This window comes from Triticum aestivum, chromosome 2D (assembly GCF_018294505.1).
Source record: "Triticum aestivum cultivar Chinese Spring chromosome 2D, IWGSC CS RefSeq v2.1, whole genome shotgun sequence".
Lineage (NCBI taxonomy): Eukaryota > Viridiplantae > Streptophyta > Magnoliopsida > Poales > Poaceae > Triticum > Triticum aestivum.
In genome coordinates this window covers 117012252-117084340 of record NC_057799.1, presented here as the reverse complement: position 1 = coordinate 117084340, position 72089 = coordinate 117012252, and the positions used below count along the sequence as shown (strand labels likewise).

General features: G+C 47.3%; 1 pseudogene; it reads right to left on the bottom strand.

Moving 5' to 3' along the window:
* Nucleotides 1-39689: 39689 nt before the first annotated feature.
* Nucleotides 39690-59733, bottom strand: LOC123052044 (alcohol dehydrogenase-like 2; annotated as a pseudogene).
* Nucleotides 59734-72089: the final 12356 nt, after the last annotated feature.

Here is a 72089-nt window from a genome sequence, read left to right as displayed (position 1 = left end):
CCTCGCACTGTTCATTGTCATGTCACGCATCGTCATGCTTATGTTTGCATTGTATTTACTGTTTCTTCCCCCTCTTCTCTCCGGTAGACTACGAGACCGACACTGCTGCTGCCCAGTTCGACTACGGAGTTGACGACCCCTCCTACTTGCCAGAGCAACCAGGCAAGCCCCCCCCTTGATCACCAGATATCGCCTATTCTTCTCTATACTGCTTGCATTAGAGTAGTGTAGCATGTTGCTGCTTTTCGATATCCTATCCTGATGCATAGCCTATCCTTGCTACTACTGTTGATACCTTTACCGGCAATCCTACATGCTTAGTATAGGATACTAGATTTCCATCAGTGGCCCTACATTCTTGTCCGTCTGCTGTGCTATACTATCGAGCCGTGATCACCTGGGCGGTGATCACGGGTATATACTTATATACTACATACATGTCACATGTGATGACTAAAGTCGGGTCGGCTCGTAGGAGTACCCGCAAGTGGATCTTTGTGGCGGAGCGACAGGGCAGGTTGAGACCGCCTAGGTGAGAGGTGGGCTTGGCCCTGGTCGGCGTTCGCGGATACTTAACACGCTTAACGAGATCTTGGTATTTGATCTGAGTCTGGCCATTTGGTCTATACGCACTAACCATCTACGCGGGAGTAGTTATGGGTATCCCGGCGTCGTGGTATCAGCCGAAGCCTTCTTGACGTCAGCGACTGAGTGGCGCGCGCCGGATTGGACTGGAACGCCACTAGGCTAGGTCTGCTTCCGGCCGCGTACGCAACGTGCAGGTGTGCATTGGGCGATGGGCCCAGACCCCTGCGCGCATAGGATTAGACCGGCGTGCTGACCTCTCTGTTGTGCTTAGGTGGGGCTGCGACGCATTGATCTTACGAGGCCGGGCATGACCCAGAAAAGTGTGTCCGGCCAAATGGGATCGAGCGTGTTGGGTTATGTGGTGCACCCCTGCAGGGAAGTTTATCTATTCGAATAGCCGTGTCCCTCGGTAAAAGGACGACCCGGAGTTGTACCTTGACCTTCTGACAACTAGAACCGGATACTGAATAAAATACACCCTTCCAAGTGCCAGATACAACCCGGTGATCGCTCTCTAACAGGGCGACGAGGAGGGGATCGCCGGGTAGGATTATGCTATGCGATGCTACTTGGAGGACTTCAATCTACTCTCTTCTACATGCTGCAAGATGGAGATGTCCAGAAGCGTAGTCTTCGACAGGACTAGCTATCCCCCTCTTATTCTGGCATTCTGCAGTTCAGTCCACTGATATGCCCCTTTACACATATACCCATGCATATGTAGTGTAGCTCCTTGCTTGCGAGTACTTTGGATGAGTACTCACGGTTGCTTCTCTCCCTCTTTTCCCCTTTTCCTTCCTATCTGGTTGTCGCAACCAGATGTTGGAGTCCAGGAGCCAGACGCCACCGTCGACGACGACACCTACGACACTGGAGGTGCCTACTACTACGTGCAGGCCGCTGACGACGACCAGGAGTAGTTAGGAGGATCCCAGGCAGGAGGCCGGCGCCTCGTTCGATCTGTATCCCAGTTTGTGCTAGCCTTCTTAAGGCAAACTTGTTTAACTTATGTCTGTACTCAGATATTGTTGCTTCTGCTGACTCGTCTGTGATCGAGCACTTGTATTCGAGCCCTCGAGGCCCCTGGCTTGTATTATGATGCTTGTATGACTTAATTATGTTTTAGAGTTGTGTTGTGATATCTTCCCGTGAGTCCCTGATCTTGGTCGTACACATTTGCGTGCATGATTAGTGTACGGTCAAATCGGGGGCTTCACAAGTTGGTATCAGAGCCAGGTTTCGATCCTGGGACCCGTGGGTTATGGGCCCACGTCGCCATTGGGAAATACTAGGATCTTTTACTCCTCGACCTTTACTCTGGGACTCTGAACTCTCTTCTACTCGGGTTAAACGAATTTACTAACTCTAACACTAGGATCCCGTGACCGCATTCACCCCAAAGTTGGATAAGCCATAGTTGTTTCTTAGAGTAGTATTTTGAACAATTCACACACTGTCATTTGACTCCTTTGAAACGTCTTTGCTTTCAGATGGAACCCACGAGGCAGGTCGTTCGCCACACGATGGCCATTGGTGCCTCGGGATCACCTGCGGTGCTAGCTGAGATGATGACCTATCTGGGTTATCGCTGGCACCCTGAGTACACCGTATACGAGGAGTACCAGGACTTTAACCAGGAGCAGTACCGTGCCATCGTCCACCTCTACTCTCGGGAGTTTGACTCCACTACTGTGCTGCACACCGCACATGGAGTTGGTGTGACCATCGATATGGCTGTCCACGATGCTGCCTATGCTGCTCTGACACGTCTTCGTGGAGAGTATCAGGAGTTGGACACCTCCCCTTTCAGGCACATGGCTATCGCCTCTGATGTTGGTGCGGAGGGATACTATACTGCTGCCTACTCCACTGTCACCCGAGAGCCCTTCTACCTGTTGGAAATATGCCCTAGAAGCAATAATAAATGGTTATTATTATATTTCTTTGTTCATGGTAATTGCCTATTATTCATGCTATAATTGTATTGTCCGGAATCGTGATACATGTGTGAATACATAGACCACAACCTGTCCCTAGTAAGCCTCTAGTTGACTAGCTCGTTGATCAACAGATAGTCACGGTCTCCTGACTATGGACATTGGATGTCATTGATAACGGGATCACATCATTAGGAGAATGATGTGATGGACAAGACCCAATCCTAAGCATAGCATAAAATATCGTGTAGTTTCGTTTGCTAGAGCTTTTCCAATGTCAAGTATCTTTTCCTTAGACCATGAGATCGTGCAACTCCCGGATACCGTAGGAGTGCTTTGGGTGTGCCAAACGTCACAACGTAACTGGGTGACTATAAAGGTGCACTACGGGTATCTCCGAAAGTGTCTGTTGGGTTGGCACGGATCGAGACTGGGATTTGTCACTCCGTATGACGGAGAGGTATCTCTGGGCCCACTCGGTAATGCATCATCATAATGAGCTCAATGTGACTAAGGCGTTAGTCACGGGATCATGCATTGCGGTACGAGTAAAGAGACTTGCCGGTAACGAGATTGAACAAGGTATTGGGATACCGACGATCGAATCTCGGGCAAGTAACATACCGATTGACAAAGGGAATTGTATACGGGATTGATTGAATCCTCGACACCGTGGTTCATCCGATGAGATCATCGTGGAACATGTGGGAGCCAACATGGGTATCCAGATCCCGCTGTTGGTTATTGACCGGAGAGGCGTCTCGGTCATGTCTGCATGTCTCCCGAACCCGTAGGGTCTACACACTTAAGGTCCGGTGACGCTAGGGTTGTAGAGATATATGTATGCGGAAACCCGAAAGTTGTTCGGAGTCCCGGATGAGATCCCGGACGTCACGAGAGGTTCCGGAATGGTCCGGAGGTGAAGAATTATATATAGGAAGTCCAGTTTCGGCCACCGGGAAAGTTTCGGGGGTTATCGGTATTGTACCGGGACCACCGGAAGGGTCCCGGGGGTCCACCGGGTGGGGCCACCTGTCCCGGAGGGCCCCGTGGGCTGAAAGTGGAAGGGAACTAGCCCCTAGTGGGCTGGGTCGCCCCCCTTGGGCCTCCCCCCATGCGCCTAGGGTTGGGAACCCTTGGGGGGGGGGAGTTCCCCCTTGCCTTGGGGGGCAAGGCACCCCTTCCCCCCCACTTGGCCGCCCCCCCCCCTTGGATCTGATCTCCAGGGCCGGCTCCCCCCCAGGGGGCCTATATAAAGGGGGGGAGGGAGGGCAGCACACAGCAGCCTTGGGCGCCTCCCTCCTCCCCTGCAACACCTCTCTCTCTCTCTCGTAGAAGCTCGGCGAAGCCCTGCACGAGACCCGCTACATCCACCACCACGCCGTCGTGCTGCTGGATCTCCATCAACCTCTCCTTCCCCCTTTCTGGATCAAGAAGGAGGAGACGTCGCTGCACCGTACGTGTGTTGAACGGGGAGGTGCCGTCCGTTCGGCACTCGGTCATCGGTGATTTGGATCACGGCGAGTACGACTCCGTCTTCCACGTTCATTGGAACACTTCCGCTCGCGATCTACAAGGGTATGTAGATGCACTCCCTTCCCTTCGTTGCTAGTATACTCCATAGATGCATCTTGGTGAACGTAGGAAAATTTTAAAATTATGCTACGATTCCCAACAGTGGCATCATGAGCCAGGCCTATGCGTAGTTACTATGCACGAGTAGAACACAAAGCAGTTGTGGGCGTTGAGTTTGCCAATTCTTCTTGCCGCTACTAGTCGTTTCTTGTTTCGGCGGCATTGTAGGATGAAGCGGCCCGGACCGACCTTACACGTACGCTTACGTGAGACTGGTTCCACCGACTGACATGCACAAGTTGCATAAGGTGGCTAGCGGGTGTCTGTCTCTCCTACTTTAGTCGGAACGGATTCGATGAAAAGGGTCCTTATGAAGGGTAAATAGAAATTGGCAAATCACGTTGTGGTCATACGTAGGTAAGAAACGTTCTTGCTGGAAACCTACAAACCACGTAAAAACTTGCAACAACAATTAGAGGACGTCTAACTTGTTTTTGCAGCAAGTGCTATGTGATGTGATATGGCCAGAAGATGTGATGAATGATATATGTGATGTATGAGATTGATCATATTCTTGTAATAGGAATCACGACTTGCATGTCGATGAGTATGACAACCGGCAGGAGCCATAGGAGTTGTCTTTATTATTTTGTATGACCTGCGTGTCATTAAATAAACACCATGTAAATTACTTTACTTTATTGCTAAACGCGTTAGCCATAGAAGTAGAAGTAATTGTTGGCGTGACGACTTCATGAAGACACAATGATGGAGATCATGATGATGGAGATCATGGTGTCATGCCGGTGACAAAGATGATCATGGTGCCCCGAAGATGGAGATCAAAGGAGCATGATGATATTGGCCATATCATGTCACTATTTGATTGCATGTGATGTTTATCATGTTTTTGCATCTTATTTGCTTAGAACGACGGTAGCAAGTAGGATGATCCCTTATAATAATTTCAAGAAAGTGTTCACCCTAACTGTGCACCGTTGCGAAGGTTCGTTGTTTCGAAGCACCACGTGATGATCGGGTGTGATAGATTCTAACGTTCGAATACAACGGGTGTTGACGAGCCTAGCATGTACAGACATGGCCTCGGAACACACGCAATACACTTAGGTTCACTTGACGAGCCTAGCATGTACAGACATGGCCTCGGAACACGGAGGACCGAAAGGTCGAGCATGAGTCGTATAGAAGATACGATCAACATGGAGATGTTCACCGATCTTGACTAGTCCGTCTCACGTGATGATCGGACACGGCCTAGTCGAATTCGGATCATGTTTCACTTAGATGACTAGAGGGATGTCTATCTGAGTGGGAGTTCATTAAATAATTTGATTATATGAACTTAATTATCATGAACTTAGTCTAAATCTTTACACTATGTATTGTAGATCAAATGGCCCACGTTGTCCTCAATTTCAACGCGTTCCTAGAGAAAACCAAGCTGAAAGATGATGGCAGCAACTATACGGACTGGGTCCGGAACCTGAGGATCATCCTCATAGCAGCCAAGAAAGATTATGTCTTAGAAGCACCGCTAGGTGAAGCACCAATCCCTGAGAACCAAGACGTTATGAACGCTTGGCAGCAGCGTGCTGATGATTACTCCCTCGTTCAGTGCGGCATGCTTTACAGCTTAGAACCGGGTCTCCAAAAGCGTTTTGAGAAACATGGAGCATATGAGATGTTCGAGGAGCTGAAACTGGTTTTTCAAGCTCATGCCCGGGTCGAGAGATATGATGTCTCCGACAAGTTCTTCAGCTGTAAAATGGAGGAGAACAGTTCTGTTAGTGAGCACATACTCAGAATGTCTGGGTTGCACAACCGCTTGTCTCAGCTGGGAGTTAATCTCCCGGATGACGCGGTCATTGACAGAATCCTCCAGTCGCTTCCACCAAGCTACAAGAGCTTTGTGATGAACTACAATATGCAGGGGATGGAAAAGACCATTCCCGAGGTATATTCAATGCTGAAATCAGCTGAGGTAGAGATCAGAAAAGAACATCAAGTGTTGATGGTGAATAAAACCACTAAGTTCAAGAAGGGCAAGGGTAAGAAGAACTTCAAGAAGGACGGCAAGGGAGTTGCCGCGCCCGGTAAGCCAGTTACCGGGAAGAAGTCAAAGAATGGACCCAAGCCCGAGACTGAGTGCTTTTATTGCAAGGGAAGTGGTCACTGGAAGCGGAACTGCCCCAAATACTTAGCGGACAAGAAGAAGGCCGGCAACACCCAAGGTATATGTGATATACTAGTAATTGATGTGTACCTTACCAGTACTCGTAGTAGCTCCTGGGTATTTGATACCGGTGCGGTTGCTCATATTTGTAACTCAAAACAGGAACTACGGAATAAACGGAGACTGGCGAAGGACGAGGTGACGATGCGCGTCGGGAATGGTTCCAAGGTCGATGTGATCGCCGTCGGCACGCTACCTCTGCATCTCCCTACGGGATTAGTTTTAAACCTCAATAATTGTTATTTAGTGCCAGCTTTGAGCATGAACATTGTATCTGGATCTCGTTTAATTCGAGATGGCTACTCATTTAAATCCGAGAATAATGGTTGTTCTATTTATTTGAGAGATATGTTTTATGGTCATGCCCCGCTGGTCAATGGTTTATTTTTGATGAATCTCGAACGTGATGTTACACATGTTCATAGTGTGAATACCAAAAGATGTAAAGTTGATAACGATAGTCCCACATACTTGTGGCACTGCCGCCTTGGTCACATTGGTGTCAAGCGCATGAAGAAGCTCCATGCAGATGGACTTTTGGAGTCTCTTGATTACGAATCATTTGACACGTGCGAACCATGCCTCATGGGTAAGATGACCAAGACTCCGTTCTCCGGAACAATGGAGCGAGCAACCAACTTATTGGAAATCATACATACCGATGTGTGTGGTCCAATGAGTGTTGAGGCTCGCGGAGGATATCGTTATGTTCTCACTCTCACTGATGATTTAAGTAGATATGGGTATGTCTACCTAATGAAACACAAGTCTGAAACCTTTGAAAAGTTCAAGGAATTTCAGAGTGAAGTCGAGAATCAACGTGACAGGAAAATAAAATTCTTACGATCAGATCGTGGTGGAGAATATTTAAGTCACGAATTTGGTACACACTTAAGGAAATGTGGAATAGTTTCACAACTCACGCCGCCTGGAACACCTCAGAGAAATGGTGTGTCCGAACGTCGTAATCGCACTCTATTGGATATGGTGCGATCTATGATGTCTCTTACCGATTTACCGCTCTCATTTTGGGGTTATGCTTTAGAGACTGCCGCATTCACTTTAAATAGGGCTCCGTCTAAATCCGTTGAGACGACACCGTATGAATTATGGTTTGGGAAGAAACCTAAGCTGTCGTTTCTAAAAGTTTGGGGATGCGATGCTTATGTCAAGAAACTTCAACCTGAAAAGCTCGAACCCAAATCGGAAAAATGCGTCTTCATAGGATACCCTAAGGAAACTATTGGGTATACCTTCTACCTCAGATCCGAAGGCAAGATCTTCGTTGCCAAGAACGGGTCCTTTCTAGAGAAGGAGTTTCTCTCGAAAGAATTGAGTGGGAGGAAAGTGGAACTTGATGAGGTGATAGTCACCCCTTCCGAACCGGAAAGTAGCGCAGCGCGGGAAAATGTTCCTGTGGTGCCTACACCGACTGGGGAGGAAGTTAATGATGATGATCATGAAGCTTCAGATCAAGTTACTGAACTTCGTAGGTCCACAAGGACACGTTCCGCACCAGAGTGGTACGGCAACCCTGTCCTGGAAATCATGTTGTTAGACAACGGTGAACCTTCGAACTATGAAGAAGCGATGGCGGGCCCGGATTCCGACAAATGGCTAGAAGCCATGAAATCCGAGATAGAATCCATGTATGAAAACAAAGTATGGACTTTGACTGACTTGCCCGATGAGCGGCGAGCCATAGAAAACAAATGGATCTTTAAGAAGAAGACGGACGCAGATGGTAATGTGACCATCTACAAAGCTCGACTTGTCGCTAAGGGTTATCGACAAGTTCAAGGGGTTGACTACGATGAGACTTTCTCACCCGTAGCGAAGCTGAAGTCCGTCCGAATCATGTTAGCAATTGCCGCATACTATGATTATGAGATATGGCAGATGGACGTCAAAACGGCATTCCTTAATGGCTTCCTTAAGGAAGAGTTGTATATGATGCAGCCGGAAGGTTTTGTCGATCCTAAGAATGCTAACAAAGTGTGCAAGCTCCAGCGCTCAATCTATGGGCTGGTGCAAGCATCTCGGAGTTGGAACATTCGCTTTGATGAGATGATCAAAGCGTTTGGGTTTACACAGACTTATGGAGAAGCCTGTGTTTACAAGAAAGTGAGTGGGAGCTCTGTAGCATTTCTCATATTATATGTGGATGACATATTATTGATGGGAAATGATATAGAATTCTTGGAAAGTATAAAGGCCTATTTGAATAAGTGTTTTTCAATGAAGGACCTTGGAGAAGCTGCTTATATATTAGGCATCAAGATCTATAGAGATAGATCAAGACGCCTCATTGGTCTTTCACAGAGTACATACCTTGACAAGATATTGAAGAAGTTCAGTATGGATCAGTCCAAGAAGGGGTTCTTGCCTGTATTGCAAGGTGTGCAATTGAGCACGGCTCAATGCCCGACCACGGCAGAAGATATAGAACAGATGAGTGTCATCCCCTATGCCTCGGCCATAGGGTCTATTATGTATGCCATGCTGTGTACCAGACCTGATATAAACCTTGCCGTAAGTTTGGTAGGAAGGTACCAAAGTAATCCCGGCAAGGAACACTGGACAGCGGTCAAGAATATCCTGAAGTACCTGAAGAGGACTAAGGATATGTTTCTCGTTTATGGAGGTGACGAAGAGCTCGTCGTAAAGGGTTACGTCGACGCTAGCTTCGACACAGATCTGGATGACTCGAAGTCACAGACCGGATACGTGTATATTTTGAATAGAGGAGCAGTAAGCTGGTGCAGTTGCAAGCAAAGCGTCGTGGCGGGATCTACATGTGAAGCGGAGTACATGGCAGCCTCAGAGGCAGCACAGGAAGCAGTCTGGATGAAGGAGTTCATTACCGACCTAGGGGTGATTCCCAATGCGTCGGGCCCAATGACTCTCTTCTGTGACAACACTGGAGCTATTGCCCTTGCGAAGGAGCCCAGGTTTCACAGGAAGACCAGGCATATCAAGCGTCGCTTCAACTCCATTCGTGAAAGTGTTCAAAATGGAGACATAGATATTTGTAAAGTACACACGGACCTGAATGTAGCAGATCCGTTGACTAAACCTCTCCCTAGGGCAAAACATGATCAACACCAGGACGCAATGGGTGTTCGATTCATCACAATGTAACTAGATTATTGACTCTAGTGCAAGTGGGAGACTGTTGGAAATATGCCCTAGAGGCAATAATAAATGGTTATTATTATATTTCTTTGTTCATGGTAATTGTCTATTATTCATGCTATAATTGTATTGTCCGGAAATCGTGATACATGTGTGAATACATAGACCACAACCTGTCCCTAGTAAGCCTCTAGTTGACTAGCTCGTTGATCAACAGATAGTCATGGTTTCCTGACTATGGACATTGGATGTCATTGATAACGGGATCACATCATTAGGAGAATGATGTGATGGACAAGACCCAATCCTAAGCATAGCATAAAAGATCGTGTAGTTTCGTTTGCTAGAGCTTTTCCAATGTCAAGTATCTTTTCCTTAGACCATGAGATCGTGCAACTCCCGGATACCGTAGGAGTGCTTTGGGTGTGCCAAACGTCACAACGTAACTGGGTGACTATAAAGGTGCACTACGGGTATCTCCGAAAGTGTCTGTTGGGTTGGCACGGATCGAGACTGGGATTTGTCACTCCGTATGACGGAGAGGTATCTCTGGGCCCACTCGGTAATGCATCATCATAATGAGCTCAATGTGACTAAGGCGTTAGTCACGGGATCATGCATTGCGGTACGAGTAAAGAGACTTGCCGGTAACGAGATTGAACAAGGTATTGGGATACCGACGATCGAATCTCGGGCAAGTAACATACCGATTGACAAAGGGAATTGTATACGGGATTGATTGAATCCTCGACACCGTGGTTCATCCGATGAGATCATCGTGGAACATGTGGGAGCCAACATGGGTATCCAGATCCCGCTGTTGGTTATTGACCGGAGAGGCGTCTCGGTCATGTCTGCATGTCTCCCGAACCCGTAGGGTCTACACACTTAAGGTCCGGTGACGCTAGGGTTGTAGAGATATATGTATGCGGAAACCCGAAAGTTGTTCGGAGTCCCGGATGAGATCCCGGACGTCACGAGAGGTTCCGGAATGGTCCGGAGGTGAAGAATTATATATAGGAAGTCCAGTTTCGGCCACCGGGAAAGTTTCGGGGGTTATCGGTATTGTACCGGGACCACCGGAAGGGTCCCGGGGGTCCACCGGGTGGGGCCACCTGTCCCGGAGGGCCCCGTGGGCTGAAAGTGGAAGGGAACCAGCCCCTAGTGGGCTGGGGCGCCCCCCTTGGGCCTCCCCCCATGCGCCTAGGGTTGGGAACCCTAGGGGGGGGAGTTCCCCCTTGCCTTGGGGGGCAAGGCACCCCTTCCCCCCCACTTGGCCGCCGCCCCCCCTTGGATCTGATCTCCAGGGCCGGCGCCCCCCCCAGGGGGCCTATATAAAGGGGGGAGGGAGGGCAGCACACAACAGCCTTGGGCGCCTCCCTCCTCCCCTGCAACACCTCTCTCTCTCGTAGAAGCTCGGCGAAGCCCTGCACGAGACCCGCTACATCCACCACCACGCCGTCGTGCTGCTGGATCTCCATCAACCTCTCCTCCCCCCTTGCTGGATCAAGAAGGAGGAGACGTCGCTGCACCGTACGTGTGTTGAACGCGGAGGTGCTGTCCGTTCGGCACTCGGTCATCGGTGATTTGGATCGCGGCGAGTACGACTCCGTCATCCACGTTCATTGGAACGCTTCCGCTCGCGATCTACAAGGGTATGTAGATGCACTCCCTTCCCTTCGTTGCTAGTATACTCCATAGATGCATCTTGGTGAGCGTAGGAAAATTTTAAAATTATGCTACGATTCCCAACACTACCATCAGAACCTGGTTCTGCATGCTGATGGGCTGGATCGAGCTAACCGAGCTCTTCGCCACGAGATGTACACCACCCGTCAGCACCTTTACAGTGCTCTGACGCTGCTGCACCCCTTTGTCCGATCTGGACAGGTACCGCGTACTGCGATCTACCCAGCCAGGACCGTGATGCCCCACGGTGTCGGTTGGCCAGAGGTGGGAGGCTACTCTCCCGCACTTGGTCCTCTTCTGCCACCTGAGCGTCGGGCTCTACACCTGAGTATCTGCGGCCCCCAGTCTGCTGACGTGGAGGGCAATCCGTTGCCTCACTACCAGCTGTCGGGCTACGATTACCTCCACAGTACCTCTTGGGACTGATGTAGTCTTGCTTAGTTAAGTATTAGTTGCAGTCACCGCGAGCCTGTGTGCCGCCTATGTTGTTTTAGTCTATGTACTGAACTCTATGCTTGACCCCTTTTGTAATTTATGCCGACTACTATGTAGTAGCTATTGTGCTCCTTTCATTATGCATGTTTCATCATGAATGATTCTTGTCATTGCAAATTTCTCAATGCTGAACTACCCCTGTTATATATTAGCAGGATGGTTAGACCAAGTGGTCATGGTCGTGGTGGCAATGCCCCATCACCACCTGAGTACATGGCTGGTATGATCCAACAGTTTGAACTGAACCGCTAGTTCATGGAAAATATGATGGCTCAGTTTCCTCGCCCCAATATGAACCAGCAGCCAGCCCAAGTGACTCTTCAAGATTTCATACGCCTCAACCCAACCATCTACCGCAGTTCAACTCAGCCTCTGGATGCTGATGACTGGCTCCGTGACATCACCTATGAGATGGAGTCTGCTGATGTAGCCCCTGCCAGCTATGTCACCTTTGCTTCCTTCTTCTTGAAGGGACCCGCAGCTCAATGGTGGGACAGCCACAGGCGTACTCTGCCAGCTGGAACAATCATCACATGGCCAGACTTCCAAGCAGCTTTCCGTGCCCGCTTCATTCCTCAAGGAGTCATGCACCGGAAGAAGCGTGAGTTCCGCAACCTCACCCAAGGCAACAAAACTGACGAAGCTTATCAGCGGGAGTTTCTGGACTTGTCCCGCTATGCTGAAGAAGACATTGCAACTGATGCACGTAGACAGGAGAAGTTCCGTGATGGCCTTCAAGCTGACATCAAGCTCGCACTTCTAGTGCATGATTTTGCTGATTTCGACACCTTGGTGAACAAGGCCATCAATGTCGAAACAGGTCTGCAGGAATACCAGAGCTCTCACAGGCGCAACCGTGACACGGGCTCATCTTCGGGCTCGCCCGCACAGAAGCGTAAGATCTGGATCCCGAACAACATGTACCGTCCAAATGCATCTGCCCCAAGGCAGACCTATGCTGCACCTCGTCTGCCTCCACCACCATCTAGGTAGTCAAGACTTCCAGCTCCACCAACCCAAGCTCATGTTCCCACTCCGAATAATGGCTTGTGCTTCAGGTGTGGTCAACCAGGACACCGTGCTAAAGAACGCAACCAGAACCAGAATCAACTGGCCCTTCCAGCAACTGGCCGTGGTAACAATCAGCCCCGCAACAACAATGCTAAGTCTTATGGTCGTGCTCATGCCAACCACGTTGATCTCAACGAAGCTCAAGACCAGCCTGCTACTGTGATGGGTACACTCCTCGTAAATTCAGTACCAGCATCCGTTTTATTTGATACAGGTGCATCGCATTCATTCATGTCAGAAGATTTTGCATACAAGCACGACGTTAAATGTGAGGAGATGAACACTTCGGTACTGGTCAAAACCCCCGTGGGACAGTGTCAAACCTCCTTGGTTGGCATCGATGTCCCCGTGGAAATCGAAGGGCTGGAATTCTATGCCTCTCCCATTATCCTGAAGTCGTCTAACATCGACCTCATTTTGGGTATGGATTGGTTGAAAGCGCATACTGCTTCTATAGTTTGCGCCACTAAAACCGTCCATCTGCTATACCCTTCAGATGAAATAGTTGCTTACCAAGCTCATCTGGTGCAAAATGTCGAGGCAAGGCTCTATGCATTGAATGCATTGAACGCTGCACCACTCGAGGGCATTGAAAACATTCCCGTCGTGCGTGAATTCCTCGACGTGTTTCCTGAAGAACTTCCAGGGATTCCCCCTGCTAGAGCTGTCGAATTCATCATCGACTTGAAACCAGGCACCACTCCTATAGCCAAGCGACCCTACAAAATGCCGCCGCATGAACTCCTTGAGCTTAAGGAGGAAATCGACAAATCTCTTCGCAAAGGATTCATTCGCCCAAGTTGCTCTCCTTGGGGAGCACCTTCTCTCTTTGTCAAGAAGAAGGATGGGACTAACCGATTAGTTCAAGACTACCGTCCTATAAACCAAGCTACCATTCAGAATAAATACCCCCTTCCTCGGATCAATGATCTGTATGATCAACTGGCGGGTTCGTCAGTGTTCTCTAAGCTCGACTTGAGGTTGGGCTACCACCAGATTCGTGTTCGCGGAGAGGATATCCCAAAGACCGCCTTCGTGACTCGCTATGGTTCATACGAGTACACCGTCATGTCTTTCGGTTTAACCAATGCTCCAGCCACCTTCTCTTGTCTAATGAACTATATATTCATGGATTACCTCGACAAGTTCATCGTGGTTTATCTGGATGATATCCTGGTATTTTCCAAGAACGAAGAAGAACATGCTGAACATCTTCGACTTGTGCTGGAAAAGCTACGAGAGCATCAACTATATGCCAAGTTCTCCAAATGTGAATTCTGGCTACCGGAAGTAACCTATCTTGGGCATGTCATCTCTAAGGATGGTATTGCCGTCAACCCCGAGCAAGTTCAGGCTATTCTTGATTGGACTCCCCCCAAGAACGTTAAGCAAGTCAGAAGTTTTCTCGGTCTCGCCAGCTATTGCCGTCGATTCGTCGAGAACTTCTCCAAGATCGCCAGGCCTCTGACTAACCTGTTGCATAAGGGCGTCAAGTTCCAATGGACAGACAAGTGTCAGGAAAGTTTCCAGGCACTCAAAGACAAGTTGACTTCTGCTCCAGTTCTAGCTCCACCTGATACTAAGAAGGACTTTGTCATTTTCTGCGACGCTTCCCGTCAAGGATTAGGCTGTGTCCTAATGCAAGACCGCAAAGTGATTGATTATGCCTCTCGGTAATTGCGCCCTCACGAAGAGAACTACCCAGTTCACGACCTCGAACTTGCTGCTGGCATTCATGCGCTGAAGCAGTGGCGACATTACCTTCTTGGTAATCGTTGCGAGATCTTCACTGACCACCAAAGTCTGAAGTATCTGTTTACTCAGCCAGATCTGAACCTCCGTCAACAGAGGTGGATGGAGCTTGTTGCATACTTTGACTTGGGTATTTCCTATACGCCAGGCAAGGCTAATGTAATGGCTGATGCCTTGAGCCGCAAGTCTTACTGCAACCACCTCCAGGTTCATAAAGTTCAACCCTCGCTTGTTGAAGAATTCAGGAAGCTGAACCTCCATATTGTTCCTCCGGGTGCACTCGCTCCCCCTCCTAAGGAGTTTGGCAAGGTGAACCTCCACGTTGTTACCCAGGGTTCCCTCAATACCCTAGTTGCTAAACCAGATCTCGTGGATAGCATCAAAAGGCTACAGGGGTATGACTCTGAAGCCCACAAGATTAAGCGCTACCTCGCAGAAGGAAAGCCCTCATTCTTCACCATTGCTGAAGATGGCACCCTATACTTCAAGGGCCGCCTAGTGGTGCCATGTGTAGAGAAAAACCTGGATATGACACAAGAAGTTATGAAAGAAGCTCATGATACGCCTCTATGTATCCATCCTGGTAGTACAAAGATGTACCAAGACATCCATCAGAGATTCTGGTGGTCTAATATGAAGCAAGACATTGCTCGTTATGTTGCTGAGTGTGACGTTTGCCGTCGTATCAAAGCAGAACATCAAAGGCCTGCTGGAACTCTGCAACCTATCTCTTTTCCTGAATGGAAATGGGACCATGTCGAGATGGACTTCGTCACTGGATTTCCCAAATCATAGAAAGGTAATGATGCTATTCTTGTCGTCATTGACCGGCTTTCCAAAGTTGCACATTTCCTGGCGGTCAAGGAAACGATCACTGCTAGTCAACTGGCAACGCTCTATATGTCCAGGATTGTTTCACTCCACGGTATTCCATTGGTTATCAGTTCAGACCGTGGCAGCTTATTCACTTCAAGATTCTGGGCAAGTTTCCAAGAAGCTATGGGAACTCATCTGTCATTCAGTACTGCGTTTCATCCTCAATCGCAAGGGCAAGTTGAACGCGTCAACCAAGTTCTCGAAGACATGCTTCGAGCTTGTGTTATTTCCTTCGGCAAGAAATGGGAGGAATCTCTCCCGTATGCTGAGTTCTCTTATAATAATAGCTATCAAGCTAGTCTGAAGATGGCCCCCTTCGAAGTGTTATATGGACGAAAGTGCCGAACCCCTCTGAACTGGTCAGAAACTGGGGAACGTCCACTCTTCGGTCCGGATATTATCCAAGATGCCGAAGAACAAGTCCGCATTATCCGTGAGAATCTCAAGACTGCTCAGTCACGTCAGAAGAGTAAGTATGACCGTCATCATAAAGACATGGTCTATCAACCTGGCGAAAAGGCTTATCTTCGAGTCACACCTATGAAGGGTGCTCACCGCTTCGGGATCAAGGGCAAACTAGCTCCTCGCTATATTGGCCCATTCACTATTCTTGAAAGGCATGGAAAAGTGGCATACCAACTGGAGCTACCGCCGAACCTTTCTCAGGTTCACGATGTGTTCCATGTGTCACAGCTCCGCCGTTGCTTCAAGGACCCAATCCGAGCTGTGGATCATGAAGTGCTCGAATTGCAGCAAGACCTCTCCTATAAGGAGCATCCGGTCCGCATTCTCGACCAAGCTGAACGCCGCACACGACAGAAGGCGATCAAGTTTCTCAAAGTCCAGTGGTCGCACCATTCTGAAGATGAGGCCACTTGGGAACGAGAGGATCGTCTGCGCGAAGAATACCCCGCACTGTTTCCTTCTACCTCCTAAATCTCGGGACGAGATTTCTTGTAGTGGAGGAGATTTGTAACGCCCGGATAATCATGCTACAGTAATCTCACGCTAATCTTGCCACGTCACCTCCGTTACTGTTGCTAACCTCGCAGCATTTCGAAACGGAGTCAAATTCAAATTTAAAATTAAATCAAACGATAAAAGTTTTCAAACATCAAAACAAAAATGTTCGGTGGGTGCCAAATAATACACTGGTAATTATTGTGGAGAAAACTCCTTTTTAGAAAATGCCTAAGTATTTTAAAATGGATTAAAAGGTGAAAGAAAATAAATAAAAGAAAGTGCAAAACAAAACAGAAAAAAAAGGAAAACAACCCCCCCCCGGGTTGGGTCTCGGCCCAGCTGGCCACTGGGCAAGCCAGGCCGGCCCAGCCGGCCCACCCCCCTGCTGCCCCTGGCCTATTAGGCCCCCGCCCGACCAACCCTAACCTACCCCGTCGCCCCACTCTTCCCCCCCACGTCGTTCCCCCATTCCCCTCCGTCCTGATCTGGACGCCGCCGCCCCGGCCCCATCGCCTTCCCCCGCGCCAGGACGCCGCCGCCTCGCCAGAGCGCTCTCCCCCGCCGGACTACCTCCCCTACGCCGCCGTCCCCGCCATCCCCCTCGACCCCCACTGCCGTGACCCTGCATACCCACGGTGAGGCCATCGGCCTCCGTCGCCCGCCCCCTCTCCTCTCGGTCACCGCCGCCCCGCTCGCGCTCCGGCGCGCCCAGACGCGCCCCCGCCGCGCCTGGCCACGCACCGCGCTCACCGTCGCGCCCTCACCCCGGCTCTGCCTCGCTTCGCCCGCGCCTTGTTCGACCTCGCCTCGCGCCGCGCGCCCCCCCTTTCCCCAGTGCGCCCCGCGCCCGAGCTCCGGACGGGCTCGCGTCCGCCGCGCTCCTCGCCGTGAGCCCCGCCTCCCCTGCTGCTGCTCCACGCCGGCGCGCCGCCCTGGCCCCCCTGCTCCCTGGTCGCCGGCGCCCCGCAGCGCCCAAATCGGGTGCGCCCCGCGGGCCAGTGCCCGTTCGGGCTGGGCCCGATAGCCCAGCACCCAATTGCCCCCCTGGCCCAATGACAAACGGGCCCCAGCGCCCCAGAACGGTTTTTATCGAAAATAAAAATAATAAATAGAAATAAAAATAGAAATAGAAATAAAATAATAATAATAATAATAAGAATAGTTAATTAATAAAATAATAAATAATAAATAAAATAATAAATAAAATAAATTAATAATAATAATAATTAATTAATCAAAATTAATAAATAAATAAATAAAGAAAATAAAAATAAAAATAAAAATAATTTTAATTAATTAATTAAGTTAATTAATCCTGTTTAAATTAATTAAGCAGTAATTATTTAGCTAAACACTAAATACCCTAAACAGAGAATGACAGGTGGGTCCCACTGGACCCACATGTCAGTTTGACTTAGTCAACCCCTGTTGACTGCTGATGTCAGCATGACATCATGCTGATGTCATAAATCCAGATTTCGAATTAAATTAAATAAATAATTAAATTCTAGAAGTTAATAAAATCTTTAGAAAATCATATCTTTTAATCCGTAACTCGGATTAAAATATTTTCAACATGAAAGTTGCTCAGAACGACGAGACGAATCCGAATACGCAGTCCGTTCGTCCACCACACCTCCCTAACCTATCGAACTAGCAACTTTCCCCCTCTGGTCCGTCTGTCCGAAAACGCGAAACATCGGGAATACTTTCCCGGATGTTCCCCCCCTTCGCCGGTACCACCTACTGTCGCGTTAGGACACACCTCGCACTGTTCATTGTCATGTCACGCATCGTCATGCTTATGTTTGCATTGTATTTACTGTTTCTTCCCCCCTCTTCTCTCCGGTAGACTACGAGACCGACACTGCTGCTGCCCAGTTCGACTACGGAGTTGACGACCCCTCCTACTTGCCAGAGCAACCAGGCAAGCCCCCCCCCCTTGATCACCAGATATCGCCTATTCTTCTCTATACTGCTTGCATTAGAGTAGTGTAGCATGTTGCTGCTTTCGATATCCTATCCTGATGCATAGCCTATCCTTGCTACTACTGTTGATACCTTTACCTGCAATCCTACATGCTTAGTATAGGATGCTAGATTTCCATCAGTGGCCCTACATTCTTGTCCGTCTGCTGTGCTATACTATCGGGCCGTGATCACCTGGGCGGTGATCACGGGTATATACTTATATACTACATACATGTCACATGTGATGACTAAAGTCGGGTCGGCTCGTAGGAGTACCCGCAAGTGGATCTTTGTGGCGGAGCGACAGGGCAGGTTGAGACCGCCTAGGTGAGAGGTGGGCCTGGCCCTGGTCGGCGTTCGCGGATACTTAACACGCTTAACGAGATCTTGGTATTTGATCTGAGTCTGGCCATTTGGTCTATACGCACTAACCATCTACGCGGGAGTAGTTATGGGTATCCCGGCGTCATGGTATCAGCCGAAGCCTTCTTGACGTCAGCGACTGAGTGGCGCGCGCCGGATTGGACTGGAACGCCACTAGGCTAGGTCTGCTTCCGGCCGCGTACGCAACGTGCAGGTGTGCATAGGGCGATGGGCCCAGACCCCTGCGCGCATAGGATTAGACCGGCGTGCTGACCTCTTTGTTGTGCTTAGGTGGGGCTGTGACGCATTGATCTTACGAGGCCGGGCATGACCCAGAAAAGTGTGTCCGGCCAAATGGGATCGAGCGTGTTGGGTTATGTGGTGCACCCCTGCAGGGAAGTTTATCTATTCGAATAGCCGTGTCCCTCGGTAAAAGGACGACCCGGAGTTGTACCTTGACCTTATGACAACTAGAACCGGATACTGAATAAAATACACCCTTCCAAGTGCCAGATACAACCCGGTGATCGCTCTCTAACAGGGCGACGAGGAGGGGATCGCCGGGTAGGATTATGCTATGTGATGCTACTTGGAGGACTTCAATCTACTCTCTTCTACATGCTGCAAGATGGAGATGTCCAGAAGCGTAGTCTTCGACAGGACTAGCTATCCCCCTCTTATTCTGGCATTCTGCAGTTCAATCCACTGATATGCCCCTTTACACATATACCCATGCATATGTAGTGTAGCTCCTTGCTTGCGAGTACTTTGGATGAGTACTCACGGTTGCTTCTCTCCCTCTTTTCCCCTTTTCCTTCCTATCTGGTTGTCGCAACCAGATGTTGGAGTCCAGGAGCCAGACGCCACCGTCGACGACGACACCTACGACACTGGAGGTGCCTACTACTACGTGCAGGCCGCTGACGACGACCAGGAGTAGTTAGGAGGATCCCAGGCAGGAGGCCCGCGCCTCGTTCGATCTGTATCCCAGTTTGTGCTAGCCTTCTTAAGGCAAACTTGTTTAACTTATGTCTGTACTCAGATATTGTTGCTTCCGCTCACTCGTCTGTGATCGAGCACTTGTATTCGAGCCCTCGAGGCCCCTGGCTTGTATTATGATGCTTGTATGACTTAATTATGTTTTAGAGTTGTGTTGTGATATCTTCCCGTGAGTCCCTGATCTTGGTCGTACACATTTGCGTGCATAATTAGTGTACGGTCAAATTGGGGGCGTCACACGCATCAACCAAGACTCCGACGCCATTCGCATGCGGCTGCCAGCCCAACCAGCTGGGCAAGCACCTGCGTGGCAACGCGCAGCTTCCAGGCCAACTCAGCAAGCTCCTACGTGGCGGCATGCAGATCTTTGTGAAGACCCTACCACCGCGCCACCTCAGCTGCCTGCCTGCCTATGTGGCGCCGCATGCATCGCTGGCTAGGGCGCGTGTCGGAGCGAGGAGGAGCGGCGACGGACGGGACAGGCCTCGTTCCCGCCCCCAATAAAGCTAAGGGACACCTAAGCGATGCATTAAATGCATCTTGTCCTGTAACACGGGCGATAAGCTCGCGCACTGTAGACCTCTCCACCTCCTGTGTGCCACTGTGGCAGCCCCTTTCGACTATAAAAGGAGGCCCATGGCGTACTGAAGGGGGATTCGGCTCTTTTGAACTACGCAGCCACCATAGCTAGTTCGAGAGCTCAAGAACTCTCTTAAATACACACCAAAGCAGGACTAGGGTATTACGCATCCCCGCGGCCCGAACCTGGGTAAACGATCCTTGTGCTGATTGTTAATCCTGCTCTTCTCACAACCCCGCGCCCCAGCAACCGTAGTAGGGATTCTTGTGATCCCATAGGTGTCGTTTTCCACCGACACATATAGTAGATATGATCGACATAGTGATGTTCACCATTGAAAACTACTCCATCTCACGTGATGATCGGTTATGGTTTAGTTGATTTGGATCACGTGATCACTTAGATGATTAGAGGGATGTCTATCTAAGTGGGAGTTCTTAAGTAATATGATTAATTGAATTTTAATTTATCATGAACTTAGTCCTGGTAGTATTAGCATATCTATGTTATAGATCAATAGCTCGCGTTTAGCTCCCCTGTTTTATTTTTGGTATGTTCCTAGAGAAAAATAAGTTAAAAGATGTTAGTAGCAAAGATGCGGACTAGCTCCATGATCTGAGGATTATCCTCATTGCTGCACAGAAGAATTATGTCTTTGATGCACCGCTAGGTGACGGGCCTATTGTAGGAGCAGATACAGACGTTATGAACGTTTGGTAAAGCTCGGTATGATGACTACTTGATAGTTTAGTGCACCATGCTTTACGGCTTAGAACCGGGACTTCAAAAACGTTTTGAACGCCACAGAGCATATAAGATGTTCTAAGAGTTGAAATTGGTATTTCATACTCATGCCCGTGTCGAGAGGTAGAAGACCTCTGATAGTACTTTGCCTATAAGATGGAGGAGAATAGCTCAACCAATGAGCATGTGCTCAGATTGTCTGGGTACTACAATTGCTTGAATCAAGTGGGAATTAATCTTCCAGATAAGATAGTAATTGACAAAGTTCTCTATTCACTATCTCCAAGTTACTAAAACTTCGTGATGAACTATAACATGCAAGGGATGACGAAAGTAATTCCCGAGCTCTTCGCGATGTTGAAATCGACGAAGGTAGAAAGCAAGAAAGAGCATCAAGTGTTGATGGTTAACAAGACCACTAGTTTCAAGTAAAGGGGCAAAGGGAAGAAGGGGAACTTCAAGAAGAATGACAAGCAAGTTGCTGCTCAAGTGAAAAAGCCCAAGTCTGGACCTAAGCCTGAAACTGAGTGCTTCTACTACAAAGGGACTGGTCACTGGAAGCGGAACTGCCCCAAATATTTGGTGGATAAGAAGGATGGCAAAGTGAACAAAGCTATATTTGATATACATGTTATTGATGTGTACTTTACTAGTGTTTATAGCAACCCCTCGGTATTTGATACTGGTTCAGTTGCTAAGAGTAGTATCTCGAAACAGGAGTTGCAGAATGAACAGAGACTAGTTAAGGGTGAAGTGACGGTGTGTATTGGAAGTGGTTCCAAGATTGGTATGATCATCATCGCACACCCCCTATACTTTCGGGATTAGTGTTGAAAATAAGTGTTATTTGGTGTTTGCGTTGAGCATGAATATGATTTGATCATGTTTATTGCAATACGGTTATTCATTTAACGTTAGAGAATAATTGTTGTTCTGTTTACATGAATAAAACCTTCAATGGTCATACACCCAAGGTGAATGGTTTATTGAATCTCGATCGTAGTGATACACATATTCATAATATTGAAGCCAAAAGATGCAAAGTTAATAATGATAGTGCAAATTATTCGTGGCACTGCCGTTTAGGTCATATTGGTGTAAAGCGCATGAAGAAACTCCATGCTGATGGGCTTTTGGAATCACTTGATTATGAATCACTTGATGCTTGCGAACCATGCCTCATGGGCAAGATGACTAAGACTCCGTTCTCCGGAACAATGGAGCGAGCAACAGACTTGTTGGAAATAATACATACTGATGTATGCGGTCGGATGAGTGTTAAGGCTCACGGCGGGTATCGTTATTTTCTGACCTTCACAGATGATTTGAGAAGATATGGGTATATCTACTTGATGAAACATAAGTCTGAAACATTTGAAAAGTTCAAATAATTTCAGAGTGAAGTGGAAAATCATCGTAACAAGAAAATAAAGTTTCTACGATCTGATCGCTGAGACGATTATTTGAGTTACGAGTTTGGTCTTCATTTGAAACAATGCGGAATAGTTTCGCAACTCACGCCACCTGGAACACCACAGTGTAATGGTGTGTCCGAACATCGTAACCGTACTTTATTAGATATGGTGCAATCTATGATGTCTCTTACCGATTTGCCACTATCGTTTTGGGGTTATGCATTAGAGACAACTGGATTCACGTTAAATAGGGCACCATCTAAATCCGTTGAGACGACTCCATATGAACTGTGGTTTGGCAAGAAACCAAAGTTGTCATTTCTTAAAGTTTGGGGTTGCAGTGCTTATGTGAAAAAGTTTTATCCTGATAAGCTCAAACCCAAATCGGAGAAATGTGTCTTCATAGGATACTCAAAGGAGACAATTGGGTACACCTTCTATCACAGATCCGAAGGCAAGACATTCGTTGATAAGAATGGATCATTTCTAGAGAAGGAGTTTCTCTTGAAAGAAGTGAGTGGGAGGAAAGTAGAACTTGATGAGATAACACCAATTAATGAGGAAGCTAATGATGATGATCATGTAACTTCAGATCAAGTTACTACCGAACCTCGTAGGTCAACCAGAGTGAGATCCGCACCAGAGTGGTACGGTAATCCTGTTCTGGAGGTCATGTTACTTGACCATGACGAACCTACGAACTATGAGGAAGCGATGATGAGCCCATATTCCGCGAGATGGCTTGAGGCCATGAAATCTGAGATGGGATCCATGTATGAGAACAAAGTGTGGACTTTGGTTGACTTGCCCGATGATCGGCAAGCCATAGAAAATAAATGGATCTTCAAGAGGAAGACGGACGCTGATAGTAGTGTTACTATCTACAAAGCTAGACTTGTCGAAAAAGGTTTTGACAAAGTTCAAGGTGTTGACTATGATGAGATTTTCTCACTCGTAGCGATGCTTAAGTCTGTCTGAATCATGTTAGCAAATTGCCACATTTTATGAAATCTGGCAAATGGATGTCAAAACTACATTCCTTAATGGATTTCTTAAAGAAGAGTTGTATATGATACAACTAGAAGGTTTTGTCGATCCTAAAGGTGCTAACAAAATGTGCAAGCTCCAGCGATCCATTCAAAAAATTTCCTACGCACACGCAAGATCATGGTGATGCATAGCAACGAGAGGGGAGAGTGTTGTCCACGTACCCTCGTAGACCGATAGCGGAAGCGTTACCACAACGCGGTTGATGTAGTCGTACGTCTTCACGATCCGACCGATCAAGTACCGAACGCACGGCACCTCCGACTTCTACACACGTTCAGCTCGATGACGTCCCTCGAACTCCGATCCAGCTGAGTGTTGAGGGAGAGTTTCGTCAGCACGACGGCGTGGTGACGATGATGATGTTCCACCGGCGCAGGGCTTCACCTAAGCTCCGCAACGGTATTATCGAGGTGTAATATGGTGGAGGGGGGCACCGCACACGGCTAAGATATCTCAAGGATCAATTGTTGTTTCTCTCGGGTGCCCCCTGCCCCCGTATATAAAGGAGCAAGGGAGGAGGAGGCCGGCCCTAGGAGGGGGCGCACCAAGTGTGGAGTCCTACTAGGACTCCCTAGTCCTAGTAGGATTCCACCTCCCATATGGAATAGGAAAAGAGGAAGGGAAAAAGAGAAGGAAGGAAGGGGGCGCCCCCCTTCCCTAGTCCAATTCGGACCAGACCAAGGGGAGGGGTGCGGCCACCCTTGAGGCCCTTTTTCTTCTTTCCCGTATGGCCCAATAAGGCCCAATACGTATTCCTGTAACTCTCCGGTACTCCGAAAAATACCCGAATCACTCGGAACCTTTCCGAAGTCCGAATATAGTCGTCCAATATATCGATCTTTACGTCTCGACCATTTCGAGACTCCTCGTCATGTCCCCGATCTCATCCGGGACTCCGAACTCCTTCGGTACATCAACATACATAAACTCATAATAAAACTGTCATCGTAACTTTAAGCGTGCGGACCCAACGGGTTCGAGAACTATGTAGACATGACCGAGACACGTCTCCGGTCAATAACCAATAGCGGGACCTGGATGCCCATATTGGCTCCCACATATTCTACGAAGATCTTTATCGGTCAGACCGCATAACAACATACGTTGTTCCCTTTGTCTTTGGTATGTTACTTGCCCGAGATTCGATCGTCGGTATCTCAATACCTAGTTCAATCTCGTTACCGGCAAGTCTCTTTACTCGTTCCGTAATACATCATCCCGCAACTAACTCATTAGTCACAATGCTTGCAAGGCTTATAGTGGTGTGCATTACCGAGTGGGCCCAGAGATACCTCTCCGACAATCGGAGTGACAAATCCTAATCTCGAAATACGCCAACCCAACAAGTACCTTTGGAGACACCTGTAGAGCACCTTTATAATCACCCAGTTACGTTGTGACGTTTGGTAGCACACAAAGTGTTCCTCCGGTAACCGGGAGTTGCATAATCTCATAGTCATAGGAACATGTATAAGTCATGAAGAAAGCAATAGCAACATACTAAACGATCGGGTGCTAAGCTAACGGAATGGGTCAAGTCAATCACGTCATTCTCCTAATGAGGTGATCTCGTTAATCAAATGACAACTCATGTCTATGGCTAGGAAACATAACCATCTTTGATTAACGAGCTAGTCAAGTAGAGGCATACTAGTGACACTCTGTTTGTCTATGTATTCACACATGTATTATGTTTCCGGTTAATACAATTCTAGCATGAATAATAAACATTTATCATGATATAAGGAAATATATAATACTTTATTATTGCCTCTAGGGCATATTTCCTTCAGTCTGCCACTTGCACTAGAGTCAATAATCTAGTTCACATCGCCATGTGATTTAACATCAATAATTCACATCACCATGTGATTAACACCCATAGTTCACATCTTTATGTGACCAACTCTCAAAGGGTTTACTAGAGTCAATAATCTAGTTCACATCGCTATGTGATTAACACCCACAGAGTACTAAGGTGTGATCATGTTTTGATTGTGAGATAATTTTAGTCAACGGGTCTGTCACATTCAGATCCGTAAGTATTTTGCAAATATCTATGTCTACAATGCTCTTCACGGAGCTACTCTAGCTAATTGCTCCCACTTTCAATATGTATGTAGACCGAGACTTAGAGTCATCTAGATTTAGTGTCAAAACTTGCATCGACGTAACCCTTTACGACGAACCTTTTGTCACTTCCATAATCGAGAAACATTTCCTTATTCCACTAAGGATAATTTTGACCGCTGTCCAGTGATCTACTCCTAGATCACTATTGTACTCCCTTGCCAAAATCAGTGTAGGGTATACAATAGATCTGGTACACAGCATGGCATACTTTATAGAACCTATGGCCAAGGCATAGGGAATGACTTTCATTCTCTTTCTATCTTCTGCCATGGTCGGGCTTTGAGTCTTACTCAATTTCACACCTTGTAACACAGGCAAGAACTCTTTCTTTGACTGTTCTATTTTGAACTACTTCAAAATCTTGTTAAGGTATGTACTCATTGAAAAAAACTTATCAAGCGTCTTGATCTATCTCTATAGATCTTGATGCTCAATATGTAAGCAGCTTTACCGAGGTCTATCTTTGAAAAACTTCTTTCAAACACTCATTTATGCTTTGCAGAATAATTCTACATTATTTCCGATCAACAATATGTCATTCACATATACTTATCAGAAATGCTGTAGTGCTCCCACTCACTTTCTTGTAAATACAGGCTTCACCGCAAGTCTGTATAACACTATATTCTTTGATCAACTTATCAAAGTGTATATTCCAACTCCGAGATGCTTGCACCAGTCCATAGATGGATCGCTTGAGCTTGCATATTTTGTTAGCACCTTTAGGATTGACAAAACCTTCTGGTTGCATCATATACAACTCTTCTTTAATAAATCCATTAAGGAATGCAGTTTTGTTTATCCATTTGCCATATTTCATAAAATACGGCAATTGCTAACATGATTCGGAGAGACTTAAGCATAGATACGAGTGAGAAACTCTCATCGTAGTCAACACTTTGAACTTGTCGAAAACCTTTTTTTGACAATTCTAGCTTTGTAGATAGTAACACTACTATCAGCGTCCGTCTCCTCTTGAAGATCCATTTATTCTCAATTGCTTGCCGATCATCGGGAAAGTCAACCAAAGTCCACACTTTGTTCTCATACATGGATCTCATCTCAGATTTCATGGCCTCAAGCCATTTTGCGGAATCTGGGCTCACCATCGCTTCTTCATATTTCGTAGGTTCGTCATGGTCTAAGTAACATAACCTCCAGAACAGGATTACCGTACCACTCTAGTGCGGATCTTGATCTAGTTGACCTACGAAGTTCAGTAATAACTTGATCTGAAGTTTCATGATCATTATCATTAACTTCCTCACTACTTGGTGTAGGTGTCGCAGAAACAGATTTCTGTGATGAACTACTTTCCAATAAGAGAGCAGGTATAGTTACCTCATCAAGTTCTACTTTCCTCCCACTCACTTCTTTCGAGAGAAACTCCTTCTCTAGAAAGGATCCATTCTTAGCAACGAATGTCTTGCCTTCGGATCTGTGATAGAAGGTGTACCCAACTGTCTCCTTTGGGTATCCTATGAAGACACATTTCTCCGATTTGGGTTTGAGCTTATCAGGACGAAACATTTTCACATAAGCATCGCAACCCCAAACTTTTAAGAAACGACAACTTTGGTTTCTTGCCAAACCACAGTTCATAAGGCGTCGTCTCAACGGATTTTGATGGTGCCCTATTTAACATGAATGTAGTTGTCTCTAATGCATAACCCCAAAAACAATAGTGATAGATCGGTAAGAGACATCATATATCGCACTATATCTAATAAAGTACGGTTACGATGTTCGGACACACCATTACACTGTGGTGTTCCACGTGGCGTGAGTAGTGAAACTATTTCACATTGTTTTAACTGAAGGCCAAACTCGTAACTCAAATATTTTACCTCTGCGATCATATCGTAGAAACTTTTATTTTCTTGTTACGATGATTCTCCACTTCACTCTGAAATTCTTTGAACTTTTCAAATGTTTCAGACTTGTGTTTCATCAAGTAGATATACCCATATCTGCTCAAATCATCTGTGAAGGTCAGAAAATAATGATACCTGCTACGAGCCTCAATATTCATCGGACCACATACATCTGTATGTATGATTTCCCACAAATCTATTGCTCTTTCTATAGTTCTGGAGAACGGCGTTTTAGTCATCTTGCCCATGAGGCACGGTTCGCAAGCATCAAGTGATTCATAATCAAGTGATTCCAAAATTCCATCAGTATGGAGTTTCTTCATGCGCTTTACACCAATATGACCTAAACGGCAATGCCACAAATAAGTTGCACTATCATTATTAACTTTGCATCTTTTGGCTTCAATATTATGAATATGTGTATCACTACGATCGAGATCCAACAAACCATTTTCGTTGGAGTGTATGACCATAGAAGGTTTTTATTCATGTAAACAGAACAACAATTGTTCTCTAACTTAAATGAATAACCGTATTGCAATAAACATGATCAAATCATATTCATGCTCAACGCAAACACCAAATAACACTTATTTAGTTTCAACACTAATCCCGAAAGTACAGGGAGTGTGCGATGATGATCATATCAATCTTGGAACTACTTCCAACACACATCGTCACCTCGCCTTTTTACTAGTCTCTGTTTATTCTGCAACTCCCGTTTCGAGTTACTACTCTTTAGCAACTGAACCAGTATCAAATACCGAGGGGTTGCTATAAACACTAGTAAAGTACACATCAATAACATGTATATCCAATATACCTTTGTTCACTTTGCCATCCTTCTTATCCACCAAATACTTGGGGCAGTTCCGCCTCCAGTGACCAGTCCCTTTGCAGTAGAATCACTTAGTCTCAGGCTTAGGTACAGACTTGGGCTTCTTCACTTGAGTAGCAACTTGCTTGCCGTTCTTTTTGAAGTTCCCTTTCTTCCCTTTGCCCTTTTCTTGAAACTAGTGGTCTCGTCAACCATCAACACTTGATGTTTTTCTTGATTTCTACCTTCGTCGATTTCAGCATCACGAAGAGCTCGGGAATTACTTTCGTCATCCCTTGCATACTATAGTTCATCACGAAGTTCTACTAACTTGGTGATGGTGACTAGAGAATTCTGTCAATCACTATTTTATCTGGAAGATAAACTCCCACTTGATTCAAGCGATTGTAGTACCCAGACAATCTGAGCACATGCTCACTAGTTGAGCGATTCTCCTCCATCTTTTAGCTATAGAACTTGTTGGAGACTTCATATCTGTCAACTCGGGTATTTGCTTGAAATATTAACTTCAACTCCTGGAACATCTCATATGGTCCATGACGTTCAAAATGTCTTTGAAGTCCTGATTCTAAGCCGTTAAGCATGGTGCACTAAACTATCAAGTAGTCATCATATTGAGCTAGCCAAACATTCATAACGTCTGTATCTGCTCCTGCAATAGGTCTGTCACCTAGCGGTGCATCAAGGACATAATTTTTCTGTGCAGCAATGAGGATAATCCTCAGATCACGGATCCAATCCGCATCTTTTGCTGCTAACATCTTTCAACTTTGCTTTCTCAAGGAACGCATTAAAATTCAACGGAACAACGGCACGGGCCATTTATCTACAATTAACATAGACAAGCAAGATACTATCAGGTACTAAGTTCATGATAAATTTAAGTTCAATTAATCATATTACTTAAGAACTCCCACTTAGATAGACATCTCTCTAATCATCTAAGTGATTACGTGATCCAAAGCAACTAAACCATGTCCGATTAACACGTGAGATGGAGTAGTTTCAATGGTGAACATCACTATGTTGATCATATCTACTATATGATTCACGCTCGACCTTTCGGTCTCTGTGTTCCGAGGCCATATATGTATATGCTAGGCTCGTCAAGTTTAACCTGAGTATTCCGCGTGTGCAACTGTTTTGCACCCGTTGTATTTGAACGTAGAGCCTATCACACCCGATTAACACGTGGTGTCTCAGCACGAAGAACTTTTGCAACAGTGCATACTCAGGGAGAACACTTTTATCTTGAAATTTTAGTGCGAGATCATCTGATAATGCTACCGTCAATCAAAGCAAGATAAGATGCATAAAGGATTAACATCACATGCAATCAATATAAGTGATATGATATGGCCATCATCATCTTGTGCTTGTGATCTCCATCTCCGAAGCACCGTCATGATCACCATCGTCACCGGCGCGACACCTTGATCTCCATCGTAGCATCGTTGTCGTCTCGCCAACTTATTGCTTTTACGACTATCGCTACCGCTTAGTGATAAAGTAAAGCTATTACATGACGATTGCATCTCATACAATAAAGCGACAACCATATGGCTCCTACCAGTTGCCGATAACTCGGTTACAAAACATGATCATCTCATACAACACATTATATCACATCATGTCTTGACCATATCACATCACAACATGCCCTGCAAAAACAAGTTAGACGTCCTCTACTTTGTTGTTGCAAGTTTTACGTGGCTGCTACGGGCTTAGCAAGAACCGTTCTTACCTACGCATCAAAACCACAACGATAGTTTGTCAAGTTGGTGCTGTTTTAACCTTCGCAAGGACCGGGCGTAGCCACACTCGGTTCAACTAAAGTGAGAGAGACAGACACCTGCCAGTCACCTTTAAGCAACGAGTGCTCCGAACGGTGAAACCAGTCTCGCGTAAGCGTACGCGTAATGTCGGTCCGGGCCGCTTCATCTCACAATACCGCTGAACCAAAGTATGACATGCTGGTAAGCAGTATGACTTATATCGCCCACAACTCACTTGTGTTCTACTCGTGCATAGCATCAACGCCTAAAACCAGGCTCTGATGCCACTGTTGGGGAACGTAGTAATTTCAAAAAAATTCCTACGCACACGCAAGATCATGGTGATGCATAGCAACGAGAGGGGAGAGTGTTGTCCACGTACCCTCGTAGACCGATAGCGGAAGCGTTATCACAACGCGGTTGATGTAGTCGTACGTCTTCATGATCCGACCGATCAAGTACCGAACGCACGGCACCTCCGAGTTCTACACACGTTCAGCTCGATGACGTCCCTCGAACTCCGATCCAGCCGAGTGTTGAGGGAGAGTTTCGTCAGCACGACGGCGTGGTGACGATGATGATGTTCCACCGGCGCAGGGCTTCGCCTAAGCTCCGCAACAGTATTATCGAGGTGTAATATGGTGGAGGGGGCACCGCACACGGCTAAGAGATCTCAAGGATCAATTGTTGTTTCTCTGGGGTGCCCCCTGCCCCCGTATATAAAGGAGCAAGGGAGGAGGAGGCCGGCCCTAGGAGGGGGCGCACCAAGTGTGGAGTCCTACTAGGACTCCCTAGTCCTAGTAGGATTCCACCTCCCATATGGAATAGGAAAAGAGGAAGGGAAAAAGAGAAGGAAGGAAGGGGGCGCCCCCCTTCCCTAGTCCAATTCGGACCAGACCAAGGGGAGGGGTGCGGCCACCCTTGAGGCCCTTTTTCTTCTTTCCCGTATGGCCCAATAAGGCCCAATACGTATTCCTGTAACTCTCCGGTACTCCGAAAAATACCCGAATCACTCGGAACCTTTCCGAAGTCCGAATATAGTCGTCCAATATATCGATCTTTACGTCTCGACCATTTCGAGACTCCTCGTCATGTCCCCGATCTCATCCGGGACTCCGAACTCCTTCGGTACATCAACATACATAAACTCATAATAAAACTGTCATCGTAACTTTAAGCGTGCGGACCCAACGGGTTCGAGAACTATGTAGACATGACCGAGACACGTCTCCGGTCAATAACCAATAGCGGGACCTGGATGCCCATATTGGCTCCCACATATTCTACGAAGATCTTTATCGGTCAGACCGCATAACAACATACGTTGTTCCCTTTGTCTTTGGTATGTTACTTGCCCGAGATTCGATCGTCGGTATCTCGATACCTAGTTCAATCTCGTTACCGGCAAGTCTCTTTACTCGTTCCGTAATACATCATCCCGCAACTAACTCATTAGTCACTATGCTTGCAAGGCTTATAGTGATGTGCATTACCGAGTGGGCCCAGAGATACCTCTCTGACAATCGGAGTGACAAATCCTAATCTCGAAATACGCCAACCCAACAAGTACCTTTGGAGACACCTGTAGAGCACCTTTATAATCACCCAGTTAGGTTGTGATGTTTGGTAGCACACAAAGTGTTCCTCCGGTAAACGGGAGTTGCATAATTTCATAGTCATAGGAACATGTATAAGTCATGAAGAAAGCAATAGCAACATACTAAACGATCGATTGCTAAGCTAACGGAATAGGTCAAGTCAATCACGTCATTCTCCTAATGAGGTGATCTCGTTAATCAAATGACAACTCATGTCTATGGCTAGGAAACATAACCATCTTTGATTAACGAGCTAGTCAAGTAGAGGCATACTAGTGACACTCTGTTTGTGTATGTATTCACACATGTATTATGTTTCCGGTTAATACAATTCTAGCATGAATAATAAACATTTATCATGATATAAGGAAATATATAATACTTTATTATTGCCTCTAGGGCATATTTCCTTCAAATACATGTGTGAATACATAGACAAACAGAGTGTCACTAGTATGCCTCTACTTGACTAGCTCGTTTATCAAAGATGGTTAAGTTTCCTAACCATAGACATGAGTTGTCATTTGATAAACGAGATCACATTATTAGGAGAATGATGTGATTGACTTGACCCATTCCGTTAGCTTAGCACTTGATCGTTTTAGTTTACTGCTATTGCTTTCTTCATGACTTATACATGTTCCTATGACTATGAGATTATGCAACTACCGATTACCGGAGGAACACTTTGTGTGCTATCAAACGTCACAACGTAACTATGTGACTATAAAGGTGCTCTACAGGTGTCTCCGATGGTACTTGTTGAGTTGGTATAGATCGAGACTAGGATTTGTCACTCCGAATTTCGGAGAGGTATCTCTGGGCCCTCTCGGTAATGCACATCACTATAAGCCTTGCAAGCAATGTGACTAATGAGTTAGTTGCGGGATGATGCATTACGGAATGAGTAAAGAAAATTGCCGGTAACGAGATTGAGCTAGGTATGAGGATACCGACGATCGAATATCGGGCAAGTAACATACCGATGACAAAGGGAACAACGTATGTTGTTTTGCGGTTTGACCGATAAAGATCTTTGTAGAACATGTAGGAACCAATATGAGCATCCAGGTTCCGCTATTGGTTATTGACCGGAGATGAGTCTCGGTTATGTCTACATAGTTCTCGAACCCGTAGGGTCCGCACGCTTAAAGTTCTGTGACGATCGGTATTATGAGTTTTTGTGTTTTGATGTACCGAAGGTACTTCGGAGTCCCGGATATGATCACGGACATGCCGAGGAGTCTCGAAATGGTCGAGACGTAAAGATCGATATATTGGACGACTATGTTCGGACACAGAAGTGTTTCGGACATTTACCGGAGTACCGGGGGGTTACCGGAACCCCCCCGGGAAGTATATTGGGCCTAATGAGCCCTAGTGGGAGAAGAGGAGGGGCGGTCAGGGCGGCGGCGCGCCCCCTCCCCCTCTAGTCCGAATTGGACAAGGAGGGGAGGCGGCGCCCCCCTTTTTCCTTCTCTTCCTCTCTCCCTTCCTTCCCTTCTCCTACTCCTACTAGGGTAGGACCCCTCCCCTTGGCACGCCCTCCTCCTGGCTGGCCGCCTCCCCCCTAGCTCCTTTATATACGGGGGCAGGGGGCACCCCAAAGGCACAACAATTGATCATTGATCTTTTAGCCGTGTGCGGTGCCCCCTCCACCATAATCCACCTCGGTCATATCGTAGCGGTGCTTAGGCGAAGCCCTGCGTCGGTAGCATCATCATCACCATCATCACGCCGTCGTGCTGACGGAACTCTCCCTCGAAGCTCTGCTGAATCGGAGTTCGTGGGACGTCATCGAGCTGAACGTGTGCTGAACTCGGAGGTGCCGTGCGTTCGGTACTTGGATCGGTCAGATCGTGAAAACGTACGACTACATCAACCGCGTTGTTCTAATGCTTCCGCTTTCGGTCTATGAGGGTACGTGAACACACTCTCCCCTCTCGTTGCTATGCATCACCATGATCTTGCGTGTTCGTAGGATTTTTTTTTAAATTACTACGTTCCCCAACAAATTTATGCAAGCTGGCCTCATGATATGACCTGCTGTATGGAGAATTAGTCTTTCTATATCATTACACAGATAGAAGGTAAGCATTATTTTGATCGTCTCACAAAATTTCACTCAAAAAACAAGGAAGAGGAGCAATCATATCTAAGTGAATGGTAAAGTTACCACAAAATAAATATATTTTAGTATGTATATATACTCCGGCGACATTGTTCGGTTAGACTAAAATACATGGGATTGTCCATGTGTCTTCCCATTTCTGCTGGAGAAAACAAACGCTTATCATATGAAAGCAAGATCAACTTTGTCACTACACAACTTAACCTACTTAAACTTCTCAATGCTGCAGAAACCGAAATGCTAATATAGATACATAGTGTATGCTCACTCCATTAGGTATAACTTGATGTTTCGAGCTTAGTTTCATTTAAGACCATGTCCACATTGTTAGCGTGCATATTGATGTTGTTATTTGTATAGATGAATCGTGAGTACAATTTCTATATCTATAATGGTAAATCTAAATTTACACTGCAATCTCTGAACTAATACAGGGAGATATGGATTTATACATCAAATTCATTGTACAGAAAGATACAAATTTGTATATGATCAATTTCAAATTTATTATCCACGACCAATATGTATGGTTTGTGTTGCAAACATCACCTCATGCTCAAATTGCACATTATACGTGAACATTTAGCGTAGCCAATGCTTTCAAATATGCCATGGGATTTCATATGAACTTGCAATTCATCGCAAGAAAATAAATTAAAGCCAAAATACATCATTTCTAGCAACAAAAAGAGTATGCATAAAATTCCCACATAATAGAAATGCCTAAGAGCGGCACCGGACAACAATATCACTTTAAGGAAAGCAAGACAAAGAAAAAGATCTTTGGATGTGCATTACCTTAGCCTTGATCTTCGGATGGTCTTCCTTCCGCTGCTCGTGAGTTGGTCGATGCCAAATTAGTTGATGCATTTGAATAAACTCTTCAAATGTGGCCAGATTCTGGTCCAGAAGTTCGATAGGATCACTCATATTCTCAAATTCCAGAGCTGCGGCAACATCATCACCCACATCCTCGACGATCATGTTGTGCATGATCACATAACATGTCATTACCTCCCACAAGGTTTTTGGATCCCATTGTTTAGCAGGTCCACGAACAACTACGAAACGAGCCTGCAGAACTCCAAATGCCCTCTCGACATCCTTTCTAGCTGCTTGTTGTCTTTAGGCAAAGTGAGCCTTTTTCTGTCCAACTTGGTTTGAGATGGTGCTGACAAAGGTAGCCCATGGAGGATAGATACCGTCAACCAGATAGTAGCCCATGTTGTATTCATGTCCATTGACACTATAGTGGTATGGAAGAGCTTTTCCTCTAGCCAGCCTCGCAAACAACGACTATCATTGCAGCACATTGATGTCATTGTGAGACCCCGGCATGCCAAAGAAAGTGTGCCAAATCCAAATATCATGTGATGCAATTGCTTCAAGAATGATGGTGGGCTTCTTAACACGACCCTGATATGCCCTTGTAAAGCCTTCGGGTTGTTCTTCCATTTTCAATGCATGCAGTCAAGAAATTCAAGCAAACCTAGCCACAATCTTGCTTCTGAGATAGCCTCTCGGTGTCTGCACAGTTGGTCCTCTCAGGTAATAAGATCCGAACACCTCAACCATGACAATTGCAAACCTGGCCATGGCTTCTCCGCATGTGCTCTCAGACATCCGTAGGTACTCGTCCCACGAATCAGCGGTCATGCCATATGAAAGCATTCGAAGTGCGGCGATGCACTTCTGGTAACCAGAGAAGCCAATCGCTCCCACGACGTCCTTCTTCAGGATGAAGTAGTCATCTTAGGATCGGACGCCATGGTACAAACGATCAAAGACAGTTTTGCGTATCCGAAAATTCCGGCGAAAATGGTCAGCGAATAGTGCATCGGGGGCAAGGTAGTCAGCCATGAGTGTCAAATGGCCGCGCGCCCTGTTACGGTTGAGCACTCGATGACCCTTGATCGAGCCCTTCAAATTGAGAACATGCTCCTCCGCATGCTCCGCGTCTTCAAGGACCGCTTGCATCATCGCTGTCACATCGAAGTACTCCTCCTCGTCTGACGAGCCATTGGACGGCTCAACATACTGCTCGTATATGTACTCCAAATCGGAATCCATTGCTAGAAAGAAGAAGGGACAACTGTTTTTACCTCTGACGATTCAACGACAGTTGTCAGACATGATGAGAATAGCAGTAGCGGATGGTACGTGGCGGGGTGGTCGGAGAAGAGGGGTTGAACGGAGAAAGAGGAGAAGCGCGGTGGAGCCCTGCTGGAGCGCTGGAGGTGACAACAAGATAGAGTTTCGGCAGGGGTGTGGCGTGGTGGCCGGAGTGGTGGAGCGGTGGCAAAGAGAAGAGAGAAAGGAAGGAGAGAAAATGAGGAGGATGGAGTCGCGGGGTACGGGAAGGGGAAGCTCTTCACTTTTGTCTTGTAGCGACCCGACCCAAATGGATCAAGTCTCTGTGCTTAAGTGTCATCCCTGGATCGGTATGCTGACACACACAGTACTCGAGGATTTATAACAGAGGTAAATCACATGTATAAAGTAACGTAAATACTATTACCTCAATCCAAATAGCGGAAGTAACAAGGTTGTGGATTCCCATCAACACCAACGGCAAAGTTGAGTGTAGAAATCGTAACCCTAACGTATCACTTACTCGTCGTAAGATATCCTGCAACATGAAACGTTGCAGCCCGAAAACGGGTCAGCACATGGAATATGCTGGCAAATTCACACCATAAAGAAATGATGAACAAAGGCTATCACTACATGCATATATGGCTGGTGGAAAAGCTCTATGGTTATAATGTTTTTGCGAAAAGCCAATTTTTCCCTACTGCAAAGGAATAAATTTTATTTAACTACCATTGTGGTTGTGAAACATTGAGATGGTTGACAGCATCTCAATCCCAATTAAGAACGTGATTAAACCCAAATCAAATTTAAATTAAGTAACATGATGAGATCAACGGGATAATCCAAGAACTAGATACTCAAGATGTCCATAACCGGGGACACGGCTAATCATGATTAGTTTGTACACTCTGCAGAGGTTTGCGCACTTTTCCCCACAAGACTCGATCGCCTCCGCTTGATTCTCGCACTACATGATGTTTGAGAAACGGATGACCGAGACACAGTCTTTCAGAAACAATCACTCTTTACTCCGGATGGACAGTTACACCTACTTTCCCCTACATCTGCTAGCCCACCTCTTCAAGAGATCATGTAACCTACTCAACTATGCTAGAGCCCATAATAGCTTGTTCTGCACACGGAAGTTTCTAGCATGAATAATCTTATGATCCCTTTGAGCCTGGGTGGTGGTCCTTATACAAACAGACAACACTGGGTTCTCCAGGTGCCTCAATCCACCCAGATGTGAGTTTTAGTTGCCACCTTAAGTAAACTATTATTAACAATCTCACATCTGTCATGAATATCTCTCAAACCCAATCCACGTCTACGAGCATAGCATGGCAATATAATAGCAACGTAGAAGTAACTCCCAAGGGTTTGATTGTAAACAGGGCAATAGGTACTACCTCATCAACTACTTCCCAATACCCACATGTTAATCAGATCCTAATCATGCAATTGTTTGAGGGTTGAATCTAATGCATAAAAAAAACTGGGTATGAAAGGGGTATGATCAAAGTGTGAACTTGCCTGCAATGTTGATGAAGATGATTCGCACTCAATACTCTGGATAGATCTACTCGTCACGCTCCGGTCAATCTATCGTAAGCAAGCAATGGTAACCACACATAAGCAATCACTCAAAATATCGAGAAGAACGAAGAAAACAATTCGGAAAACTTCAAAACCAAGCAAATGACTCTTGCGACATAAAACAATTTCTAACAGCACCAAAATTACGTGAATTTGGCCTTATCAGAAAGTTTAGGTCAAGACTTCGAATTGCAAAAAGAATCAACTCAAACGGAGTTATGGAACTTAAGTTACGATCAAAAGAAGATTCAAATTCAAATCTGATCTAATTCAAATTTTAAAATTTCAAAAACATGTTTGAGTTGGATTACTGGATAGAGGGGATCATAACGAAGAAGTGGGCGTTGGTTCGTTAGATTTGGACAAATGAGCAAAAAGTTGTGAGTGTTTGAAAACCAGGGGCTATTCTGTAAGAAAAACAAATTGCTACTAGGTCCCTGGACAGAAAAATAAAAGAAAAAAAACCTACTGAGCGAACGCTCACTCTCTAACTCTAACCAGCGAACGTTCATTAACAAAACGTTTTTTTTTTAAGAAAAGAAAAACACCTCGATCTGGACCGTTGGATCCAGATCGGACGGACGGGGGCAGCGGCGGCTTACCGCGGCAATGGGCGGCGTTGGCGGCGAGCGAAAACGCCGGCGACGGCGGCGGCTTCGAGCGGGCGGTGGCTCCGGGGCTCGGCTGCGACGGGCGGAGGCACGGGGAGGCGCGGCGCGATGCGGCGGTGACGGCGGTGGTGACGGCAGTGGCCAAGGGCGACGGAGTGGAGCGGGCGGCGGTGGTGGATCTCGTCGGCGGCGGCGGGATGCGGCGCAAGGGCGGCGGAGATGCGAAAAGAAGAGGGGGTCCCGGGCGGCGGCTTTATGAGGGGGGGGGCTGCGCGAGGCTTGGAGAAGGGGACAGGAGGAGGCCGGGGCGACCACGGCGAGCGGCGGCGGCGGCTCGGACTCGGGGAGTCCTGCTCGGGCACGCGCGAGGGAGACGGCAGCGCTGTTGGGCCGGCTGGGCTTCGGCCCAGTCGGTCCGAGGAGAAGTTTTTTTTAACATTTTTCCAAAAGAATAAAGGAAAAATAAATAAATAATATTATATAGGCATATAATATATCAAAATTTTCAGAAAAAAATTTCCTACAACATGGACATTTTGACAATGCCAAATAAAATTCACACAAATTTAAATAAATCAAACGGTGCTACTGCCTTAATAAAATCCAATAAAAATAATTTTAAAAATACCAAAATGATTTCAAATTTATTTCTCTCCAATTTTCTGATGTAGGGAATCATGTTACCCTATTTTCCATATATTTTATTTTTGAAGAAAAATAATTTGAATAAAACTCCAATAACTCCAATATTGAAAAATAATTTCAATGGGACTCTGATTTTAATCCTTTGAAACTCCCAACTCATATTTCATTTGTTTTGAAGAAGTCATTTTATCTTCTCTCGTGAAAATCATTGAGTTGCATAAAGTTTCAGAAATGGGAAATATTTTCAAATGAAATTTAAATATTTTCAACACCCCTTGTCATTTAAATAAATGGAAGAAGTCATGTCATCTTCTCTCCAGGGTTTTGTGGTGAAAAGAATTTGAATTCATGGAGATCATAAAAGCAAAATGAAAGTTTGGGAAAGTCCTTTTATTCCCTCTCATTTAACTTTCAAAAGATTTCGAATTCACTCACTTTCAGTCAATCAATCAAACAATCAATCCAATCTATCTGTTTATTATAACATTCCAAAATTTAGAATTTTGGGATGTTACATCTCCGGTTTATGGGAGAAATCATGGTCGAACCGCCCTGCGGATCGATATAGGTCCGCGTTGGATAACTTCCGCGGTCCGAACAACGCGGTTCGAATTATGATGCGGGCGGTTTGCAGGTCCGTCTTAAAGATGCCCTTATATGACAAAAACACATCCGGACCGCACTGTTGTTGAGTGATTTGAGGGTAGATGCCCAAACGCCGCACTGTGGTCGCATCGTTCGCAGCTCATCGAGAGCAAAATCAACATCACCACCGCACTGTTGTTGAGTGATTTGAGGGTAGATGCCCAAACGCCGCACTGTGGTCGCATCGTTCGCAGCTCATCGAGAGCAAAATCAACATCACCACCAACAACAGACGCATCACAGTCGAATCGGGCGCATTTTCTGCTCAGAATAAACTAGTCGATCTCGCGTCCAAATGACCAACCACACTCCAGCGACACGTCGTCCTGCTCCGACAGACGAGCAGTGGCTATCGTGGCTGATCACGAGGTTGCCGAGGACGACAGCGATATCAGTCACGCATTATCGAGGGCCTCCACGCCGACGCCGTTCTCCCTGTCCCCGCCCATCCAGATGAAGCACTGCGTGAGGAGCTCGAACGCTCTGTTGATGTCGTCGAACCGCATCTCGTGCGTCACGAACTCGTCCAGCTCCAGCTCCTTGTCCACGTACTTCTGCGCCAGGATCGGGATGTCGGCCGTGGGCTTGAGCCCGCCGAAGAGCGAGCCGACGAGCGACCTCCCCATGAGGATGTCTTCCGGGGGTATGCTGATCGGCGCAACGCCGCTGGAGACGCCGAGCGCGATCGTCTTCCCCCAGCCCTGTTTTGATCAATCGCCACGAAAAATGAACCGTCCATTAGTCTGTCTAACATAGTAGCTTCAGACTCGTGAGATGAGAAATGTGGCATGCATTCGCATGCACGAGCCGTGCCTACCTTCCGGGAGCTTTGGAACGCCTCCGCCATGACCGACGTCGAGCCGATGCACTCGAAGCAGTAGTCGGCGCCGCCGCCGGTCATCTCCTTGACGACCTAGACGGAGATCGATAGACGAAAAGTTCATTAGCGACTAGTAGTAGTAAATACAGTACCAAAAAAATGCACTTGTGGCGCAGGTTGGTCGATTCGGAATCGGACCTCGCTCACGGCCTTCTCCCCGGTGTCGTTCGGATTGATGAAGTCGGTGATTCCCAGCCTCTTACCTGCCATTGTTGATGGACGCCGACGTGTGAGCGTCAAAGGATCTGTCCACATGTTTTGTGTGGTGTTTAAGAGAATCAGCCCATACGCCTATGTGTGGGTAAAATAAGTAATGTCCACACGTCTTTTTTTTTCTTCTGGTCCCTCTCACACGCCTACGTGTGGGCAAAATAGATAACGTCCATATGCCCGTACGTCAGGCCTCCTACCTAATGGTCCCGCATGTTGGGGATCGTTGCAGAATTTTAAAAAATTTCACGCATCACCAAGATCCATCTATGGAGTTTACTAGCAACGAGGGAAAAGGAGTGCATCTACATATCCTTGTAGATCGCGAGCGGAAGCGTTCAAGTGAACGGGGTTGATGGAGTCGTACTCGTCGTGATCCAAATCACCGATGACCGAGCGCCGAACGGACGGCACCTCCGCGTTCAACACACGTACGGAGCAACGACGTCTCCTCCTTCTTGATCCAGTAAAGGGGAAGGAGAGGTTGATGGAGATCCAGCAGCACGACGGCGTGGTGGTGGAAGTAACGGGGATCCCGGCAGGGCTTCGCCTAGCGCAAGCGGGAGAGAGAGGTGTCACGGGAGGGAGAGGGAGGCGCCAGGGGCTAGGGTACAGCAGCCCTCCCTCCCCCCCCCTTTATATAGGCCCCCGGGGGGGCGCCGGCCCCTGGGATCCCATCTACAGGGGGGCAGCGGCCAAGGGGGGAAACTCCCCCCCCCCCCAAGTCAGGTGGGGCGCCCCCCACCCCCAGGGTTTCCAACCCTAGGCGCAAGGGGAGGCCCATGGGGGGCGCACCAGCCCACCAGGGGCTGGTTCCCCTCCCACTTCAGCCCATGGGTCCCTCCGGGATAGGTGGCCCCACCCGGTGGACCCCCGGGACCCTTCCGGTGGTCTCGGTACAATACCGATAACCCCCGAAACTTTCCCGGTGGCCGAAACTGGACTTCCTATATATAATTCTTCACCTCCGGACCATTCCGGAACTCCTCGTGACGTCCGGGATCTCATCCAGGACTCCGAACAACTTTCGGGTTTCCCATACTAATATCTCTACAACCCTAGCGTCACCGAACCTTAAGTGTGTAGACCCTACGGGTTCGGGAGACATGCAGACATGACCGAGACGCCTCTCCGGTCAATAACCAACAGCGGGATCTGGATACCCATGTTGGCTCCCACATGTTCCACGATGATCTCATCGGATGAACCACGATGTCGAGGATTCAATCAATCCCGTATACAATTCCCTTTGTCAATCAGTACGTTACTTGCCCGAGATTCGATCGTCGGTATCCCAATACCTTGTTCAATCTCGTTACCGGCAAGTCACTTTACTCGTACCGTAATGCATGATCCCGTGACTAACTCCTTAGTCACATTGAGCTCATTATGATGATGCATTACCGAGTGGGCCCAGAGATACCTCTCCATCATACGGAGTGACAAATCCCAGTCTCGATCCGTGCCAACTCAACAGACACTTTCGGAGATAGCCGTAGTGCACCTTTATAGTCACCCAGTTACGTTGAGACGTTTGATACACCCAAAGCATTCCTACGGCATCCGGGAGTTGCACGATCTCATGGTCTAAGGAAATGATACTTGACATTGGAAAAGCTCTATTAAACGAACTACACGATCTTTTGTGCTATGCTTAGGATTGGGTCTTGTCCATCACATCATTCTTCTAATGATGTGATCCCGTTATCAATGACATCCAATGTCCATAGTCAGGAAACCATGACTATCTGTTGATCAACGAGCTAGTCAACTAGAGGCTTACTAGGGACATGTTGTGGTCTATGTATTCACACATGTATTGCGATTTCAGGATAACACAATTATAGCATAAATAATAGACAATTATCATGAACAAGGAAATATAATAATAACCATTTTATTGTTGCCTCTAGGGCATATTTCCAACACCGCACGCCCCGCGTGACAGTCACCACGCGCCCTGCAGTTACCATGGTTCGGACCCACTTCCGTGTTCGTTTAACTGCAATTGCCATGTCGCTGAACTACAGTTGCCATGTCGGACAACTACAGTTGCCATGGTTACTCAACCGCAGTTGCCATCTCAGGTCAAGTGTCAGATGCCATTTTTAGACAACTGCAGTTATTGCCATGTATGGTCTGGTTCAGAGGCGGACGACGAATTTTTTTTAAGGTGGGGCGAACTCTTAAGAATTTTTCTTTATGCAAAATCATAATACTCCGTGAAGGACACTTTCACTGGTGCTTGGGTTTGACCTAGTGTCGGTACCAAGTACTCCCTTCATCCCAAAATAATTGTCTTAATTTTGTACTAACTTAAGTACAAATTTGTGCTAAACTTGAGACACTTATTTTGGGATGAAGGGAGTACTTCATAATATCTTGTTAAATCTGCAATTCATATTTCAAATTGTCATTAGAATTACTACAATTGCATATTACAAGTTGTTAAAAAATGTCACTAAAATCCAGAGAAATTTACCTCTCCCCTTTCCCTTCCTCTTCATATTCTGTTGGTGACGAAGATGCCGCACGGTGGTGCCGACCATGAAGGACGCAAAGCTGGCTACCACCATGTCGTCGCTCGCTGCCGGCAGCCGCTAGACTGTAGGCGCCGCCCGCTTGTTCGACGGCCACAACCACGGTCATCCACCTCGCCCTGGTTGGCCAGCCGCGACCATCGTTCTAGCTTTGTTTTTTTAGAATCACCACCGTTCTAGCTAGCCAGCTGAGATTGCTGCTCTGTGTTGATTGTGGTGTGCATCTCAGCATGGGGGAGTTTTTTTTAAGGAAACAGTATGGGGGAGCTGGGTGTACCCTGCCGTCCTGCGTGTGCTGTACTGCGGTGTGGGTCATGTACATGGCGACTTGGCCCAACTGGGTCTGTCGTGGGGCGCGGCCCATTATCCAGTCCGGTGTTGGACTTAGTAAATGACAGCCAGCATCGTGGCCCAATGTGCTAGTGATTTTTTCAGCGATGGCTGCGACTATGCGTAGCGTAGCAGCGTAGGTATACAAGAAAATTTGTACCGATTCAAGGTATGGCGGCCGCTAGCCCTTGCCCACTGGGGTGCTCCGCCAGTGGTCTGGTTTACTATTGTTGCCATGATTTGAAAACATTAGGGGTTGCCACATACTAACACTAGGCAGTTGCCATGTAAGGTCTGATTTACTACAGTTGCCATGATTTGAAAACTTTAGGAGTTGCCACCTACTAACACTAGGCAGTTGCCGTGTAGCGCTACAAAGAGACATGGCAAAATAACATGTTCGGGTAAAGAGAGAGTTGACATGTGCTTACAAGCACATTAGGGCCGTTGCCATGTACCCTGCAAAACACATGGCAAGTGACATGTTCGGGTAAAAGAGAGAGTTGCCATCTGCTTACAAGCACACTAGGGCAGTTGCCATGTACCCTGCAAAACACATGGCAACTAGCAGCTTTGGGTGTGGGAGAGGAGACGGGCGTGTGGGCGAACTGATAAATGCCCACACACCAGCCCCTATGCGTGAGTGAAAACTGACGTGTGGGCGAACTGCTAAACGACCACACATCGGTCCCTCCGTGTGGTGAAAACAGACGTGTGGGCGACTGAATGAATGCCCACAAACCAGTCCAGTCCTACGTGGCATCACAGACACGCCAAGATTCGTGCAACCACAAACGGACGTGGATCCACGCGTGTGGACGAGATGCAAACGCCCACACGTGTGGGCGTTAGTATTTCCGTTGTTGATTCATTACTATCCTGACTTTTTTCTCTTCAGATGTGATTCGATTAGTCGTAGATAACTACTATCAACTTATGATACATTACTGATGTCGCACTTCTCCGGGGGGAGAATATCAGGTGCTCCGATAGCACCTGATGATAAGGTGCTCCCAGTGCATCTCGGCCGTTGGATCATCAATCGAATGGACAACATTTGGTCAATGCGAATTTTGTAGAAAACCCCAAAACATTTTTAAAATGACACTTGAATCCACATCCCGTGAATGTTGCCTGTTGGATCACTATCCAATGACCGAGATACTACCGGAGCACCTAAGATCAGGTGCTACCGGAGCACCTGATATTCTCCCCTTCTCCGGGTTCAGATCCACTCCAACAATCTGCTTAGCCCCACGCATCCTGCACCCTTGTGCTACCTGCAGACTGCCGACACGTTAGATCGCACTAGTTGGAAACGTGCGGTGTACATTGTGCTGTGACACACTGACAGCCACTAGGACACCAGGCCAACTTTCGAGCCGACAACTCGAACCAGACATCACATTATTAGCAGGGCGGCATATGATACAGTGATTCGGAGGTGTCGTCGTCGGACGTTACCGCTAACCCGACGACGCCGAGCCCGAACACGGCGACGCTGGACCCGGGCTCCACCGCCGCCACCTTCCACGCCGCGCCAACACCTGCACCCGGCCGCCAATCAGCCAATTTGCGCGCTGAATCCTTTAGTTGTCGGCAAAGATTAGTTACCGGTGGAGACGCCGCAGCTGAGCAGGCAGGCCTTCTCCGGCGGGACGCCAGGCTTAAGCCTGACGACGTGCGCGACATCGACGACCGTGTACTCGGTGAAGCTGGACACGCCGGTGAAGTTGTGGATGGGCTCGCCGGTGGCGGCGAACGAGAAGCGGGCCGTGCCGTCGCGCGGCATGCCGGGCCGGGCGGGGAGCTGCGGCCGGAGAGGCAGTCGCCAGTCGGGGCAGTCGCCGCACTGCGCCGAGAACACCGGCACCACCGTGTCCCCGACGGCCACCTCGTGCACGTGCTCCCCCACGCTCTACACCACGCTGGGAACAAAGGACGCAAAAACAGTTCGCCGTAATGCAAATAACTTCCTATCTCATCGAATGAAATGCGTCATTAGTCCATGAACTCAAACTGATTGCACACTTTAGACCAACAACTCAAGAAGTGATCGAATTTGGTCCGCAAACTCGTTGATTTGATCAAATAAGGCCAAAACCGGCCCGAGAGTAAAAAAACCGGCCACGCGGATGCCATGTCATCGTTCTGTTGACCACTCATGAGTTCACTATTTTTACAGGGGTGTATCTGCAAATTGACCGTTTTTTTTTTACAAACCATCCTAAGGGTGTATATAGACTGAAAAAGTATTAAAAAAAACCTTGCATCGCCCAGTACTTGAACTTGGGTCGACCGGAATTTTGATTGCCTCAGTGACCACCGCACCTACAACGCACACGCACAATAAATTTCAGCCTACTGCATATGTACGTAGAATCAGGAGAGAGAAAAAAAACAGAAGATCCCTTCAGATCGTTTTTCAATCATGCGATCCCTTTCCTTCTGTTCCGCTTGACTGTTGCCTTGTTTGTCGCTAGATCGTAGCGTTCCATGGTTTCGTCTGCCTTCTGTGACAAGCAGGTTAGGACGACGCACCTCCGCAAACGACCACGGCGGTCGTCCTCTCGACGCCGTCTAGCCGCAGATGGCGCCGCGGCTGCGCGAACGGAGCACCCCCGCACCCTCATATGGTATGTATCTTCTTCCGTTGTCCCAGAGAGAGACAGAGTTCGTATGTGTTCTGGCCAGGAACTCTCCGAATCGATCCAATCCATCAGAGCTAGTGCAGGCGAGAGTCACTTAATACGTATAACAATACGCGGCTAGACGTGCGATCACTGTCAAGCTGTCCGCTTGCTTGCTTGCTTTGCACAAATACGTTTATTAGCTTCTGGGCAAATCATGCTAGCTATGTGAGAAATCATGATGACTGGACGTTAGATCAGAGAGAGGATGCATATAATTGTAGTGTGGAATTTTTATTTGAACTGAATATGTGATCTATGTTTTCTTGTTTGTCGTGGAATGCAGAAATTGATTATGGTTTGCTTTGTTCACCCTGGAGGTACATCACAATGGTTTTTTCTATGGCTCGGGAAGCAATAGGCCATATTTGGATGACAGAGTTGATTTTTTCGATTATTGTGAGGCAGAGGACATGTCTATTTTGTGGCTTGTTGATTTGTTAGAGCGACTCGGTTACCCTGATAGTGAAAAGTACAAGATATATTTGCTCATGCCTGGGAGAAGTATTACTGAAGGACTTTTCTATGTGTGGTGTGATGATGATCTTCAGAAGATGATGAGTACAGTGTTGGGGATCGTTGCAGAAATTTAAAATTTTCTACACATCACCAAGATCCATCTATGGAGTTTACTAGCAACGAGAAGGAAGGAGTGCATCTACATACCCTTGTAGATCGCGAGCGGAAGCGTTCAAGTGAACGGGGTTGATGGAGTCGTACTCGTCGTGATCCAAATCACCGATGACCGAGCGCCGAACGGACGGCACCTCCGCGTTCAACACACGTACGGTTGGGAAGACGTCTCCCCCTTCTTGATCCAGCAAGGGGGAAGGAGAGGTTGATGGAGATCCAGCAGCACGACGGCGTGGTGATGGAAGTAGCGGGGATCTCGGCAGGGCTTCGCCAAGCACAGCGAGAGGGAGAGGGAGGCGCCAGGGGCTGTGGTACGGCTGCCCTCCCTCCCCTCCACTATATATAGGGGCCTGGGGGGCGCCGGCCCCTGGGAGATCCAATCTCCAGGGGGGGCGGCGGCCAAGGGGTGGCTCCCCCCCAAGCCAAGTGGGGGGCGCCCCCCCACCCCCAGGGTTTCTAACCCTAGGCGCAGGGGGAGGCCCAAGGGGGGCGCACCAGCCCACCAGGGGCTGGTTCCCCTCCCACGTCAGCCCATGGGGCCCTCCGGGATAGGTGGCCCCACCCGGTGGACCCCCGGGACCCTTCCGGTGGTCCCGGTACAATACCGATAACCCCCGAAACTTTCCCGGTGGCCGAAACTGGACTTCCTATATATAATTCTACACCTCCGGACCATTCCGGAACTCCTCGTGACGTCCGGGAACTCATCCGAGACTCCGAACAACTTTTGGGTTTCCGCATACTAATATCTCTACAACCCTAGCGTCACCGAACCTTAAGTGTGTAGACCCTACGGGTTCGGGAGACATGCAGACATGACCGAGACGACTCTCCGGTCAATAACCAACAACGGGATCTGGATACCCATATTGGCTCCCACATGTTCCACGATGATCTCATCGGATGAACCACGATGTCGAGGATTCAATCAATCCCGTATACAATTCCTTTTGCCAGTCGGTACATTACTTGTCCGAGATTCGATCGTCGGTATCCCAATACCTCGTTCAATCTCGTTACCGGCAATTCACTTTACTCGTACCGTAATGCATGATCCCGTGACCAACCACTTGGTCACTTTGAGCTCATTATGATGATGCATTATCGTCGGTATCCCAATACCTCTCCGTCATATGGAGTGACAAATCCCAGTCTCGATCCATGCCAACCCAACAGACACTTTTGGAGATACCCGTAGTGCACCTTTATAGTCACCCAGTTACGTTGTGACGTTTGGTACACCCAAAGCACTCCTATGGCATCCGGGAGTTGCACGATCTCATGGTCTAAGGAAATGATACTTGACATTGGAAAAGCTCTAGCAAACGAACTACACGATCTTTTGTGCTATGCTTAGGATTGGGTCTTGTCCATCACATCATTCTCCTAATGATGTGATCCCGTTATCAATGACATCCAATGTCCATAGTCAGGAAACCATGACTATCTGTTGATCAACGAGCTAGTCAACTAGAGGCTTACTAGGGACACGTTGTGGTCTATGTATTCACACATGTATTACGATTTTCGGATAATACAATTATAGCATGAACAATAGACAATTATCATGAACAAGGAAATATAATAATAACCATTTTATTATTGCCTCTAGGGCATATTTCCAACAGTCTCCAACTTGCACTAGAGTCAATAATCTAGTTACATTGTGATGAATCGAACACCCATAGAGTTCTGGTGTTGATCATGTTTTGCTCTAGGGAGAGGTTTAGTCAACGGATCTGCTACATTCAGGTCCGTATGTACTTTACAAATATCTATGTCTCCATTTTGAACACTTTCACGAATGGAGTTGAAGCGACGCTTGATATACCTGGTCTTCCTGTGAAACCTGGGCTCCTTGGCAAGGGCAATAGCTCCAGTGTTGTCACAGAAGAGAGTCATCGGGCCCGACGCATTGGGAATCACCCCTAGGTCGGTAATGAACTCTTTCATCCAGATTGCTTCTTGCGCTGCCTCTGAGGCCTCCATGTACTCCGCTTCACATGTAGATCCCGCCACGACGCTTTGCTTGCAACTGCACCAGCTTACTGCCCCTTCATTCAAAATATACACGTATCCGGTCTGTGACTTAGAGTCATCCAGATCTGTGTCGAAGCTAGCATCGACGTAACCCTTTACGACGAGATCTTCGTCACCTCCATAAACGAGAAACATATCCTTAGTCCTTTTCAGGTACTTCAGGATATTCTTGACCGCTGTCCAGTGTTCCATGCCGGGATTACTTTGGTACCTTCCTACCAAACTTACGGCAAGGTTTACATTAGGTCTGGTAAACAGCATGGCATACATAATAGACCCTATGGCCGAGGCATAGGGGATGACACTCATCTTTTCTCTATCTTCTGCCGTGGTCGGGCATTGAGCCGTGCTCAATTGCACACCTTGCAATACAGGCAAGAACCCCTTCTTGGACTGATCCATATTGAACTTCTTCAATATCTTGTCAAGGTACGTACTCTGTGAAAGACCAATGAGGCGTCTTGATCTATCTCTATAGATCTTGATGCCTAATATATAAGCAGCTTCTCCAAGGTCCTTCATTGAAAAACAATTATTCAAATAGGCCTTTATACTTTCCAAGAATTTATATCATTTCCCATCAATAGTATGTCATCCACATATAATAAGAGAAATGCTACAGAGCTCCCACTCACTTTCTTGTAAACACAGACTTCTCCATAAGTCTGTGTAAACCCAAACGCTTTGATCATCTCATCAAATCGAATGTTCCAACTCCGAGATGCTTGCACCAGCCCATAGATGGAGCGCTGGAGCTTGCATACCTTGTTAGCATTCTTAGGATTGACAAAACCTTCCGGCTGCATCATATACAATTCTTCCTTAAGAAAGCCGTTAAGGAATGCCGTTTTGACGTCCATTTGCCATATCTCATAATCATAGAATGCGGCAATTGCTAACATGATTCGGACGGACTTCAGCTTCGCTACGAGTGAGAAAGTCTCATCGTAGTCAACCCCTTGAACTTGTCGATAACCCTTAGCGACAAGTCGAGCCTTATAGATGGTCACGTTACCATCCGCGTCTGTCTTCTTCTTAAAGATCCATTTATTTTCTATGGCTCGCCGATCATCGGGCAAGTCAGTCAAAGTCCATACTTCGTTTTCATACATGGATCCTATCTCGGATTGCATGGCTTCAAACCATTTGTTGGAATCCGGGCCCGCCATCGCTTCTTCATAGTTCGAAGGTTCACCGTTGTCTAACAACATGATTTCCATGACAGGGTTGCCGTACCACTCTGGTGCGGAACGTGTCCTTGTGGACCTACGAAGTTTAGTAGTAACTTGATCTGAAGCTTCATGATCATCATCATTAACTTCCTCCCTAGTCGGCGCAGGCACCACAGGAACATCTTTCCGCGCTGCGCTACTTTCCGGTTCGGAAGGGGTGACTATCACCTCATCAAGTTCCACTTTCCCCCCACTCACTTCTTTCGAGAGAAACTCTTTCTCCAGAAAGGACCCATTCTTGGCAACAAAGATTTTGCCTTCGGATCTGAGGTAGAAGGTATACCCAATGGTTTCCTTAGGGTATCCTATGAAGACGCATTTCTCCGACTTGGGTTCGAGCTTTTCAGGTTGAAGTTTCTTGACATAAGCATCGCATCCCCAAACTTTTAGAAACGACAGCTTAGGTTTCTTCCCAAACCATAATTCATACGATGTCGTCTCAACGGATTTCGACGGAGCCCTATTTAAAGTGAATGCGGCAGTCTCTAAAGCATAGCCCCAAAATGAGAGTGGTAGATCGGTAAGAGACATCATAGATCGCACCATGTCCAATAGAGCGCGATTACGACGTCCGGACACACCGTTACGCTGAGGTGTTCCAGGCGGCGTGAGTTGTGAAACGATTCCACATTCCCTTAAGTGCGTACCAAATTCGTGACTTAAATATTCTCCCCCATGATCTGATCGTAAGAACTTTATCTTTCGGTCACGTTGATTCTCCACCTCATTCTGAAATTCCTTGAACTTTTCAAAGGTCTCTGACTTGTGTTTCATTAGGTAGACATACCCATATCTACTCAAGTCATCAGTGAGAGTGAGAACATAACGATAGCCTCCGCGAGCCTCAACACTCATTGGACCGCACACATCGGTATGTATGATTTCCAATAAGTTGGTTGCTCGCTCCATTGTTCCGGAGAACGGAGTCTTGGTCATCTTACCCATGAGGCATGGTTCGCACGTGTCAAATGATTCGTAATCAAGAGACTCCAAAAGTCCATCTGCATGGAGCTTCTTCATGCGCTTGACACCAATGTGACCAAGGCGGCAGTGCCACAAGTACGTGGGACTATCGTTATCAACTTTACATCTTTTGGTATTCACACTATGAATATGTGTAACATCACGTTCGAGATTCATTAAGAATAAACCATTGACCAGCGGGGCATGACCATAAAACATATCTCTCATATAAATAGAACAACCATTATTCTCGGATTTAAATGAGTAGCCATCTCGCATTAAACGAGATTCTGATACAATGTTCATGCTCAAAGGTGGCACTAAATAACAATTATTGAGGTTTAAAACTAATCCCGTAGGTAAATGTAGAGGTAGCGTGCCTACGGCGGTCACATCGACCTTGGAACCATTCCCGACGTGCATCGTCACCTCGTCCTTCGCCAGTCTCCGCTTATTCCGTAGCTCCTGTTTTGAGTTACAAATATGAGCAACCGCACCGGTATCAAATACCCAGGAGCTACTACGAGTACTGGTAAGGTACACATCAATTACATGTATATCACATATACCTTTGGTGTTGCCGGCCTTCTTGTCCGCTAAGTATTTGGGGCAGTTCCGCTTCCAGTGACCACTTCCCTTGCAATAAAAGCACTCAGTCTCAGGCTTGGGTCCATTCTTTGACTTCTTCCCGGCAACTGGCTTACCAGGCGCGGCAACTCCCTTGCCATCCTTCTTGAAGTTCTTCTTACCCTTGCCTTTCTTGAACTTAGTGGTTTTATTCACCATCAACACTTGATGTTCCTTTTTGATCTCCACCTCCGCTGATTTCAGCATTGAATATACCTCAGGAATGGTCTTTTCCATCCCCTGCATATTGAAGTTCATCACAAAGCTCTTGTAGCTCGGTGGAAGCGACTGAAGGATTCTGTCAATGATCGCGTCATCCGGGAGATTAACTCCCAGCTGAGTCAAGCGGTTGTGCAACCCAGACATTTTGAGTATGTGCTCACTGACAGAACTGTTTTCCTCCATCTTACAACTGAAGAACTTGTCGGAGACTTCATATCTCTCGACCCAGGCATGAGCTTGGAAAACCATTTTCAGCTCTTCGAACGTCTCATATGCTCCGTGTTGCTCAAAACGCTTTTGGAGCATCGGTTCTAAGCTGTAAAGCATGCTGCACTAAACGAGGGAGTAATCATCAGCACGTGACTGCCAAGCGTTCATAACGTCTTGGTTCTCTGGGATGGGTGCTTCACCTAGCGGTGCTTCTAGGACATAATCTTTCTTGGCAGCTATGAGGATGATCCTCAGGTTCCGGACCCAGTCCGTATAGTTGCTGCCATCATCTTTCAGCTTGGTTTTCTCTAGGAACGCGTTGAAGTTGAGGGCAACGTGGGCCATTTGATCTACAAGACATATTGTAAAGATCTTAGACTAAGTTCATGATAATTAAGTTCATCTAATCAAATTATTCAATGAACTCCCACTCAGATAGACATCCCTCTAGTCATCTAAGTGAAACATGATCCGAGTCAACTAGGCCGTGTCCGATCATCACGTGAGACGGACTAGTCAACATCGGTGAACATCTTCATGTTGATCGTATCTTCTATACGACTCATGCTCGACCTTTCGGTCTTCCATGTTCCGAGGCCATGTCTGTACATGCTAGACTCGTCAAGTCAACCTAAGTGTATTGCATGTGTAAATCTGGCTTACATCCGTTGTATTCGAACGTTAGAATCTATCACACCCGATCATCACGTGGTGCTTCAAAACAACGAACCTTCGCAACGGTGCACAGTTAGGGGGAACACCTTCTTGAAATTATTGCGAGGGATCATCTTATTTAAGCTACCGTCGTTCTAAGCAAATAAGATGTAAAACATGATAAACGTCACATGCAATCAAATAGTGACATGATATGGCCAATATCATTTTGCTCCTTTGATCTCCATCTTCGGGGTGCCATGATCATCTTCGTCACCGGCATGACACCATGATCTCCATCATCATGATCTCCATCATCGTGTCTTCATGAAGTTGTCACGCCAAAGATTACTTCTACTTCTATGGCTAACGTGTTTAGCAATAAAGTAAAGTAATTTACATGGCGTTATTCAATGACACGCAGGTCATACAAAAAATAAAGACAACTCCTATGGCTCCTGCCGGTTGTCATACTCATCGACATGCAAGTCGTGATTCCTATTACAAGAACATGATCAATCTCATACATCACATATATCTCATTCATCACATCCTTTTGGCCATATCACATCACAAGGCACATGCTGCAAAAACAAGTTAGACGTCCTCTAATTGTTGTTGCATGTTTTTACGTGGCTTCTATAGGTTTCTAGCAAGAACGTTTCTTACCTACGTAAAACCACAACGTGATATGCCAATTTCTATTTACCCTTCATACGGACCCTTTTCATCGAATCCGTTCCGACTAAAGTGGGAGAGACAGACACCCGCTAGCCACCTTATGCAACTAGTGCATGTCAGTCGGTGGAACCTGTCTCACGTAAGCGTACGTGTAAGGTCGGTCCGGCCGCTTCATCCCACGATGCCGCCGAAACAAGATAAGACTAGTACTGGCAAGAAAAATTGACAACATCTACGCCCACAACAAGTTTGTGTTCTACTCGTGCATAGAAACTACGCATAGGCCTGGCTCATGATGCCACTGTTGGGGATCGTTGCAGAAATTTAAAATTTTCTACGCATCACCAAGATCCATCTATGGAGTTTACTAGCAACGAGAAGGAAGGAGTGCATCTACATACCCTTGTAGATCGCGAGCGGAAGCGTTCAAGTGAACGGGGTTGATGGAGTCGTACTCGTCGTGATCCAAATCACCGATGACCGAGCGCCGAACGGACGGCACCTCCGCGTTCAACACACGAACGGTTGGGAAGACGTATCCCCCTTCTTGATCCAGCAAGGGGGAAGGAGAGGTTGATGGAGATCCAGCAGCACGACGGCGTGGTGGTGGAAGTAGCGGGGATCTCGGCAGGGCTTCGCCAAGCACAGCGAGAGGGAGAGGTGTCACGGGAGGGAGAGGGAGGCGCCAGGGGCTGTGGTACGGCTGCCCTCCCTCCCCTCCACTATATATAGGGGCCCTCGGGGGGGCGCCGGCCCCTGGGAGATCCAATCTCCAGGGGGGCGGCGGCCAAGGGGTGGCTTCCCCCCAAGCCAAGTGGGGGGCGCCCCACCCCTAGGGTTTCTAACCCTAGGCGCAGGGGGAGGCCCAGGGGGGCGCACCAGCCCACCAGGGGCTGGTTCCCCTCGCACTTCAGCCGATGGGGCCCTCCGGGATAGGTGGCCCCACCCGGTGGACCCCTGGGACCCTTCCGGTGGTCCCGGTACAATACCGGTAACCCCCGAAACTTTCCCGATGGCCGAAACTGGACTTCCTATATATAATTCTTCACCTCCGGACCATTTCGGAACTCCTCGTGAAGTCCGGGAACTCATCCGGGACTCCGAACAACTTTCGGGTAACCGCATACTAATATCTCTACAACCCTAGCGTCACCGAACCTTAAGTGTGTAGACCCTACGAGTTCGGGAGACATGCAGACATGACCGAGACGACTCTCCGGTCAATAACCAACAGCGGGATCTGGATACCCATGTTGGCTCCCACATGTTCCTCGATGATCTCATCGGATGAACCACGATGTCGAGGATTCAATCAATCCCGTATACAATTCCCTTTGTCAATCGGTATGTTACTTGCCCGAGATTCGATCGTCGGTATCCCAATACCTCGTTCAATCTCGTTACCGGCAAGTCACTTTACTCGTACCGTAATGCATGATCCCGTGACCAAACACTTGGTCACATTGAGCTCATTATGATGATGCATTACCGAGTGGGCCCAGAGATACCTCTCCGTCATACGGAGTGACAAATCCCAGTCTCGATCCGTGCCAACCCAACAGACACTTTCGGAGATACCCGTAGTGCACCTTTATAGTCACCCAGTTACGTTGTGATGTTTGGTACACCCAAAGCACTCCTACGGCATCCGGGAGTTGCACGATCTCATGGTCTAAGGAAATGATACTTGACATTGGAAAAGCTCTAGCAAACGAACTACACGATCTTTTGTGCTATGCTTAGGATTGGGTCTTGTCCATCACATCATTCTTCTAATGATGTGATCCCGTTATCAATGACATCCAATGTCCATAGTCAGGAAACCATGACTATCTGTTGATCAACGAGCTAGTCAACTAGAGGCTTACTAGGGACATGTTGTGGTCTATGTATTCACACATGTATTACGATTTCCGGATAACACAATTACAGCATGAACAATAGACAATTATCATGAACAAGGAAATCTAATAATAACCATTTTATTGTTGCCTCTAGGGCATATTTCCAACATACAGTACCGAAGAACTGCAACAGCATAATACTTTACGTCGATCAAATGTTTGAAATTCCTGTTAACATATGTGATGAGGTTGCCATAGAAGAAAAGGTTTTAGAGGTAAAGAAAACTCTATAATGATATTGTGTTACTGTTGTTTGTCTTGTTATAGTTCGTCACCATTTTTATACTGTTTTGCAGCCCATTGTAGGTGAGGGGGTCAATCCTGAGAGCATTGTAGGAGAGGACATGTTGCAGGCAGATCAGGGCAGGTTGCGGACAGAAGAGAAAGGGTTGCAGAGATTGCAGAAATTTAGGAAACTGAAGGATGAAGAGTCTGATGACAGCGACCGGTTGGATTCAGATGCAGATTTCTTTGATGGTGACAATGACCCATTAGATGGGGATGATGACATCTTTGCTGCATTTGTGGACCATGATGTCATAGATGCAATGATTACTAGCAAAGGAAAAAAAGTAGTTGAAGTAAATGAGGATGGTAAGGACAAGAGGAAGAAGAAGAAGAAGAAAAGTAAAAAAGGAAGATTCTGATGAGGAGTTGCTTCTTCCAGATTCAGATGACGAGAACTTCAATTTTAAGTTCAATTCTTTTGCTGAACATGACATGGCAGACCCGGAGTTCAAGATTGGAATGACTTTTTCAACAGTTGAGCAGTTGAGAGAAGCAATATCTGAGTATAGCATAAAGAATAGAGTGGCTTTGCACAAGACTAGAAATTGTAGAACCAGGGTTGAGGTGGTCTGTGCTGAAGGTTGCCCCTGGTATTTGTATGTGACAGAAGACAGCAGGTCCAAGAGCTTGCTTGTGAAGAGATATGTTAATGAGCACACATGTAGCAGAGAGTGGGCTATCAAGGCAATGACTGCTCCCTATCTTGCCAAAAAATATGTGGAAGAAATAAGAGACAATGAGAACATTGATGCAAAGTCATTTGGCAATAAGGTGCAAAAGGACTACAATTTGGCTCCTGGCAGAATGAAGCTGCAAAGGGCAAAGAAGAGAGCAATGGCTATTATCAGAGGAGATGAGGAGAAGCAATATAATTTGCTTTGGGATTATGCGGAAGAGATTAGGAGATCAAACCCTGGGAGCAGTGTCTTTCTTAATTTGGATGCAAATGGTTTGTTTGAAACTATGTACTTTTCTCTTGATGCATGCAAGAGGGGCTTTCTGGATGGTTGCAGGCCAATTCTTTTCTTTGATGGTTGTCACTTGAAGACAAGGCATGGTGGTGTTATGTTGACAGCAATAGGTATTGACCCTAATGATTGTATCTTCCCAATTGCCATGGCTGTGGTAGATGTAGAGTGCAAAAACAGTTGGAAATGGTTCATGAACACTTTGAAGCATGACCTGAACATCCACGACCACACGGCAGCCTTTACTCTTATGTCAGATAAGCAGAAAGGGTTGATACTTGCAGTGCAGGAAGAATTTCCAGACAGTGAACATAGGTTCTGTGTAAGACATCTCTACCAAAACTTTAACACGATTCACAAGGGGGAAGTTTTGAAGAATCAACTTTGGGCTTGTGCAAGATCTAGTAACAAGCCACAATATGAAAGAAACATGGACAAATTGAAGGCTCTGAGTCCTGAAGCATATGCATGGCTTGATAAGCACCCACCAAACCAATGGTGTAGGGCTTTCTTTGATTGTTTCTGTAAGAGTGAAACACTCCTCAATAATCATTGTGAAGTGTTCAACAAGTAAGTTACCGAATGATTGTATTACGTGTTCTCAATAATGTAGTTTTGTTGTTGTTGTTGTTGTCGTACAAATCACCAGAGTTATTGGAGCATGATAAAATCTTGAGAAAAAATAGATAACAGAACCACATATGTCTAATATTTTTGCTAATAATTTCAGATTTTTATAAGTTTCAAAAATATGTTTAAAATTAATTCTTTGCATGCTGGTTTGTTTTGACAGATTCTTCTGCAACTTGTATGTTAGCTACTGAGTATATGTTTGTGTAGTTTTTGGAGTCTTCTTGATCATGCTTTGTATTACATGTTGACGCAGATATATACTAGATGCAAGAGAGCTTCCAATCATGAGTATGTGGGAAAAGATTAGGGGCCAGATTATGCACAGGATGTATGATTATGCAAACACTTGTGAGAACAAATGGACTGGCAACATTTGCCCCAAAATCATGGACAAGATGCGTAAAAATGAGGACTATGCTAGTGATTGTTTTGCTTATCCTTCTGACCACAGAGTATACGAAGTGAAGAGCAAAGATAACACCTATGAGGTGAAGATGAATGAAAAAACTTGTGATTGCAGAAGATGGCAACTAACGGCCATTCCATGTTCGCATGCCATTTCCTGCATGGGAAAAGAGAGAATAAAGCCAGAAACCCAGATAGCTAGTTTATATACAAGAGAAAGGTACATGAAAGCATATGGAAATACTGTTTGGCCAGTAAGGGATAAATCTTTCTGGGAAAAGACACATGGTAGGGATGTGGGAGCACCTTTGTATGAAAAGGAAGCTGGGAGGAAATCAAACAAAAGGAGAGAGCACCCATCGGAGAAGGAGGAAGGGACGAGACTTAGCAAGCATGGTGTGAAGATGCATTGCAGCTTTTGTAGGGATCCTAATCACAAGAGGCCTTCATGCCCTGAATTACATCCCGAACTCAAGTTGGAACCACAAAGGAGGACAAATGATGATGACAATGTTGGTGATCCTTTTGTGGTAGAGGTAAAGAAAACTATATAATTATATTTTTGTTACTATTGTTATTATTGTTATTGTTGGTCATCGTTTCTTCTTTATACTGTTTTGCAGAACATTGTATCCGAGGAGGGCAATCCTGAGTTGATTCCCACACAATGTAGTAGGACTTTTGTAGTTGAGCTCATGGAGGAGGAAGTAAGAATAGTTTTAACTATTTATAAGTTGATCTATATATTTTGTATGGTTTTAATGTGACGTAATCCCTATGATCACTCAAGATAGTATCAGTTGCTCTACGGAAATAAGTAGAATGTTTAAGTGCAAGTATGTGCAACCTGCTTGTAATGCAATTTCAAATGGTTTTAGAACTATGTTTTGGAAGCTTTTAGAACTACGTGTTGTCACTGTTTAAAAACTATGGAATAAGTGCAAGTATGTGCAACTTGCTTGTAATACTTTTTCAAACGGGTTACAGAATGATGTGTTGGATGGTTTTAGAACTATGTGATCATTTGGATTTTTTAAAAACTACGAATGATATTGTCATTGAAGTCATGTTCTATATATTTTCTGTAGTGTGAGTGTATATTGAATGTGAGGTTTTGTATTGTCGTCAAGATTTAAACATATTACTTTGATATTCTCTGAAACCCACTGATTTTATATACATATTTAACAATGATTATGTGAAGATATATATAGTAGCCTGCCTATTTGAACATAAATCACGTCATGGTGTATTGGTCTGGAAGCCAACTTCTAACCCAGACTGCCTGTGTTACACACGTTTTAATATTTATTTATTTTCTCCTGATTCCGCGTAAATATATATACTCGGCACCGATTTAGTCTGTGAACTTTGTGTTATTCCAGTGGTTGGTGATGTGTTGCCTGTTCGGAATGGCCAAGGTTCAAGTCTTGGGCAACACAATTTTTAATACTTTTTCGCTCCATACGCCCTTAATTAGCATGGTCTATGAGGAAAAAAAAAACCCGACCAATTTGCAAATAAAAACCCTATAAAAATAGTGAATTCACAAGCACTCAAAGGATCAATGACATGGCATCCACTGGCCGGTTTTTTACTGGTCAGACCGGTTTTGAACTTATTTGATCAAATCAACGAGTTTGCGGACCAAATCTGATCACTTCTCGAGTTCTTGGACTAAAGCATGCAATCAAGTTGAGTTCATGGACTAGTGGCGCAAATCAAGTAGACTTTGTAGTAGGACGCAAAAACAGCAGATAGATTATGCATTTACCCGGCTGCTTCATGGCGCAGGATTATCGGATGCTGGCCCGGGAAATCCTACACAAAAGAGGAAAAGAAAGGTCAGCATGCCCTGATTATCATATGGGCATAGGCGAAGGCGAAGAACCCACCCACCTTCAAGCGCCAGAAGGTGAGGTCGGTGTGGCAGAGCGAGGTGCAGAGTATCCTGATGCGGACCTCGTGCGCCCGCGGCGGCGCCACCTCCACCTCCTCCATCTCCAGCGGCTGCCCGGCCACCTTGCTCACCGCCGCTGCACGTGAAGCTACGCATTTGGACAAAGGATGGAGGTAGACGAAGCCAAGTACGTCGGCGACGACGGCGAGTACCTTTGCACCTGATGGGTTTCGTCGCCGTGTTCTGCTCCATCGTCTTCCCAGCAGCAAGTCGTCCGTCGCTCGCTCTCTCTACGTGTGCAATGGACAGGTGCCGCGTGTCAAGGTCCTGCTTTATAATTGAGCGAGAGAGTGCAGTGTGTCCGTGGTCCGACAACTTATCCACTGCCAAGAATAGGCCCAACAATCGCACTAGCGTGTGTCAGATCGGGAAGGGAAGCGGAGGAGGCGTGTCCAGAGGTTCTTGCCTGCAAAAAAAATTTGCTGTAAGAACAGCTACAGTCGGACCCTCCTTGTACATCTCGACGGATGGCTATGTAAGTGGCCGGCCAAGAAATTAGATGGGTCTTCACCCATATAAACAATAATTTATGGTTAATCTCTAAGATCTATATAAGATGTCAAGACATAATGAGAAGTTTAGTGCCATATCACTAGTGAAAAAGAGTTGAGATCTACTCCCGCCGTACCAACGTTCTTATATTATGAGACGATGGGACGAAGGAAGTATTTACAAGGCATCCTCATCTACTTGTTATTGGAGGTTCAGAGTAGGAGTGATACATGCGCTCCCCCGCCGCCCGCCTGGCGCGCGTCGTGAAACGTCAAACTCAAAACTATGGCATACTTGTGCTTTATTTTTGTCGGTTAGAAATGAATAATTAATTCAAAACTAATTACGAGTCGTTAATGGATGTGCCACTGCTTCCTCGGCACACCATGGCCGATGAAGCTGCTATCATCGCCACTGCTTTAGCCTGGCCTGCTCAAGGATATGATTTGTTCAATCCTTATTTACTCGTTTGTATGCTAGCCGTATTTACTGTATTCATAGATGTTTCGGCTCTATGTTTAATACATGCTCACATGTTTAGATATCGGTATGAGCTTTATGTTGTTAATGTCATGTCCATGATTCTACTACGGATTAAATCAATCGGGAAAGTGCTAATATTTCCAGCATCCTATACGATCAGGTTAACCAGCACGCTCATATCCCGTCTATATCTATGGCAGATATGGGAATGCCCGGACGCGTTCTTCAAGTCGGATCCTGCCCACGCTGGCCACCTCGACCCCATAAATATCCTCACCCTATCCACATCCGAACGAAACCTTACTCATTTGTCACTCCACTCCACTTCGAGTCTACGCAGCTCCGCCCTCTCCCGGCTCCTCTTCGATAATCTTTGGCCTCCTCCGGCATCGCAGACAACTGATCTGACTTTGAGATGTCTAAATCCATTGATTGGGACAGGGACGAAGAGGAATGGTCGTCCGCCTGGCTCCCGCTCCCAGGAGGAATATGCTTGACCGCATCCGAGTCGATCCAGAGGGAATCCATTGTGTTCGTGCAAGAGGCGCTTGGACCAGGCGCGCCGTTAGCTCAAGATGCGTGACCGTGGCGGATGTCGTGGGTGAACTTTCTCCATAATTCTAGTATTTAGACTGTGCTAACTTTTAGTGTCCAACGGCATGTATGATGAAGTAGTTGTATGCTATATAAGATGTAGTATGTGAGTTTATTTTACAATGCATGACATTGTATGGATTTGAGAATTTTCTAATAAGTAGCCAATTGTGGACGCGGACATTTGAGGGGTGGTCACTCACTGTCTGCTAACACGTCCGGCCGCGTCTAGGGATATTTAGGGGGTCGAATTTTCTAGGTCCGGTTGCAGATGCTCTAAGTTGATTATGGTAGGAGGAGGAGGAGAAGGCAAAGGTAGGGCCTAGGCTGAGATGGGGAAAGATGACTGACCGCAACACCTAGGTAAGACCGAGCCAGGACCTCACCGGAGAAGGGAAATACGTGTTTGACAAAGGTGAGGAAACATGATACTGTGCAGGTCAGTATAGCTTCGACCATTGCTAGGATTAGATAGCTACCTGGTCGAAGAAGGGGGCGCCGCGGTGAGTGTCGCAGCCAAATGTGAAGCATGGAGGCGAGCCGGAGGCATGTGAGGTGGGCAACTGGTCACAGTTTAAAAAAGAGAGAAGTATGGAGGAAGAAGATTGAAATCCAATGGCTAGGAAAGTCGACTTACACAAACAAACAAAAACTAGGCAAGGCGAACATAGTCGTTGCCTTTCTTACTTCCTCATTTAGCGCATCTTCAAGTTCAAGTGAACTAATAATCGTAAAAGCATGTTCCCTCCGTCTGGAAATATTTGTAGAAGAAATGAATGTATATGCCGTATTTTAGTTTTTAGATATATCCATTTTTATCCATTTCTCCGACAAATATATTTGAACGGAGGGAGTGGTTGACACGCAATTGCGCACGTGTGGACTAGCCTATGTTGTCCGTTTTGAGTTGTTGTTGTTTTCATCTTTCTTATTTTACTTTGCTTTTGTTTTTCCTCTTGCTTACCATTTTATTTTATTGTTCATATATTTTGTTTTTATGTTTTCCTTTTATTAGTTATGACTTTATGCTTTTCCTTTTCTGGGCAAATAAGTGGACATTTTTTCCAAATCAAATGAAAATGTATTTTGCATGAACACTTATTTTAAAGCATGGGATTTTTAATACATAAATATTCTTATAAAAAATTAAATTTAAATGTGGGTAGATATCTAACTGTATATGTATATGACCAATTATATAGTGATGCTGTAATGTTTTTCCAATTTTCGTAGTATATATAATTTTTAAATTACACTTTTTAAAAATAATTTTTACACTCCATCCAATCCATATTAATTATCACTGATTTAATGTGACAATTAATATGGATCGGAGAGGCAACATATTTCTGAAATGTATTTTTAGAAAAATCTCAGACAAAAATATTGGGCTGCTGTACATAGGTGAAGATGTGGTATGAGCGTCAAATAAGAGGAACGTAAATAGATCGAGTCCGTAACAGCAAATGATATGTATTGCTCTCTTGCGATAGATCACCTTGATCGCCAACTAGCGCACGAGTTGGGCAGGCCCATTAGACCTGTTTTCTTGGGAGCCTTCTAGATGGTTGCTGGCTAGTTTTTTCCATTCTTTATTGTTTCCATTTTTTTGCGATTTCATCTTTTTCGCGATCTTGTCCTTTTTAATTTATTTTAGTGTATTTTTTATAAAACACAAGTTTTCAGAAAGATCAAATATTCAAATTCTGTTTAATATTGTATGAAATGTTTACATATTTCAAAAACTGACCAGGATTTCAAAAAGAGTTCTCATTTTCCCAAAAATATTATTTATTTCAAAAAATGCTCACATTTTTTTCTAAAAATTGTAGAGAATTATTTCATATATAACGAAATTTTTGAATTGGTTTTTTTTCTTGCGACCAATTTTTCAAATTGATGAATGTTTTCGCATTTTTTCAAAATTCGTGAACATTTTTTGAATACGTGAACAATTTTATGTGTCCATGAACAATTTTTGATTTCACGAATTTTTTTAATTTCGTGAAAAGGCCGTGATTCTTTTAACTCGTGAATCTTTTTTGACTAAAAACAATTGAGCACTGCAGAGTGTCTAGTACGCTACATTGTTTTTTCGGTTCGTATAGTTCTTTTTGGTTTGCTACAGTGCCTGCACTGTTCGCTGCAGACGTATTGGTAAATATAAACTATCGCTTGGATGTCTGGGCCGGCCAACCCAGGCAGACGTGTAGGCGAGTACATGCTGAGCGATGCGAACGTGATGTATCACACGTGCGGTACACATCAACCCCCCACCTCCACCACCAACAATGGTGCGTCGATAACAATATCCATCACGGGCACACTAAACAATTATCATGGGCCTCGTTTTTCTCGCATGTTTCATATCAGCCGATCCGCTCTTCTCTTGCCAAAAGTCCTCTTATGATGCCGAGATCATATGCGCCCGGGTGAATAGTGCAATTTTTTAAAAATGATCTTTTTACAACAAGTACTGCTCACGGTTTCGCCTATTTGCAATTTTTCATGATGGGATGACATTCGTGAATCTATGGGGGAAAAAATTCAAAATTGATTCTTCAAAAAAATGTATTTTGCAACATCAATCTTTTTTCCAGACCTCCATGGAAGCCGCCTTCCTCCTTGGGGGTCATTGTCAAGCTCTTCTCTCTCCCCAGCCTCGGATCTCATCTTTGGGTGAAGACCTTGACCCTGCATTGCAGGGTCGGACGATGGCGTCAATCCAAGTCGCTACCCCTCCTTAGGGCGTCATCTTGAATATGGTGATTATCTATGTGCTTTCTCGGGACTGGACTTACACGATATTGTAGTTTTTAGCGGTCAATTGACGATGTGGAGGTTCGGGGTGGTGTCATGTTTGGCAACAATGTTGGTGATGTGCGGTGTAGAGTCACGGTAAGACTTTGATAGTCAGCTCTCATTGGTGTGTTAATTTCGCCTTGGTCTCGCTGTGGTGTCACAAAGTTGGAGCTGCCTCGGAAGGGCTTAGGAGGCCACGATGGCGGGTGTTTGGTGGTCTTTGAGGAGGTCTTCGTCGGCACGAGTCCTGCATATATCTTCTGCATTTGGTCCTCTTCAAAGTCAGAGTTATCTCGTCGCAGCTCCCAGTGGCCAACTGTTTGGCATAGCTCAATACAGACTCCGTGCAGGTTGTTGCGGTGTGTGCCACGTCGATGGGGGTTTGCGGAAGTCAGAGTCGCTGGCTCGCTGATGAGTGATGACGACGACACTTGCAGTCTGCCTCGATGGTGCTCCTCTCTCGGCGGCGTGTGTGGGTCTTGTGTGGATAGCCAGGTTGTCTAATGGTGCCCCTTCGTGGGTTTTAGCGGTTTTCTGTAATTAACTAGGCAATTATCTTCTTTAATAATGAAATGAGGCAAAACTTTTGCTTCAGATTCGAAAAAGAAGAAAGAAATAGGCCAGCCGGTGGAATGGACTAGCTGCACAGGAGAATCAAAGCGGGAATTTTTTGTGCAGCTTGTGGACAGGGGGAGTCAATCATTCATGGGATTTGGAGGCTGCTCTTACTCCCAACTTTTCTGGAAAGAGATGCTATAGAAGGTTTCGGCACCACTGTTAGAGCTTCTGGCCGCCGTGGAATCTGACTGCATGCTGCAGGTGTGGTTGCTCCAGTGGCTCGCGCGGGCATGCGGGATGAGAAAGTCGTGATGCTCGGAGGACTTTGAGTTGTGGCTAGCTAGAAACAATGCCCGAGATGACAAGGAAATTGAGGAGCCGAGAAGCATAATGGAAAGGGTTCTTGGGCTGATCAAGGAGTGGGAAAGCAACAATGAAAGACCAACGGCTATGCTACCGAGCTCTTCAACTCAATGCTGGGAGAGGCTTGATTATGGCTGGGTTAAAGCAAACTGTGATGGGCCTATGTCTAAAGCGTCAGACTTCGGCGGCGGAGGCACCGTTCTTAGGGACCCAATGGGATCTATATAGCGTGAGCATGGCATTTTTTTTCCTTCGGTTGCCAATCCAAAGCTTGCAGAACTACTAGCATGTCGTCGTGCTATCAACCTAGCTATGGAGATCAATATGAGGAGACTAGTAATGAAGACAGGGGATCTTCCTAGCGGGAGCATGGCATTTTCCCCCTTCAGTTGCTGATCCAGAGCTTGCAGAACTACTAGCATGCCGTCGTGCTATCAACCTAGCTATGGAGAGCAATGTGAGGAGACTAGTAATGAAGACATGGGATCTTCCTAGCGGGAGCATGGCATTTTCCCCCTTCGGTTGCTGATTCAGAGCTTGCAGAACTACTAGCATGCCGTCGTGCTATCAACCTAGCTATGGAGATCAATGTGAGGAGACTAGTACTGAAGGTAGCGGTAATCAAGTGATCTAATCAAGAGAAATATCTGTTGTCGTATGAGCATGTGGTCCAGGGGATCAAAAAACATCTTCAAACTCCGGATGAGTTTAAGGTGGCCTGGGTGCGTCGCTCTGCGAATAGCACAAGTCATGTTTTAGCGAGAAAAGGCTGCATTAATAAGCTTTGTATAAGGCTTTGTTTGCAGGTGCCACCAGAGTGCATTGACTCTGTGGTAGCTTCGGAGATTGCCGTGACATGAATAAAAACGTAACTATTCCAACTCGATCAAAAGAAAAGAAAAAGGTGAACCCACTCTCATCTCATTGCCAATAGTACCACACACTAGTGTAGGCATGCTATTTCCTTCCTCGTTTGTTCTCCTCGCGTTACCAAGACGGTCAAACCATGAAACCACCCGATGACCCAACATCCGGCGAGCGGCATGCGTGCGCCGCAGAGGAAGAGCACGGAGCATGCACGTCGCCTCGCTTGCGTGCCGCCTGGGACCGAACCGGAATGCATCGTCTTTATATATCCACCTCGTTGGCAGCGTTATCCACATACGATACCTCATCCGCGTGACTGCGTGAGCGTGTCCAACGTGCAGAACGCAGGAGGGCATGCATGCCTTATCCAGATGTACGTATTATCCTCACCTACGCCGAGAAGGAAAGACATGATAAGGCCATAGCCGATGCCGATGGCGACTTCCACTGCACCATCGTTCCTCCAGGGAATTCAGAATTCAGTTAGCATGAAACGCACACGGTTTTTTTTTCTCCGGACGGACGGACCATGCGTGCGTGCTGCGTCGCTGTCGCTCGTCCCCGGCGCGACGTCGCTGCGGCGGAGAGCGACCCGGCACCCAACGAACGCGCGCTTGACCAGACCAGGGCCGGGCTGGCTTTTGTGCGCCGCGCGCGGCGTTTCCGCGGACCGGCGACCAACCGCCCCAGTATCGGCCCGGGGTCCAGCGGAACCTTCGCAGCTCGACGCGATCGCGTACCAGGCGTCGGAACGGGACTCGCATGCGGCGCGGGCGCCGGTGAGAGATAGGCAGATAGCAACGTGCTTCTTTTATCAGCCGCTGCAGCGCTGCTGCTACGCACGTCGGGGGCTACAGCGAAAGGGGTCGGTCGAAACCGTGTTGTTTCCGGTAAACGACGGCCGGAAAGACGAAGCAGGAGCTACCTTTTGCGCGATTGGACGGTGGCGGCAGATATTTGATGCCGCCGCCGTCGTGGTCGTGCCGGTCAGTGCGCGCGCCACCCACTTCGTTGTCAGGGCCGATGGATACATACGTGCATGACGCACGTCCGTCTGTTGCCTTGCCTGGACCCAGATCGATCGACCGACGCGGCAGTCGTCGTGGGGTTTTGGCCGGTGGTAATTTTTTGTTCGGCCTACGTTGTCGGATATTTCTAACCGCGTGGACGCACGCACCGCTGGCTGGCGCTCGGTTGGAAATGGAGCCTGCGAGCTGGAACGACGACGTGGACGTGGACTCGTCGATGTTATTCCCGCGGTTTTCACTGTCATCGCGTAGACAGTAGTGTATGGTAGACCGGCGGTACGAGACAGTGGAGTGGTCCATCGACGGGGGCACCGAGCACGACGTCGGGTAGCGCACCGTACGTACTGTCTGCCCACCCAGAGATTTGGGACGTGTTTGGTTGCCCGCATGAGGCCCAGCTTGGTCCGGGCGGAAAGAATTTGGTCCGTTTGGTTTCCTGAATTTACTATGCGGCCCGCATCGCACGAAGTTTAAAGCACGTCCAGGCCAGGCCCAGGGGCAACGCACGAATCGGCAGTAGTTCGCGAGCCTGGCCAGGGCGAGGCAGGGGAGGGCGACGTGCTTCTCCCTCGTGCGAGCAGGGGAGATGGCGCGAGCTCGCCCGCGTCGCCGAAAAATCGGCGGGAGGATTTCGGCTCACCTCCCGCCACTTCACCCCCCTATTTAGCCCCTCCCTCACCGCTCCAACTCCCGCCATCATTCTTCCTCCGTTCGCGCTTTCCCGCCGACGCGCATCGGCACCGACGAGCAGGTAAGCGGCGCATCTTCATCGGCCGGCTGTCCACGGCGTCGGAGCTCCTTCACCGGCCGGCGTTCATCTTCCACCACCGTCCCCCCTCGTCCTCAAGCTGCAGTCATGGCCTCTGTGAGTTCAATCCCCCTTTCTCTCTGTTCCTTCTAGCTAGATCTGAGCTGCAGCTAGGGTTTGATCTAGATGCATGGTTGATTAGTGGTCTGATCTGTGAGCTGATATGGTTGGTTGCTATGCTGAGGTTACAATTTGTGGTAGGGCTAGATGTTCAAGCATGTGGTAGGCTAGATTAGTAGTAGAGTTTGAAGTTGAACCTTGTGCTTGTGTTGAATCATGCTCAGATCTGTGATTTGTAACTATTGGTGGTCATGTGCTTGCTATGATAGTGATGAACCATGTACATGTATGCTTAGTATGATAGTGATGAAGCATGTGCTTGCTATGATAGTGATGAACCATGTACATGTATGCTCCTGCTTTCATGAATTGTCTGGTATGTTGCGTGCTATGCTCACTGTAAATGCGTGCTACGATTGTAGGACATGACCACGCAGACGCAAGATCTTAGTCAGGCCCTTGTCGTGTCCGACAGCCAGTTTGCTCCATCGTTTGTCGAGGACTCGCAGCCTATGTCCGAAATGGCACCTGATTCAGAGGTGTTCGAGTCTGATTTCCTCTATGTGCCAGTAGTGCTCGTTGAGCCAACTACTGCTGCTGCCGCTGCACTCAAGTTAGCAGCAGCAAAGGCAAAGAAGGATAGTAGGTCGAACAACATGAAGTGGCAGCCGTTCATGTCCACGTTCGTGCTGAACAAGATGTGTGAGCTCATCTCTAGTGGAGTTAGGACTAACAAGGACTTCAAGGAGGTGCACTTGAACACCATTGCGAAGCAGGTGTTCGAGTTCTGTGGGCAAGAGGTGTCTGCCAGCCAGGTGTACAACCACCTGAGGAAGTGGAGAAGTCGATGGATCCAAGTGTCCAAGCTGAGAGACCTTAGCGGCGCCTCATGGGATGAGAACACTTGCTCCATAGTTCTGGAGGCAGAGCACTACGCCGGCCATGTCGTGGTTAGCTCACAGCCCTCTTCCTTTTCATACTGTCCACCATTGCCTACTCCTAATCGCAACTAACAACACTTGTGTTTCATTCTTAGGACCACCCAAGGGACGCTGAGTTCCTCAACACACCCATCCAGAACTACAACCAGATGCAGCACATCTTCTCCTTCGGGCTGGCAACTGGGAAGCATGCCATGGGCTCGGGGGAGCCTCTTGGTTCTCCCATGCCTGACTTTCCTGGGACCCCGGACGTCGAGATCCTTGATGGCCCTGACAATCCTGCTGCGAAGCCCTTCGACAAGCCATTTGACCCCGTTGATAGGAAGAGGAAGAGAGGAGGCCTGATGGAGGAGGAGATCAATGTCTTCTGCAGCATGACTGAGGCGGTGAAGGAGGTGGCAACAGCCACCAGGGAGTGCAAGCCCCTCGACGTCCACCCTGACCTGTATGGCGCTGTCATGACCCAGGGTGGCTTCAGCGACGAGGCTCTCATGGTATCTCTCAGCCACCTGCTTGACAACAAGGCCCAGGGTGTTGGGTTCGTTGCCATGGCCGACGCTCACAGGGTGTTGTGGCTCAGGAGCTGGCTGGGCAAGCACTACTACTAGAGTAGTGCTGCATGTGAGCGTGCATGATCCCCGACGACGATGGTGGTGGCGACGACGATGACGATGACGACGTACATTTTGTGTAGCTAGGGCTCAAAAACTATTTGATGGTCTGTATATTTTGGTGAGGTGGTATATACTAACCCCCTCACGGTGACGGTGAACTTGCGGTGGTAGGACGACACCCTCTTTTGGATATGGTGGTAGGTTAACACCAAGGTAGTGCTAGGAAGAACTTGCTATGTCGTATGATCATGCATGCTTTACTTCTCTTCTGCTCCATTGTTGTTTGTGTGCTACTTTGCTTGCTACTTGTGCTCCATTGATCTGCTGTTTCAACTCTTGCTCTTGTGGATTGCTAGGACAAGTGGTATGCCGTGTTCATTGGTGAGGTTCCAGGGGTTTATAGTTCATGGGAAGAAGCCAATGCACAAGTGGCATCGTATAGCAACAGCAACTATAGAGGGTTCAAGACTAAGCAGGCAGCAGAACAAGCTTACTCCGCCTCGGTGCGAAAGCACGGAGGCAACCGTGTCGACAGTACCAAGGTTGGAGTTGTCAAAGTAGAAGCTGCTAAGGTGGATCGTCAGTTCGGCCTGAAGCTGAAGAGCTTCATCATCTTCGCCCAGTTCGTCACCATTGCTGTGTTGTGGCGTTGGTGTGCAAGGTGTGATCATTGTGGGTAAGCTCACCAACTAGGGTAAAAGGTAAGCACAACATGTACGCCGTATGCAACCAAACGTCGTGTTCATGTGCCACTAGGGCCAATGCAGCCAACCAAACAAAGTACACTTGCGTATTACCTAATGCAGGGGCTAGGGATGCAGGGAACCAATCAAGTTGCATATGGCGTATTAGGGCCTGTTTTTCCTCAACCAGACTGGCTTGAGAAGGGCATGCAAATCGACTACTGTTCCAAACTGGAACCAAACACACCCTTGATTCCGGCGTGACGCCGACCTCTGTTCGCTTCGCCCACGAGGGGACCGCCCGTGCACCATGGATCCACCGGCGACCGGTTCAGCGGCGATGCCATCTCCAGGGGCGAGTTTGGTTGCCTGCATCGAATCCAACCAGGCCCGCGCGATGCAGCATCTTTTTGGACCTTGGTTGTTTGGTTGACCGCATACATTGTTGAGCCCGCATAGCACGGTTCTTAAAGCACCCCTGGGCCTGGCCCGTTGGGAACGGCCGAATCGGCAGTTTCCCGAGAGCCAAGCCTGAGCGATGCAGCGAGGCGCACGTGGGTGGCTCTCTGGAGACGTGTGTCTGAGTTAATCCCTCTCTCTTCCTAATCCTCAATCCCTTCTCTCTCTCCCTCTACTCCCCTGCAGCTCCGTCGCTCCCCTCCCCGCGCGCCCGCAGGCCGGCCCCGCGCCGCCCGTCAGTTGGTCGTGCCGGCCGCGCTCCGCCCGCTGCTAGCAAGCACGCCAGCAACAGGCGTCCGCTCCGCCGCGCCGTCCTTCCCGCTCGCAGCTCTTCTCCTCCTCCCGGGGCGCCTCGTCCGCGCCGTCCTTCCCGCTCAAGCAGCCGCCGCTCACCGGCGCCATCGAGCGCGAAGGCGAGCAGGTTGCCCGCGGTGGCCTGGTCGAGCACGGCCGCGAGGCGGAGCTCCAGGTCGCCGAGGCTGTTGAAGCTGACACGGAGCAACCTGTCCGCGCCGGAGTAGTAAGCAGCAGTAGCAGCTAGTGCAGCCGGCAGCCAGCAGCAGCGACAGAGAGTGTAACATCCCCAGCATCACACTACAGTAATCCCTTATGATCAGTGCCAAGTCATCTTGTTTTACAAAGCTTAATCATGTTGGGATGATATCTCAACTCAAGTCCCTTCTCTGAGTTCTATTCAAATTCAAAGTGAAATTTGAAGTTGCACAAAACTTGCTAGAAAAATGTTCATCATTTGGCCAAAATTCCATAACATTTAATTGTTAAGGAAAACAACATCACCATTGAGCTAAGATGGACAGTAGCAATTATTTCACTTCAACTTCACCATTTTTGAATGTCATTTTAATTGTGAAAAATGTAAATGACATTCCCTGGCCTCCAAACTTTTTGTGGCACTGGCTAAAAATGCCTTGGATTTTATAGGCCGAGTTCCATAATTTATTTAAGATATTTTGATGCCCAATTAACTTCCTTTCTTTCTCTGTTTATTAAACAAAAAAAGAGAAAAGGAAAAGTAGAGGGGAGAGAAAGCCCCTGCCCCACTTGGGCTTCGACCCACCCAGCCAACCCACCCAGCCCAGCCAGCCCAACTCCCCCTCCCCGGTCGTCTCCCCTGTTCCAGCGACCGCATCGCTACAGGGGCGAGACCCCGCCGGATCACCTCACCGGCATCGCCGCGAGAGGATAAGGCCTCCACCTCCCGCGACGCCTCGGGCACCTCCCCTCCACTCCCCTCTCTCGCCTCCCAGATCCATGCGCTCCTCCCCCTCTCTGTCTCGCTCGCCCGCCTCACCCGAGCGCCATCGCCGCCGTCCCACCTCGCATCACCGCGGCGACCGCCTCCCTCGTGCTCCTCCGACGTAACCAGCCGCTCCGCCGCGCTCCGCTACGTCGACTATGGCCACGAACGCGAGCTGGCAAGCCCCGCAACACCGGATCCCCGTCTTCTTCCTCCCGGGGTCACCGGACGCAGCCGTCGTCGATTCGGCCTTCCCCTGCGCTCCTAACCTGTCGAGGGCCTTTCTTGCGCCGCGCGGTGAGCCTCTCTTCTTCTCCCCTCGCTCCCCTGGCCTCTTGCGCTACCATAGCCACCGCGCCGCCATGTCCGAGCTCGGCTCCGCCGAGCAGCTGGCCGCCGCCGTTGCCATGCTCGCCTGAGCACGGGAACGTGCTCAGTGCAGCCCGCCGAGGCCGCCCGTGCCGCTTGCCCACCTCGTCGACCCCCCTAGCGCGATCCCGACGAGGTCCCGAACGCCACCACCGCCTCCACTCGTCACCGACGCCCAACTTGTGACGCCCTCGATTCAATCGTACACTAATCGTACACGCAAATGTGTACGATCAAGATCAA